Genomic DNA, 72,089 nt, shown 5'->3' on the forward strand with positions numbered 1-72,089 from the left:
ATTCAGAAGGTAAAGAAAAAAAACTTCAAGTTCCTTAAACATAAATCATAATAATTGCAGGATGGTGTATATGAAATACATTAGTTTGAACAATGACATTTCAATATTTATTTTCCACATTTAACATTTGTTAGCCTGCTTTCATCTCAGTATGGAAAGAAATTATTCTAAGCTGCCTATTTTTCCTCCACAACGGGATACCATATTACAGAGTGTTATATTTTTTTCAAAGTGTTTTATTTTTTTAATTGAATACCTTGCTACTGAGTTTTATAATGCAATCCTTTTATTTGAAGTTTTTTTTTTTTACTAGTGAATATTATTGCCATCTCAAGTGTTTCCTTCAGTTTCCCTTTGAATCTTTAATAACAACAAAAACAAAAAAGGCAAATGCAACAACAAAGAAAAATTTCAGTTAGAACAGTGTAATTCACACAAACTCTCAGGGAAAATAGTAATAAAAATTCTACTCTGTAAAAATCATTGGTTTTGTAAATGCTTATGGTACTTTTTACCCAAGAGTCTATAAATAACAGTCATGTGCCTTAATATAAAAGAGTATCATTGTTCATGTTGATGTTTTTAGCATTTCTCTCTTTTTAATTGTTTTATATTGATTGTCATATACAGAATGGTCAAGGGCAACAACTGTAAACAAATAGAAACCAAAATAAAAATATAGATGTAAAAAAACCCTAGATATATAAGTGCATTAATGAGCTATATAAGTGTAGGGCTAAAGGGGACATTTATCGTCAGGGAGAAGCCACAACATTGCACCTTTATGCTTTGCTAAATTGCATGGGAAGTGTGTTGAAAGGGCTTTTGGAAAAAAAAAATTCTTGTATCAACTTTGAATTAATATTTATATTCTTATTTTTCACAGGGCACTTAGAAAATGAATTTTTCATTAACATTAATCCAGACTGTTTAGAATAATTGCTAACCTGACAGGTGCTATATTTTGTCTTTTAAAAAGTGTCTTTCCTAGAACACTTATTTTGCTTAGTACATTTACACTATCCTATTCTTTCTATTTGCCATTTGCCAACCTGGTTTAATAAACTCAGTTTGTCCTAATTCTAACCGTGTTTGAATGTTCCAAGACTATATCACTTTCCTTTAACCCGGCATATGCTTATAACGAGGAGCTCCTTCCATTTAGGTTCAAAAGAAAACATTTACTGTACCACACTTATAGTAAAAATACTGGTCAAGTTGTTTGGGTGTAAAACATCAGTTTTTTTAATCTTTTTTTTTTAAGTAATGTATACCAAACCTCTCAATTCCATAATAAGTAGGTGGTTGCTCTTGAGTTTTCTCCTCACAATAGTTTAAAAGAGCATTTGAGCAAAGATCCAGATACTTCTAGTTTAAACATGATTGCTTGAAATTGTTTCATTTTTTTCTTCACATCTCTGGTTATACATGATGATGCGGATCCTGCTGTTTCATTGTGAAGATATGACTTGATACTTGAAGAAATACAATGTGGTGAAAATTTTAAGAAAGGGATAATTTAAATAATATGCTTCCATCAAGGCAAACATGGTGTGTGTGTGTATGCACGTATATATGAGTTTATAATGTATTGATAAATGATTATTCAAATTGATTTTTATGTGTCATCCTTGCACAAGAGCTATGCTAATCTGCTCTGTACTGTTTCAATTTCAGTATATGTGCTGCCGGAGCAAGCACAATTCAAATTAATTTTCAAATTATGAAGGATACTTAAATATAAGTTGGAAAAATAAATGAATGTGAAATTCACCAAAAACATTATAGAAATAGAACAGAAAAACTTAAGACTTGAATTGACATCTATCTGTCAGTGATTTAAGAATCTGTAGCTTCACTGCAGGGCTTTCTTCTGAGTTCCAACAATATATCCACTGTTACTGGTTATATCATGTAAGGCTCAAAATAAATTTGTAAGAAACTACCGTATGTAGTGGCATCTTTCATATTTTATTACACCTATCCCCAGCTTACTCTTCATAATCACCTTTAAAAACTTTAGTTCTCGAGGGATCGTCTCATTATTTTGCACACCTCAAGTCAGTCATTGCTCAGTCCACAGTAATTAGTCCAAGAGACAGACACCTGGCCCAAAGAGACCCAATAAGATCCTTTTCGATAAGTTGTTTGTTTTTTTTTAAATTTGGTTTTTCTTCCTCTGTGATCATCGCCTTCAAATTACAGGCAGCCGTATTGTCACCTATTATTGAGAACTGTTTGGGAATTAAGCTATGCAAATAAATCAGATCCAAGATATGTAGAAGGAAAAACAGTGACTTGAAGATGTTGGTTCCAGCAGTGACTGTAGTCTGATTAATTCTTTGAAAATATCAGAGACATGGATCAATTGATTATGTTTAAAGTGAGGTCTATCTCTTACAACTGAGAAAATCTTATCTTTACCATTCATTGTTATCCACAAACTTATTCTTCCTTCTTCATTAATAATGAAGCATGAGGTTACCATCGTTGTTTTCCTACTAACCTCTGGTTTGTTGTGGGACCGACTTTGAGAGTATAAGGTCCTTTGTCAGGTAACATGAAGATACAATGTTGACATCCCAGCAGAGCACTGGTGTTGAGGATAAAATGAGTCCAATGCCTGCACTTTAGTGGTAGTTATCCACCCAGAAGACTAAGAATTGCCTTTGATTTTTCTTGGCCATTCATTACTTTTTATCATCCTGCTTATATCCCTTTTAATCTGCTCTTTCTTCACTCTTACTTATTCCATTTTAAGTATATCTTGTCAATATACCATAGATCTAACAAGAAACTCAAAATCTCGGTGGCCTCCAGCAATAAACGTTTCCTTTTCTTTCACAGTAGAGGTCAGCAGCTGCTGGTAGACCACTATAGTTTCTGCCACACGAACCCTCACGTTCTAACTCCTGGGCTGAAGAAGAATCCCCTCTTGGGACATACTGTTCTTGTTGCAGAAGGAAATGAGTGAGTGAAGGTAAGATATGCCCACCGACTCTTAAAGCATTTCCCTGGAACTCACACTCTGTTACTTCACTCACAGTTCCTGGGTGCAAATCACAAGACCAAGCCAGTCAGTGGGCCAGGGAAGTATACGTTACCTATAGGGAATCACTGAAAGCCACATGAGGACTAGGGATATGTTATTTTCCTAGAACACAGGATAAAACAATCTACCACAATCAGGCTCCATTCAAGTCTCATCTGATTTATGGTAATAACCTTTTTACAGGCCTTCATTCTATTCTGTCAAAAAATATATATATATATATACACACACACAGATATACACATATACATACATATACATATACATACACATGTATGTATATATATATACACACACACAGATACACACACACACACATATACATACATATATGTGTATATCTGTGTGTGTGTATATGTATGTATGTGTGTGTGTGTGTGTGTATACTTCTAAAGAATATATATATATTCTTTATATATATATATATATACTTCTAAAGAACAAATACTTTCATACCAATCCCTTATTCCCTTATTTAGCATCTTATTTCGGTTTCCATCATCTTAAGAATAAAATTCAAACTTCTTTGTGGACAATAAATCCCTAGCTTGCTTGCTTACTTTTACTTCTTGACACTGGCACATATGTGCCATAGGAAGATTCTACTTCCTAAATACTTTTCATTTATCTCCATACCTTTGCATATGATTTTCCCCTTGCCTGAAATACCATCTTCTCATCTCAACTCATTCTGTTTCTTTTCAAGGGATGTAGAGGGAGAAAACAAAGCTCAGAAACAAAACAATTTCACTTCATGTAGTTTTGGTGATCACCCTCTCACCACTCAATGGTTGTGCTAGGCACTATTGTAATTAAATCTGTCTCCCTTAGCAAGCAAATCAACAATCTCTATCAATAATACTGTTGAATGAATATTTACATTGATGAATATTTAGCACTAAGCTTAACAAATAACACAATAGAATCCTATTTGGATCCCAGCAGACAATCTTGTCATTTTCATGGTGTCATGTTGTCAACTTGGATTGAACATCTATTTATAGTCCTTCCCCATTTAACTCATCAACTTCCCTATAAACAGCTTGGGAAATGAGGTAGAGAATAGCTTTTGATTTTTGATACACCATTTCAAGAATTATCTCCCAGTTGAGTCCAAAAGTTTCATGGACTAATTAAGATTTTCTAAATATGTACTCTCTTCCTCTTTCTAAATATACTCTCTTCCTCTTTTTCCAACCATTCCCTGTGCTCTTGTTTTTCTACCCTTGATCTTTGGTTTCACTCCACTATTACTTTTAATATAGACTTATATTGAAATGAAGAGTTCACACTGTAAAGCATGTACTAACTTGCAAGCATACTTTTAATCATTATTATAAATGTTCAAAACTACCCCACGAAATCAATTCTCTTATTATCCATATTTAATTGATGTGGAAATTGATTTAAAGATATATTAATTAATTTGCCCAATTCTACACAACTAGTAATCTCTAGGAAGATATCAGTAGTCTCTAAGGAGACTGGTTAAATATCTTCTTTGTTCCTTGCTTCTGCTCTAGACCAAGTGATGAAAAAGACAAGGGGGTCATAGACAGAAGCTACATGATCAATTTTGTTAATGATGAAGTCTAAGTTGGAAGATATGGCTCATGTTTATAGGTAAGTAGATCTACTCATAATAAACTCTAGTGTAGGGCAGTGATGGACCAGGACAGGTCTCAACTTTGGAGATTTCACCGAAATAAGTTAATGTCATGGCAAGGAGGAGGAAAGGAGTTTGCTCACCTCAAAGAGATTATGCCAAGAGGAAACTTAGATGAAACCAAACTATACATTATTGGTGCGTTATTTCAAAATTTATCAATAAGATATGGTTTTCTACCTCTTCCAGGGCAGAATGCATAAAGTACCAAGAAAGGCCAAAGTCACACAATAAAATCCTTTACACACTGTGGGGGGGTTCCGAGGGTGGGGCTCCAGAAGTAATGAAGTATTTTTTTCCTAACAATGATTATTTCACATTTTTTCTTACACTTTTCTGCCCACCCCATTATGTTCAGCTGATGACTTTGCTTCATACTTCATCAAGAAATATTAATAGCTAACACTTATACTTGCTTGGGGCCAGGCACTGTTCTGAGAGCTTTACATATATTAAGTCTTTTAATGAAGTGGAAGCAATCAGACAGAAACTCCCTCTGTTATATAATGCCAAATCTACAAAACTACTTCCCTTCTTACTTGTATAATCTTTCTTTAATGTTACAGTGGATAAACTTCTCTGCTTCTATAGTGGGCCAAACATACGACTCCAAACCCATGCTCATGCTTTGGATCCAACCTGCCCTTACTTTCTCAAGAACTTTGCTTTTGAAATTATTTTATTTTTGTGACTGAATCTATAATAATTTCCTTCCCACTCAGGTACAACTATCACCTCTCCATTTATAAAAATCATTTTCCACAAATTATATGTTTTGAAGGGCTGATGAAACTCCTGTTGCCATTTCTTCAACTCTCCTTTGGTATTAATCTGTCCTCAATTTACTTCCCTGTCAACCACTCCAATGACACTGATCTTATCAGATTCAACACCTTCCATAATGTAAAATCCTATGAGTATTTTTCTCTTGGCATAGTTCTTAATCTTAGCATCATTTTTCTTTCTTTAGAACTTCATCTCTCTAAAAATACGATATGGTATGCTGATATGATAGTATTTTCTCTTATTTATTTTTTTTATTTTTTACTCACTTCATCCTTTTTGCCAGACCCTCTATCTTCTAATGAAATCTAAATGTTGGGATGTTCCAGAACATAATTCTAGGCCTGCCTAGAGACCTAGATGTTTTTAGAGTCATCTAGATTCACGTGTCCTCAAAATATGTATCTGTATATAGGCTTTCCACTGTAAGTTGCAAAATATCTTTTCTAACTATTTTCTTAATATCTCCCATTGTTTTTTTTTTATATTAGCATGTATCATATCTAAAATTTGATCGCCTTTCCCTCAAACCTGCTTCTCCCAAATTCTTTCTATCTTAACAAATGGCTCCACCATCGACACAGATGCTGAAGCAAAAACTTGTTAGGTCTTGATTCCTCTTTTTCACTCCCCTGTCACATCCAGTGTGAACACAAGTCCTTTCAGTTCTATCAAAAAATAACTCAAACCCATCTTTTTTTCCATTTTCACTGCCACTTATTTAGTCTAAGTCACAGGGATTACTGCAATAGCCACCTAACTGGATTCTCTGCTGTCCTTTCTGTACTTCTGCAATTAGTCAGCTTCACATGGTTTTAAGAACAATCATTTAAAAATGTATTTTGTTACTTCTCTGAAAAAAAGACTACTAGTTAGAGAAAAATATGAACAACTTTTTATGAGCTACATGGTTTCAATTATTTAGCCATTGAGTAAGTTTTAGCTTTCTTATGACCTTGTATTTTTTGGCTCACATATGCTATGTTCAGAGAGGCCTTCTCTGGCCACATTCCATAGTATTCTGCTGTTACATCATCCGATTCCTTCATAGCACTTATTTACTCTCTGAAGTTAGTGTGTTGATGTATTTGGTTTTGTTTACATATTTTGTTGTGTCCTCCCACTACAAGATAAGATCTAAAATGGCAAGGACATTATCTGCTTTCTACATTACCATATCTCCGTTGATAAAATAGAGCTTGGCATATGGTAGGCAATAAATAATATTTGATTAGGCAAATGGATGAATATGCATGTATAGTAATTGGAAGGGCACATGCAAAAATAACTTCACTTTTGCTAGTGTCATAGGAAAAGAATTATTCGTCTTTTGGCAATGCATTAATGTTTTTATTTATTTTTTTAAAGATTTTATTTATTTATTTAAGAGAGAGTGAAAGAGCACAAGCAGGGGGAGCAGCAGAGAGAAAGGAAGAAGCAGGCTCCACGTCGAGCAAGGAGCCCGATACAGGACTCTATCCCAGGACCCTGAGATCATGACCCGAGCCGAAGGCAGACGTCCAACCATCTGAGCCATCCAGGCGCCCTTGGCAATGCATTAACGTTTTTAGAATGAAGGTGTTACCACTGTAGTCATGTGCAGTCAGAAGACATATAATATATATGTTTGTAATATTAGTTTCAAAAAGAGTATTTTAACTAAGATGAGAGATTGTGTAAAAGAATATATTAAAAAGAATTTGAGGGCACCTAGGTGGCTCAGTTGGTTAAGCGACTGCCTTCGGCTCAGGTCATGATCCTGGAGTCCCTGGATCGAGTCCCGCATCGGGCTCCCTGCTCGGCAGGGAGTCTGCTTCTCCCTCTGACCCTACCCCCTCTCATGTGCTCTCTCTCATTCTCTCTCTCTCTCAAATAAATAAATAAAATCTTTAAAAAAAAAAAAAAGAATTTGAAAATCAAACAAGATAAATAAAGGTTATTATGTGCTTGAAGGAAATACTTAAAGCACTGAATCATAAGCTATTTATTTATTAGATATATGTTTTGAGCCTTCTGAAAAGATCTTATAAGTTATTCATTATAAACACAACAATGGACAATGAGTAATGTTAAGCTCACATCTGCAACTTGTAGGTGTTCTTAGTGCTGATGATTCTTAAAGACAATGCAAACAATATCTAAGATATTTATATTTATGACATGCAATCTGATTTCTAATTGGAATTACATATACAAGTCAATATGTGATTCTCTGAAAACATATTTCAACAAAACTGAACATAACTAATATTTTAAGATTAAAAATTAAACTTGGATTTTTTCCATTACTTCTCTCTAATTTCTAACACATATAAGGAAATACTGATTACATCATTAGCTTTGTTTATACAAATTTGTGTGATAAACATCTATATTTATCTAAGTGTCTATCATTTATTATCATCTATTTGTCTATCTATCATCCATCTATCCTCTATCATCTATCTATTTATCTATCTATCTATCATCTATCTATCATCTCTATCATCTATCATCTATCATCTTATTTCTCATCCCCATTCCTGTTTTTTATAAAATGTAATATTAACAAATGGTATTGCCAAAGAGAGAAAAATGATGATTTATGATTGATTGTAATTCTCAATTTTTATTTGTTTTCCTTTCTTTGGAAATAAATTGGCATTTTCTACTTGGGAACTACCAGCCTCATGCACACTCATGCCATGTACCTTTAAGCAGAGATGACTCTAGGAGTAGATTCAATTGGCGTATTTCATCAGTACTTCCTACTGTCAAACTAAAATGATTAGGGATAAATTACAATCTGATCAGAAGCAAATGGATCCGCTATGAAGAAAAAAGTCTTTCCTTGGGAAAGGAGGCTAATAATTGGAAATATATGAAAGTTTCACTTCCTTTGCTTCCAGGATATAAGGGGGAAAAAAGTCAAACAGAGAGGAGCCTCTGAGGAGTCTGAAGATAAATCACCAAAGAAATGATGGATAGAAACTTGTTGCAAAAATAATTTTCACTGACAAACTGACAAAAATGAAACTTGGGGAAGTAATAGTAATTTAGGCATCTTTGAAGTTCCATGTTGTAATGGAGTTCAATAAACACGTATCTGCTGCATACTCTATAACATTTTCATCAATATTTCCTCTACTCAGTTAATAGTGCAAAAATAAGTGGGATTAGGTGAAGACTTATGAGAAGGAAGGCAGAAATAGAAGAATAAATAATCTTATCACAGAGATAGCTATCAAAAATAGTATTTTTTCCAAAGTATCACTCTCTTCTTCAGTAAGAGTATCACATATTCCAACCCACTGTTGTGTGACTTGAAGTTCCAACTCAATTACATTGGATCTATCCATGTCTGAGAGCAGATATAACACAGACCACATCTGAACAGATGTTTTAAGAGTCATTGCATGGGGCGCCTGGGTGGCTCAGTTGGTTGAGCGACTGCCTTCGGCTCAGGTCATGATCCTGGAGTCCCGGGATCGAGTCCCACATCGGGCTCCCTGCTCAGCGGGGAGTCTGCTTCTCCCTCTGACCCTCCTCCCTCTCATGCTCTCTGTCTCTCATTAAAAAAAAGAAAAAAAAAAAAAAAAAAAAAAAAAAAAAAAACCCATCACTTTTTTTAAAAAAAAAAAAAAAAAAAAAAGAGTCATTGCATGTTTCCACCAGTTCTCTTACTCTTTTTCTTCAGGACTAAAAATATAACATGGAAAGCAGGAGCTCCTAGATTCTAGATAAAAGACACAAGGAGAAGGCCCACAGTTGATCCAGGGTAACCTTTAGTTGATATGTAACATTTGTCAGTCTATGTTGCTGATATTTTAATGTTACGTGTTAACATAGTAGAGATTACTAAATCTAGACTGTTTCTGAGAATTTGATATGTGTATTTGGATTTTGCAATTGCTTTGCAGGGTAGTAGCTGAGGTAGATGATGATGATAGATGATAGATAGATGATAGATAGATGATAGATAGATAGATAGATAGATAGACGTATAGATAGATGGTGAGTGATAAAGCTAAATATATTTATGAGTGGAATAAATTTTAACATATGTCAATTTTTTTTTTCATTAGAAATGCTTGATTTATCTTGGATGACCATCATCTATATTTTCTTAAATACCCCAATGAGTTTCTTACCTTGGTAGTTTTGAAAATTAAATTAAATGCAAGTCGTGTTCCTGACCTTAGGGGACAAGCTCTCAGTTTTTCCCTGTTGAGATTGATATTCGCTGTGGGTTTTTCATAGATGGCTTTTATGATATTGAGGTATGTTCCCTCTATCCCTACACTGAAGAAAGTTTTAACCAAGAAAGGATGCCGTATTTTATCAAATGCTTTTTCTGCATCAATTAAGAGGATCATATGGTTCTTGTCCTTTCTTTTATTAATGTGATGTATTACATTGAGTGATTTGCAGATGTTGAACCACCCTTGCAGCCCAGGGATAAATCCCACTTGGTCGTGGTGGATAATCCTTTTAATGTACTGTTGGATCATATTGGCTAGGATTTGGTGAGAATTTTGGTGTCCATGTTTATCAGGGATATTGGTCTATAATTCTCCTTTTTGGTGGGGTCTTTGCCTGGTTTTGGGATCAAGGTAATGCTGGCCTCATAGAATGAGTTTGGACGTTTTCCTTCCATTTCTATTTTTTGAAACAGCTTCAGAAGAATAGGTTTTAATTCTTCGTTAAATGTTTGGTAGAATTCCCCTAGGAAGCCATCTGGTCCTGGACTCTTCTCTGTTGGGAGATTTTTGATTACTGCTTCAATTTCCTTGATGGTTATGGGTCTGTTCAGGTTTTTTATTTCTTCTTGTTTCAGTTTTGGTAGTTTCTATCTTTCTAGGAATGCATCCATTTCTTCCAGATTGCCCAATTTGATGGCATATAATTTTTCATACTATTCTCTTATAATTGTTTGTATTTCTGTGGTATTGGTTGTGATCTCTCCTCTTTCATTCATGATTTTATTTATTTGGGTCCTTTCTCTTTTCTTTCTGATAAGTCTCATTCTTCCCAGATGACATGATACTCTATGTAGAAAACCCAAAAGACTCCACCCAAAACTTGCTAGATCTCATACAGGGATTCAGCAAAGTGGCAGAATATAAAATCAGTGCATAGAAATTAGTTGCATTTCTATACACTAACAGTGAGACAGAAGAAAGAAAAACTAAGGAATCGATCCCATTTACAATTGCATCAAAAACCATAAGACACCTAGGAATAAACCTAGCCAAAGAGGTAAAGGATCTGTACTCTGAAAACTGTAAAACACTTATGAAAGCAATTGAGGAAGACACAAAGAAATAGACAAACATTCTGTGCTCATGGATTGGAAGAACAGATATCCATTGACAGATGAATGGATAAAGATGTGAAAGATAGATAGGCAATAGATAGATAGATGATAGATAGATAAATAGATGATAGATAGATAGATAGATAGATAGATAGATAGATAGATAGAGATATTGTAATGGAATATTACTCCACCATCAACAAAAAAACAAAATCTTACCATTTGCAATGACATGGATGAAACTAGAAGGTATTATGCTAAGAGAAATAAGTCAATCAGAGAAAGAAAATTATCATATGATTTCACTCACATGTGGAATTTAAGAAACAAAACAGGATCATGGGTGAAGGGAAGGAAAAATAAAATAAGATGAAACCAGAGAGAGAGACAAACCATAAGAGGCTCTTAACCCTAGGAAATAAACTGAGGTTTGAAGGAGGGGAGGACGGTGGGGTAACTGGGTGATGGGCATTAAGGACAGCACAGGATGTAATGAGCACTGGGTGTTGTATGCAGCTGATGAATCCCTGAACTCTACCTCTGAAGCTAATAATACACTATATGTTAATTACTTGGATTTAAATAAAATAATTTTTCTAAAAAAGGAAAAAAATTAAATGCAGATCATACTTCAGCCTCGTGGATGGATCCTATTTTGTACATACCTGTATTAGTGAGACAGCACATTTAAAATAAGGAGACTTTAATACATTGGCCTTAAAACGTATCTCTGATGTTTTTTTGCTTTAGCATGTTATTAACCTGCTCTGAGGCAATCTCCTCATTTCTGAAATGAGAATAATGTTTGCACAGCATAGTGTTGTGAGGCTTCAAGGCTATAGGAGGGCCCCTGCCCTAGGGTTTAGGGATCTAGGAGTTTCTCTTGGATTAAGTGATGATTAGATTAAGAGAGGAGAGTAGGTAGAAGTTGGCTGAATGATGTTGGAGTGGGGAAAGGAGAGGTATAATTTAGGGAACAGGAAATAGATACAGGCTTGGGATATGAGAATAAAATCCTATTATGTGGCTGGAGAGGCAGCAGGGATAGAGTCTTGTAAGCTAAGTTCAAGAGTTTAGATACTAATCTAAGTAAATGTCACTGAGGGATTTTAAGCTTCTGACAAGGTCAAAATTTTGCAAAATGTTTTCTTTATTCACAATGAAAAAGAAATTGATTCTGGGGAAGAAAGAAGAGAGGCTGATAAACTAATTAGAAGGTGCTGCAATGTAAAATTTTCCCCAGTGGCTTTTAATGATAGCACCTGTGTCACCGTAGGGGAGAGGTAGATGAATTTAAAAGTGATATAAAAGGTAAACACTGTAGGGTTTGGTGATGGGTTGGATTTGTTGAATGATCCGTGAAGGAGAAGAGGACTGTGTGCATAGCACCCTGGTTTCTGGCTTGAACAGTAGACTATCTCATTGATATTATACACTAGGGGAGTGACCAATTCGGAAGGGAAGTTAAAAGCTTCAGTTGTTTCCCATTTGAATTTGAGATTCTGGCAAAACACTCCAGTGGAATTGACTGGTCAGAATGGAAGTTCAGAATGGAAGTTCAGAAGAGAAATCGGTGAGGACATCATTGAAGCCAACAGAATGGATGATATCATCTACGAAAAGGTAAGCAAGGGCAGAAGGAAAAACAGTCTACAATAAAACTGCTAAGAACAGTTCTATAATCACTAAAAAGAGGGGAAATGACACTGCAAAGAAATTGTGGGAAAAAATTCAGAATTAGAAAAAAATCGCTCCTGTTTGATTTGAAACTTCAGCATGACTTGTAATCATAGAACTACTTATGCTTTTATTTATTATCTACCTACCCACCTACCTACTTATCAATCATCTATCATCTCTCTAATGTAATTATATATATTAAATTTAAGGTGCTAAATTATTTTTAAAATTAACATGAAAAATTCCCGAAGTCCATTTGGTCACAAATAAATAAGAAGTGTTTTGATAGCTTCGGCCTAATATTTCAGTTATGTTTTTGAATATTCTGTGATTTATTGTTATCACTGTTTTACTGCAATTTTCGAACGACACCAAGAGTTCAAAGCTGGACTAATAAGAATAAAATATTAACAGATAATATGGATTTAAGCAATATGTACAATATACTAACACATATAAATACTTTTAAACCAGTCACTATTTTGGTTAATATGAAATAAAAATGTGTAATTGTCATCTCAGTGCAGGTGCAGTGCCCAATTAATGAAAGAGAATCAACCCCATCATTTTTAATTGATCTATTGTATTAAAATTGTCTTAATGTTTTAGGGGAGGCAAAGCATTACCTCTGCCCTCTTAGGGTCTCCGACTGGGCCTGAGGGGTAAATTGACATACGATCGATGAAAAGGAAAAAAAACACAGATTTTTACATGTATATGAGAAACCATCCCCCATAAAAAAATGAAGACCCAAAGAAGTGGCTTTGCCTAACCATTATACTAGGTTGAACAAAGACAGGCAACTGTGGAAAAGTAACTAACATGCATGAAGAGAATAAAGGAAGAGTTATTTTAATAATGCCTATTTGTATAGTTCTTTTGGTCTCTGCTCCTCCTCTCTGGTGGTAAGAATGTTTCTTCCCTCCTGAAATAGGAAAGGAACTGTTCACATGGGATTTTTGTCTCCTGCTTTCAGGAAGAAAAGGGGAGGTCAGCGTGCTCCTCTTGTACCTATACTGTTTTTCAGATGCCTTTAGCTCAAAATAATCCTTATACCAAAGTATAAGGTATACACCCTAGAGTGGAGTGCCATCCTTCAATATTTCAGGCATTAATTTCAGAGAAGAAATACTTTGTAGGTTAAATGTTGCTGTTTATTTTTAATTTATACCTTTCAAGGAATAACATTTCCCCCAGGGGTATTCTTTTTTTAAAATATAACCATGTTAAATCTTCTACCTTGTCTCTCATTCTGTCCAACTCTCTTAGGAGGAATCTCATTAAGAAAATGAAATTGCCCCTGATTCTATCACTATAGATAGCTCTGGATGACATAAAATTAATGCTGTCCCAGTACACATCTGAAATGCAAACCAATCAAGATCTTATGCTGGTGAGGCACATTTAATTGATAACATTTAGCTAAAGATAGAATGAATGATCTTTGACAATTCTAATGTGATACCTGACATCTTTAAAGCAAAAGAAGTAATTCTGATGGTTTCTTTTTAATGTGAACCATATTTCAGTTATCAACATATGTAACTGTGCATCCTTCATGAAGTGTTTTATAGATTATTATTTCATTATTCTTTTTGCTGCATGCCCATAGATTTAACTGCTAATAAGGATTCTCTTTTTTTTTAAGAAAAATTTTAGAAAAATTCTAGAATATTACACTTTGCTAATTACACAGGCGAGAGTGATAGGAAGCTGTTTTTGATTACCCATTCCACAATTCTCCAAAGACTTAGAGAAGAAATGAGAAAGCTTTGCCAAGTTTCACAGGTTATATTTGGAAAATACATATTTGAAAAAAATATATTATATATATGTACATATAATATCTGCATATATGTGGGGGTGCAAAATATGTAGTGTTAGTTTAGATAATTATACAAAAAATCCACATGAACATTTTCTGAATCATTTGTATAAGCAATTTAAATCAAGTGTTAAAAAGCAATGTGTGTTGGTGTGTTCTTTTTCATTTAGAGTCATATTGGTCTTACAGTTGTATAGGTCCACTTTAGTGTACATGGTAAAATATATATGGTGATACAAATGGAAAAAGGACAGAGGAAATTTTTAATGTAAATAATATATTCTAAATGAGTAAGGCTAAAAGAAATCATGGTTTCCTAATCATTTTGGTTCTGCAATGCTTTGAGTAGAGAAAAGTAGTGGAAAAATTAAATCATCACCGTAGTATAGATATAGAAAACTCAGAAGAAATTGCATTGTTAGCCATCAGTGTCTTATATACTGTACAAAGAAATGTGATTACAGCTGAAGAACACTCTCAACCATATTATATTTATATTACTTCGATTTTTTTGGTTTATTATTTCATATGTTAATACTAAGTAAATTCATTATAGTTATATATTTCTACATAATTGAGAAATATTACAATGAAAATAATTTAAAGCAATACTGGATAAGTAGGGGTGCCTGGGTGGCTCAGTCGTTAAACGTCTGCCTTTGGCTCAGGTCATGATCTCAGAGTCTTGGGATCGAGCCCCGCATCAGGCTCCCTGCTCTGCGGGAAGCCTGCTTCTCCCTCTCCCGCTCCCCCTGCTTGTGTTCCCTCTCTCGCTGTGCCCCTCTCTGTCAAATAAATAAATAAAATCTTTTAAAAAAATACTGGATAAGTAATAAAATACTTCTCCCTTTAAAATATGCATTGTACATTACTCAGAGAAGATGGCTTACCTGAATGTCAGCATGGAACGGTTTAGTGATTGACCCATAAACTTGACCTTTTCATTGAGCATTTTATAGTAAAAACAAACAAAATAGGCTAACAAATGGTAGAAAAAGGGATGTTTTTCACCTGATCCTCATCCTTTGTATTGTATATATGCATGTTTGTTGAAATTATCATTAATGGGCATTCCTACACCATTCACCCAGAAGTTCTCACCTTTGTGGACAGGTTCTTTGTATGTTCAAGCTTTGCTTGAACAGAACCTTCTCAATGAATAAAATAGCACGATGACTTTCATACTTTCATTTTATTGATATACATTTATTATGGCATTATTTTTCTATTCTACCAATTTGTTCTAGAAACACATTCTGTTCCTCAGCAAATCAGATTGGCAGCACTCATTCTAAATCAAATTTATTGAAACTTTATGTAGAGATGATATTATGATAGACAGAAGGAAATGATATTTCAAGCAATTTCAAAAGTGATTCTCATAGGGATTTCTTATTTAAAACTTGACCAGACCATGTATACCTGACTTTTCTCTAAGAATTCTATTTGAATGGAGAAAGAAAATTATAAAATAACACGACAGCACCAAAAAATAGAAGAAGTAAATACGCCACTGATAGATGAAAACATTTAAGGAACCTCTGGAAAATAGCAAACAGATTACACTTGATTGGAAAAAAAAAATAAAACAAAAAACTGTAATCAAAATCAGCCAGGACATAAGGGAAAATACTTCTTGCCAGGAGAGCCCCAAAGAAACTCATTGTCAAGAATCTCATAAACAGCCAGGTTTAAAGGTATCATCAAGAGGTAATAGATAAACAGATTGCTTGCCTATGTGTACCCTTCAAACCCAGATCTCCAATTAAAGCAAGAAAAATACAGGAAGGAAAAAAAGGGAGGAGTTGGTGAGAAGTAGAATTTATAAGGTTGTGAAAAAGAACTATAACCAAGTCTGAGGTAAGTTCGTTTTTCAAAATTGATATGGGATAAAGAAGAATACATTCTGTCCATAAGTAAAAGCATAAAGTTTGTCTCCTTATGAAATTAAAGTTTTTTGGATCACTCATTTTCCTGCTATCTGCATATGCTTTCTAAAGAAAAGTGTACTCATTAGAATACTCTGCTCACTCCAATGCAGAATCTTACATTTGATTTTCCATTTTGGAGGGATCAGGGTCATAGAATGAGACTTGTACAGTTGTTAAGAAATTCTTTCCTCCATCACCATGTTGTGCAACTTTATTTGATCCACACAAAATAGCATACCAACAATGATTGCCAGGCTTTTGAGGCAAATAAGAACATTAAAAAATAATCACACAATAATAAACCAAACTGTCAGCCACACAGTAGGGTTTGAAAAGCAGTTATAATATGGAAACTTAAACTTTTTAAATTTTAGAACCATTCTAGGTTTATAGAATAAACATTTTCCCTATGGTCCAGACTGTTTCCCTATTATAAATGTCTTACATAAATAGGTACAAAATTGCCACAATTAATGAGTCATTTTAGTAACTAAAGTTCATACTTTATTATAATTTCCCCAGTTCTTTTTTCCAATTTATTTTTTCTGTTCTAGGATCCAATTCAGATCACCACACTACGTTCAGTAGTCTTGCCTCCTTAGACTCTTTCATATTGTGAGAGTTTTTCAGACTTTCCTTGTTTTTGATAACCTTGACAGTTTTGAACATTACTAGCCAGATATTTTATAGAATGCCTCTCAACTGGTATTTCTATGATGTTTTTCTCACGATCAGACCAGAGTATTTGGGGAGAAAGACTAGATGTATAGTGCATTTTATTACATCCTATTTAAGTGTATATTCTATCAAAATGACTTATCACTGTGATGTTCACTTAAATCACCTGGCTTGAGATAGTCTTTGTCAGGTTTCTTTACTATAAAGTTACTCTTCTTATTTCTTCTTGCCATTCTGTACTTTTGGGAAGAAAGTCCCTATATGCAGCCCACACTTAAGAAGTAGGGAGTTAGGATTTAAACTTCTTAAGGGCAGAGTATCAAAAAAATATTTGGAATTCTTCTGCACAGGAGATTTATTTATACTCCCTCATTTGTTTATTGTGCTATTATTGATTTATATCAGTACAGACTCATGGACATTTATTTTGTACATTGAGGTATAATCCAATACTAATAAATTTTGTTGTTCAAATTATTCCCTGTTTGGTCATTGGGGAGACTTTCAGAGTTCCTATATCCCTTTGATATGATCTTTCTTTCTTTCTTCCTTCTTCCTTTCTTTCCTATTTACTTACTTATTTTTATGAACACTCTTATTTTCTGGCATGACAAGTTTTCCAGGCTCATCTTGTATGTTTCCTGCTCTAGTCCTGGAAGTAGCCATTTTCTCTAAGGAGACTATGATTGTAAACTTACCCTCATATAAAAATGCCTATAAATATTTCTCTATGTAACCAACTATATCCATATTAAATTAAACATGAGTTCATACTGATGACTGCAACTCTGAGCCATTTCCTCACGAATTGTTCTAGCTTCTCCTTGCTTATCCATAAGCTCCCTGTTCCAACAGTGAGAAACTTCTCTACTAACACTTGCTTCCATGTAGTTAATTGTTCAATTCCATTGTATAGATACAGTGATTTCAGAACTGTTAGCGCATACTCCTGTGGGGAGATGGGTTGAGGGAACACCTTGTCAGAGTGCAGAACCTATGTTCAGCTCCTTTTGCCTTTGTTGCCACCTATTTCCACAGTTGCTTAGGTTAATACCTTATACCCTCCCTGCCTTCAGTTAAGTTATTTCATATACTTGCAATACCTTTAAATTCTGTTGCCACGACTTGCATTGCATCCTGGGATACTCTGACCTCTTAAGATATATATGTGTGTGTGTGTGTGTGTGTGTGAATACACACACATAGATTAAGTTTTATTGTTCACTATAAATTTCAACATGTTTTGATAAATGAATTTTATGTATCTATAATTACAGTATCACCCGTAGTCTTACCACCTCAAAAAAATCTCTTTTTTCAGCTATTCAACCCTCTTCTCTATCTCTGAGCCCTTGGTACCCACTGATTTGTTTACTGTCTACAAAGTTTTGCCTTTTTCAGAATATCATAGAATTGAAATCACAGGCTATGTAGCTTTTTCAGACTGGCTTCTTTCACTAGTGATATGAATTTAAGGTTTTTCCATGTCTTTTCATGGCCTGATACCTTGTTTCTTCTTATTGCTGAAGAGTATTCCAAACTATGAATGAACCAGTTTGCTTACCCATTAACCTATTAAAGGATACTGTAGATACTTCCTTTTTTTTTTTTTTTTTTTTTTTTTTTTTTAGGATTATATATATATTTTTTTTTTTTTTTTTTTTTTTTTTTTTGGTGATTGTAAATAAAGCTTCTCTATATATTCATGTACAGATTTCTGTGCGGACATAAATTTTGAACTAAAGTGAGTAAACACCAAGCATGTGTAATTGCTGGATTATATGGTAAGAGGAAGCATAAGCAACTGTCAAACTATCTTCTGTGTCTAGAGCATTTTCACAAAATAAGCAAAAGCTGCTTTACAAATTCTCAATTCAATCTACTTGAATGTACAGACCAGGCTGATGTTTATATTTTTCCTTTATTATTTATTTAACATCTAAACAAGATCATTTTCTATATAAACATTTTCTTAACATAGTTTGTTATGCCAACCATCATTACTTACTCAGAGTAGAGAAAAAAATGTTAAGATGTTTCAATTTTTGATATCTTTACCTATTAATGCTAAGCCTAGGCTTAGGTTCAGAAAATATAAAAAGTACTTCCTGCACTATCTGGATAATTTCTCCTCATTGTTGATATAAACTAGGATTACATCTATATTCAACCAAATTATGTCTATATAGTTTATAAAACATTTCAGATAACATGCTGCTTTAATGATCAGCATTTATCACTTCTTAGATATTAAGGCACACCTGACTTGATATAATAAAAATGGTTTATGATGCAGTTTTTTAGCTACTGAGATTCAGTTTTTCTTTATGGCTGGTGTTCTGGCTATCCTCATGCTCACATCCAGATTCAAGCGCCACCCTGTGAATCTTGATAGGTTGATCTACTTGGGCTACATCAAAATTTTCTTTCCTTTTGGCTTCTGGTGGCTTGCCCCATGGAAAACACTAGCATGACATCATGGGCAAGGTGAGAGTTTGATTATATATTGCCCAGCATTCCTCACTGCAGACTCGGTTGGCGGGGTGTGCCCTCACTACCAAAAATCACAGGTTGTGAAGGATAATCCTCTTTACTTGTTCAAACCTGCCTTCTGCTCCCTCGCCTTGTATTCTCTCTCTCTTTTTCTTTCTTTCTCTAATAGAGTGATTTTATTTACTAGCTAGATAAAACCTATTGTGCATGTTTTTAAAAATACCAAACACTTTTTGTACATTTACACAAAAAAGAGAACACCAATCGAATTTTACTCAGAGAATAAACAGTGTAAAAAATTCACCCGTATCATGAATGTTTTTGTTTATTATTTGTGATAGTAAAAGATCTGTTCACCTTGCCAAAGTTATCAGGAAACTGATATATTTATAGGAAAAAATACGTAAAATAGATATTTAATTAATCTGCTCCCAATTCTAATTATCTTTCAGTTACTTTGATATATTTTGTATTATACTAGAAAATAAAATATTCTATGTTACATGTGTTTCATTCTCTTTTTACCAGATATATCTCTAAACTAATAAATGTTGACATTCATTATGGTAGAAAATTTGTTCGTTTAGATTCTAGGACACAATGAACTTAATATAAATGGTATATTCAAACAGTGTACAGTTGTTTGGTGGATACTTTCAAATTAATTAAAAACAAAGATAAAAACAAAGGTAAAAATGAAAAACATCATTGAAAACTTGATTAGATAAACAAACGAGACTTATACCTCAATTTATATCAAATCCTGTTCAAGGTATAAAAATTTCAAATTTTCTTTTTTGGCTGAATTTCTTTTTTGTATTTCAATAGTACTCATATTAATGCAGATGCTAAAAGTTATGACTCATGCCTTTTATTAACTACTGAAAATGTTGATTTATATGTAGAATAATGTCTAGATCGAATTCTAACATCCAAATAATTTTTAGTGCTATATAAGCACAGCTTCAGAAAAAAACTGAAGGGTTTTTAGAAATCAGAAAAAACAAAGTCTCTAATAAGATTAGCAATCTAGGGGCGCCTGGGTGGCTCAGTCATTAAGCGTCTGCCTTCGGCTCAGATCATGATCCCAGGACCCTGGGGTCGAGCCCCGTATTGGGCTCCCTGCTCGGTGGGAAGCCTGCTTCTCCCTCTCCCACTCCCCCTGCTTGTGTTCCCTCTTTGGCGTGTCTCTCTCTCAAATAAATAAATAAAATCTTAAAAAAAAAAAAAAGATTAGCAATCTAACTTTACCACAAACTAAATTTTTACTAACCATTGTTAAACTTTGCTCCTACTATCATTATTACTTTAAATCTCTCTTAATTATGATGCATTGGAAATCGGTTGCTGACTAGTGTCTTGTTCTAATCCTTTTCTTTTTGCCATAAAAATAGTTTTAAATCAATTATTTACATTACTTAATCCTTCAGACTTAATTAAATTCCGAAGCACCATTATCTGACTTGTATTGTGTTATAACTGGGCTATCCCATGGGTTGCGTTGCTGCTGGCTGTTTTTCCAAAAGCTATTTTTATGGATACTTTGAGCTTACTTGCATTGTCAGAAATTGGTTATAACTTCTTTTAACAAAAGTTTGACAAGTGCGATTTTTCTTCACCAATAATGCAACAAAGTAAAGAGCTGGAAATACCCTTCATGGCCACAGCAACATTGTCCAGGGGGTATATAACAGTAGAATATCAAAGACACAGAAATGCAAAGTGTGAATGGGGGAATTGTTTCATCCTCAACTAAGTAACTGGCATACAGAATTAAAATTTATTGTTCTAATTATATTGTTTACACTGGAGATTTTTCATATTTTGCATGATCCATATTTAGTATCAAGGACACTTTATGCTCTTTCCTTTCTTCCAAAGCTGTTTTATTTCCAATTTCAAAAGCTGTTATACATCTAATTTGGCAGGAGTAAACTGCCTAATTCTATTCTGTTCAAAGCCATGATGAAACAATTTAAATTTACATTTTATATGAAGTCTTGAAAATTTTTATTAAATATGCATATAGTCTTTTATTTAAGTAGTCCTTCTATTTACTATTTAGATTATATTCTCCTGAAGTTAACTCTGGCTATGTTGCAGTGGTTTATAAATTTGTGTAATCAGCATAAAAAATATACTGAAATATTTTTGAGTCATTTGCCATGGAAGAAAGCTAAAATGAAGAAATTGCACAAAAATCTAAATAAGAAATACAATATACATGCATTAAACAGAGACCATAAACTCTAAAATGATTCATATAGCACACGAACATGTTCAAAGTAGAAATACTAGAATGCATTTACGAAATATATGAATTGATATACATCCTCCACCTTCATCTTAAATTGGCCTGGCTACAAATATTCAGTTTCCTTTCTTTAATGGATATAGTAAAGTAATATTTTTATTTAATTTCAAAAGCAATCATATTTCTTATTCAAGGCTGCTCTGGGAGGTTTGATATGTAACATCATACTTTTTTCTTTTAATGGGTACATTCCAAGCTCAATGGTATTAAACACAATACCAATAAAAATTCCAAATTGGAGATGTGGAAGATAGGAATTTAGTGCTGGAAGCAGTCATAGTGATTATGTAGTTCATCCCTCTCATTTTATAGTCAGATGGACTGGAGGATAGCAAGAGCACTTGATGTTGACTGGTTCCTGAGAGCAAATTGATTGTAGAGGTAGGATTTGAACCCAGATCTCCCAGGGACATAACTCCCAGAACAAGTACTCCTGTTACACTAGTCAACAACATTAGTATTAGTATTTGTATCTGTGTGCCATTAAATTAATTCTTCTCACTGTCTTGGAATTGGGTTTTTAATTAGATTCCTTATACACATTATTTTGACTTAAATTTGTAATCTAAATTTAACTTGAATAAGCATGAAAGATAGGTTGTGTGTTAAGGTAAAGGCATATCAATTTTCCAGAAATTCATTAAATTTTGAAAATACAAATTTGAGTCAGTCAGATCTAATCCATGTTAAGTATACGACATGCTACTGTTGTAAAATTCCCTAGCACATCTCCTTAGTATCTGTGAAATGGAGAGTGGAAAATTTGGGAACTGTCAAGTCATTCTATTTGTCATTCTCTGCTGAATTAATCAAGGATTCCTATAGACAAAACAATTTCTATAAATTATAAGTAAAATTGATGTTTTATTAATTATATATAACATTTTCATTGTGATACATTTAGGATAACATCATATTAAATTTCTTGACATATTATACTTTCTTGCATTTGCACTTCAAAATATTCTAATCTAGCATCACCGTTTTTTAAACAACTTTTCAATACGTAAGTTCTAATTGTTCTTTTTTTCTCTATTCAAAACATCACAACTTTATTAAGTTTAATTTGCATGCTATACAATTCGTCCTATTAAAGTATACATTAGTCACTTTTAGATATTCACATAGTTAAGTAACTCTTGCCACTATCTAATTTTAGAATATTTTATTCAACCCCTAAAGAAACCCCATAGGCCCTCTCCCTCAGTCCCTGGCAACCAGTTATCTACTTTCTGTCTCTAAAGATTTTCCTACTCTTGAAATTTCATGTAATGAAATCATACAATATGTGCTAATTTGAGACTCACTTATTGTACTTAGCGTAATGTTTTAAAGGTTCATCCATGTTGTAGCAATGTATTAGCACACCATTCCTTTTTATTGCCAAATAATATTCCATTTTATGGACATATCGTATTTTGTTGATCTGCTCATCAGTTTCTTTCTTTTTTTTTTTTAATTTTTTTATTGTTATGTTAATCCCCATACATTACATCATTAGTTTTAGATATAGTGTTCCATGATTCATTGTTTGTGCATAACACCCAGTGCCCCATGCAGAACGTGCCCTCCTCAATACCCATCACCAGGCTAACCCATCCTCCCAACCCCCTCCCCTCTAGAACCCTCAGTTTGTTTTTCAGAGTCCATCGTCTCTCATGGTTCTTCTCCCCCTCCGATTTCCCCCCCCTTCATTCTTCCCCTCCTGCTACATTCTTCTTCTTCTTTTTTTCTTTCTTAACATCTATTGCATTATTTGTTTCAGAGGTACAGATCTGATGCTCATCAGTTTCTTAGATGCCTTTTATCAGGTTGAAAAAGTTACCTTCTATTACTGGTATGTTGAGTATTCTTATCATGAATAGGTATTGCTTTTTCTACATCTATTGAAATGATTATATTTGGGGGCACCTGGGTGGCTTAGATGGCTAAGCATCTGCCTTCAGCTCAGGTCATGGTCTCCAGGTCCTGGGATCGAGCCCCACATTGGGCTCCCTGCTCAGCAGGGAATCTCCTTCTCCCTTTGCCTTTGCCTCTGCCTCCCCCTCCACCTGCTTGTGCTTGCTTGCTCTCTCTCTCTCAACTGAATAAACAAAATGTTTTAAAAAACCCGATTATATTCTTTTTTCCTTAATCTATTAGTATCTTGCATTAAATTGAATGATTTTTAGCTATTGAACAAACGTTATATACCTGGGATAAAGGCCACTCCATCAAAGCACGTAGTCCTCTTTATATGTACTATATTCAATTTGCTATTATTTTTTTTAAAGATTTTATTTATTGAGAGAGAGAGAGAGTAGGGGAGGGGCAGAAGGAGAGAGAGAGAATCTCAAGCAGGTTTCATGCTCAGCGTGGAGCCCAGTTCGGGGCTCAATCCCACGACCCCTGATACCGTGAACTGAGCCAAAACCAAGAGTCAGACGCTTAACCACTTAACCAACTGAGCCACCCGGGAGCCCCTGTTATTATTTTGATAAAGATTTTTATGTCTACATTCATAAGGAATATTAGTCTATGATATTATCTAATGCCCTCAACTTTGGCATCAGGCTAATACTGCTGCACAGAATGAGTTAAGAGGTATTTTCTCTTCTGTTTTTTGGAAGAGTTTCTAAAGAATTAGATTAATTTTTCTTTACATGTTTGGTATAATTTACTATGTGGTGATCTGGGCCTAGGTTTTTCTTTATGGTAAGTTTTAAATGTACTGATTCCATTTATTTATCTGGTATAGGTCTGTTCATATATTCTGTTTCTTCTTGAGTCATTTTCTGTAGTTTATATCTTTCTGAGAGGGTGTCCTTTTCATCCAAGTTATCTGATTGGCCTGTAGATGTTCATAATATGCAACTTGTAATTCTCTTGGGACAGGGCTCCTGCGGAACTCCAAACTCAGTCTGTGTCTTCCAGGTTCTGCTAGGCCCCTGGTTTCTACAGCTGCCATAGTTGTGAAGCTGCTCATTGATGGCTTACAAGGAGCTGGGAAGAAGGAGATTGGGACAAATCAAGTTAAAACTTCCTGAAATTAAAAAATTTCACTCAATGTAGTTTTCATTAAAATTTTCTCTTGGTAATCCATTATGATAAAAGAAAACTCTTCAGAATGGTAGCTGTTAGTAAACTTAATATATGTGTGTGAAACACACCATATTAAAGATCAGGGGTGGCTTTGTAAAATCTGCCTTTTTAGATCATCTGATATAATTACTTTTTAAATCTGTCAATTTCATTTATTTTGATATTTAAGTACTGAAAATTACCTTGCCAGCTGACATTACTTTATTCTTAAACTTATGGCTATAATAAAATAAGACTTCACCTCAGCTTAAAAAAGAAGAAAAATACCTTGAAGATCTTACATTAAAATTATTCTGATAATATTTGATTTTCCAGGATTTTATTATCTTTAAATTTTTTCCCTGATGTGCTCAGACTTGTGCATGAGTAACAGTTTGCAGTCAGAAGAAGCTGATTTACTCTTGGCTTCTGAACCTAAACTTGTAGTTAATCTTGTCAGGAGTATTGTTAAAATCCTGTAACCTCCAATGGAGCCAGTTGGCCTTTGGTAAAAAGTACTATTTTGTTTTTTTAGGGGTTATTTTATGTTTCAAAATTTTTTTAAGATTTTATTTATTTATTTCACAGAGAGAGAGAGACAGAGAGAGAGCACAAGTAGAAGGACAGAGAGAAGGGAGCCTGATGCGGGGCTTGATCCCAGTGTCCTAAAATCATGACCTGAGCCAAAGGCAGAAGCTTAACCGACAGAGCCCCCCAGGCACCCCTGTGTTTCAAATTTTTATTTAAATTCTAGCTAGTTAACATATAGTTAAGAGTCTCTCTTATGGTTTGCCTTCCTCTCTCTTTTTTCTCCCCCATGTCCATCTGTTTGTTTCTTAAATTTCACGTATGAGGGAAATCATATGGCATTTATATTTCTCTGACTTATTTCACTAAGCATAATACTTAGCATGATACTCTAGCTCCATCCTATTTGTAAGGAGATCTGGATTGCTAGAATTTATATGTTGCCTTATTTCTACTTTTTTACATAATTTTGTAGTCAATGATGCTGTGCTGGATAATGACTGTGGAGCAAACCCACTGGTTTTAAGTACTATGCAGTGTGTATTTAAGGTGACTGCTGATGGCAGTCATTTCTTCTGCTGACCAAGGAAATTTCATACTACGTGGGAGTTACTAATCCTTGTGTAACAGATCACACTGGTCTCTCTGTGCATTCATGATCACCCACAACCTTAGCACCCAGAGTTCATTACATTCAATCTACTAAAAATCTCTGACCCAAAACAACCTTGGTACTTGTGTACTCTAGGACAAGAGCAGATACAATATTGCATGTGTTCATTTCTACATGTTTTTGAAAGTTTTGTGTATAACAAAATACTATTTATTTATTTATTTATTTAACTAAAGCTTCAGACAATAAATGAAATCTGTGGTGTGTGATGTTTGGCAAGCTCAGAGTGAAAGAGGTCTGTTTAAAACAATGTTACTTAATGGAGTCAATATACCTAGATTTGTTACATAAGGTCATTAATGCTTATTTATCAATTGATGATTTAAAAAAAAAGACAAATATGCTAATTAGAAAAAATACAGGGAGGAAAACAAAAAATTACAACCACTTATAATTACAACCACATGGAGACTGCTAGTATATATGTTTTAATGTTTTCCTTTACAGCAGTTAGTGGATGAAATTTAACATACAAATTAATAGATGTTCCCAACATAGGGGTGCCCAGGTACTCAATGTTCAAAACCTGAGGTAAGCCACATAAACCCACCCCAAATCTGAGTATAGCCACCCATGGCTCCAATAGAGGTATTTTCAGGACCCTCTGGTCAGAAGTTTGACAGGCTGCCCGTGTAGTTTGACAAAATGAGAACACCCATACCTAGTGTCATTGAGAGTGTGTGCCATAGGCCAGGTCTCTGGGTCGATATTGGTAATGTCAGGTAAACTGAGTATACTAATTCTAGCTCGTTCTTCCTTAGTCTGCTGCTTTTGAATCTTTAATTGTCTTCCCGAAGTAGTGATGCCCACCATGGCAATCCTGAAAATCTAGAGAGAACAGCTTGGATTTATTTCTTCATCAGGCAAACAAATGACACCACTGTAGAGAAGTATTTCCATTAGGTGCTGATCCCATGACTGGATGCCACAGGGGCAGCAGAAATCTAAGGATGAAAGACAGATATTTAGTAAGATCTTTATGGGGAAGTATTCTCCTCTGTAAGAGTTACACTTGTGTCCTGATCCTTAGATGGTGATGTGGCTGCAGCTTTAGGAATTTGACCAGGTTGTACATAACACACACGTTGGCTATGGGAGACAGCCCTAGCAAGTGTAAGAGGGCCTGGGGTTGGGATATTCTAGACCGGGACCCCTACCACCTCCCCTCTTTCAAGGGTGCATATTCCACGTCAGATATAATGCATTTCAACAGTGCAGCGGACAACAAGTGCCCAGTGGAGATTGAGTTGTTTCCTCTAACCCAGGGGTACAAAGTGACTTGCCCCCCCTGGCAAGACAACCCATTATAGATTCCAGTAGATAATCTCCCAAGCATGATGAGGCTTGATGTTCTCATCAGCATAACCTATTGATCCATGGTGAGAGTCAGGGGCAATGGTTGTTTCCTGAAATTTCCAAACTTTTACAGTATTGTGTTCCTCTGTAGGGGCCCCTAGTCTGGCATATGTGGCAAAGGACCTACCAGTTGATCATTTAAAGGTATTAAAGCCTGGGAAAGTATTTCAGTTCACCCAACAAAGGTCATTTTACTTATTAGTAACTTAATCTCCTGCTTTAATATTCCTTTTGTTTTTAACCCTGCTGCTCACAGGAAGATGGAACCTCCATTCAATGTCATGTCCTTTTGTCCAATCTTGTACATCATGACCTTTGAAATGTGACCCCTGATCACTATCTATTTAATGAAGTCATGCATTCATGGTACTCAGCTTCTTGAATTCCCTAGTAGTGGCAACTTTATTTGCATAGTGACATGGGAAACCTTGGGTTAAACCAGATGCTATGTCCACACAAAGCAGGGCATATTTAGAACCTTCACTTGCAAGGAGGGGGGCAGTATAATCAATTTGCCAATCCCTTACTAGTTGGGAACTCAGGTAGATGGACTCAACTCCTTTGACAGCTGCCTTGGATATTGTTTAGAAGACATGTTGTTACTGCATTAATGAAATCACTGTATTTCAAAGGTAATCCAGCATCCTTGGAAAAAAGCCATCTGCCCCCCCCCCCCCCCCCAGAAGCTGTAGTGTCAATTCTTTCTAGTATCCAATATGCTATATCTACTGAAGGGCAAGTTGCTAAGGCTCATACCTGATCTAGGGCATCAGCTTCCTGATGGCAGGAAGTGTCAGTGCCTTATGAGCCAGGATGTGGAAGAGTAAGGACTGCCTCAATCTCTTGCAGGTCAACCCAAATGTCTTTCCACATATCCTGACCCCACAAGGTCCTCTTCATAACCCATCCCTTGGCTTCCCATTTTCCAAGCCATAGAGCCATCACCCGAAAAACCACTCTGAGTTCCACCCATTAGCTACTGTGGCTTGTTCCTGTTTCCATCCAGGCAGTGTCAGTGTTGGGCTGATTGGCAATTGCAGTCCATGCCTTGACTAGATCCATCTGAATACTAGGCATCAGCAGGAATTTCCCCCAAATCTCTGGCTATAGGCCACAGAGGCACCACAGAAAGAGTTCCCATGGGGAATCTACATACTCTACAGGGCCTAATAACACTCACATTCCAGTGACTGGGGGCTGGTGAACAAAATGTTCCTCTCTGTTGAAAATAGGCATGCCCCTCGGTCAAAGTTGGGGTTTGAGCCATGGCAGAGATGGGTCTATGTTCTTATCATGACATATTGTGCCTTTGTAAGAGGCTGTACCTGGAAGAGCACTTCATACACTGCTAGGAGCTGTTGTTCTGTGGGAGTATTTCAGGTTTCTGCCCCCTTCCAGAGCTGGCACCCAAATCTCCCTTCTGTTGTTTCTGCTACAGCGTCCAACCCATGATTTCCGGAATCAGACACATCTAATGCAAATGGTAGCCCTGCTTGGGAGATGCCTAGAGATTTAATCTGTCTTATTAGTATTTTTGCTGTAGTGAAGGCAGCCTGCTGCTCTGATCCCTAGTCCCATTCATACTCTTCCTTTACCAAGAGGCATAAGAGACAGAGGCATTGTGCCAGATGGGATATAAAAGTCCTCCAAAACCCTAACATCCCTAAAAAGGCTTGCATCTTTTTCACATTTGTAAGGGTTGGATAGGCTTGTACCTTACCAATCACACTTTCTGGGACAGTGCTTGTGTGTTCTACCTGACCCAATGACTCACAAAAACTTTGCTGCAGTGCCTGGCCCTTGAATTTTCTGTGGATTCACTACTCATCCTTTCCCTTACAGACGTTCCAGCAAAAACTGTTGTCCTGCAGTAGAGGCAAGTCTTCACATGTTAATATTATATCCTTTCTCCTGCACTTTTGGATTATTGCTGATTTGAGTAATTATAAGGAAGTGTTGAATATCTTTGACTTCACACTGAGGGCAGCATTTTGCATTGCTTTGTTTGAAGAAATTCCCAGAAGTAGAGGTTTGGGGTCAAAGAAATGATTAATACTGTTGCCAAATGATGGGAAATAACTATCTCATGCTATTACTTTTCTTGCTTTGAAAATTGATCTATATTAAGAGGTTAACATTTTTATTCAAATAGAAGATAGTATCAATAATTAAGTTTTGCGGAACGCCTGGGTGGCTCAGTCGGTTAGGCGTCTGCCTTCAGCTCAGGTCGTGATCCCGTCCTGGGATCGAGTCCTGCATCGGGCTCCTTGCTCAACAGGGTGCCTGCCACTCCCCTTGCTTGTGTTCTCTCTCTCTGTCTCTCTGACAAATAAATGAATAAAATCTTTAAAAAAAAAGAATTAAGTTTTGCATATTTTAGTTACTTGTAAAGCTGACAGTTTATAAGCTGTGTTTATTTAGTCACATTTTTATTTTTTTTCCTTAAAGATTTTATTTATTTATTCATGAGAGACAGAGAGAGAGGCAGAGGCAGAGGAAGAAGCAAGCTCCCCGCGGGACTCGATCCCAGAACTCCGGGATCATGACCCTAGCCAAAGACAGATGCTTAATCAACTGAGCCACCCAGGTGCCCTCACTCCCATTTTTAAAAGATACTGAACCCTCTCAAAGATCAAATTTTGTATATGTGTAAGATACTGCTTTTTCTTTCCATGCTGTTTGATAACTCCAATTTTTATATCAATATGATTTTATGATCTTTATAATGTCTGCGAGTTTTACAATGGTAATTATTTTAAATTTCTGATATTATTTATTTGTGCTTTATTTTTTGAACAATTTCTCCAGAAGTATAACACTTCATTGAGCTTTTAAATAACCTACTATAAAAATTTTAAATTATTGTATAGAGTTTTAAAAATATTTTTAAAAATTTGACTCTTAAAGTTTATATTTTTTTTCCTGTTTTCTTTAGATCAGATTTCCTGTTCTGACTTTACATTTTTGAGATAGTTGCATAGATCACTAATTTTCAGACGTTTTCCTTTTTTTAACTTTTTTCTTTTCTAATATATAAATGTGTAACTATAAAATTCCCTTCAAGTACTGATTTCATTACAGCCCATAAGTTTTGATATATTGTATTTTCATTATCTTTTTATATTTAAAAACTATTTTTCCAGCTCTATTGAGATAGAATTGACATACAACATTGTATGGTTTAAAGTGTACATGTTCATCTGATACTTAGATATCGCAAAACAGGGCGCCTGGGTGGCTCAGTTGGTTAAGCCACTGCCTTCGGCTCAGGTCATGATCCTGGAGTCCCGGGATCGAGTCCCGCATCGGGCTCCCTGCTCGGCGGGGAGTCTGCGTCTCCCTCTGACCCTCCCCCTTCTCATGCTCTCTCTATCTCATTCTCTCTCTCAAATAAATAAATAAAATCTTTAAAAAAAAAAAAAAAGATATTGCAAAACAATTACCATAACAGTGTTAGCCAACACCTCCATTAATTCAAAAGTTTTTCCAATTTTTTGTTATCTTCTTTTATTTTCATTTTTCTTGGAGGCATATGCCTTAATTTTCAACATATGAGATTTTCCAGTTATCTTTTAAGTAGATTATTTTACATTATACTGAGATGTTAGAGAACTATATAATTTCAAATCTTTGAAATTTGTTGTGATTCAGCATAGGACCAACTGCTTATATAACCCATGTGCTCTTGGAAAGAATGTGTATTTTGCATGAGAGAAGTGTTTTACTGAGTATGTTATTTTAAAAATAAACATAAATTCAAATCTGTTATATATATTGGTCAAATATTCACTCTACTTGTTCATTATTTGTGGTCATTTATCAATTAATGAGAGACTTATTTGTTCTTGTAGTTTTGTCCATTTTGACTTTATAATTGTGGACTTTTGATATTAGGCACAAAAATTTTGAATTTTCATATCTTCCTGGTGAAATGAAAGTAAAAGCGAGATGAGAAGAAGAAAGAAAAAAATACAAACAAGAACACGAGAGAAGATTTAGAGAATTTACCACAGCTGATAACATCTTGCATTGCATATCTACAAAAGTTTACATATATTGATATGGGCACCAAATTGTTTAAGAGAGAAATGGATCAGAATATGAAGTAAAAAAACATGGTTTTAAAAAGGCACAGAAAATAAGTAGGTAAAGGGTACTTGGTACCTTGGGTGTTGTAGTCATGGCAATAAATGATAAGGTTGAAAACACTGACTAGAATATAAAATAAACAACTTAAATATTCATGAATTATTCCCTAGAATGGATTAAATATTTGATTGTAAAAAACAAAATCATAAAAATTGGAAAATATATTTTAAAACTCTTAAAAGGCATAAGGTCTTCCAGCAAGCAAAATATATTTTTAAAAAGTGATTTCTAAGATAAAATTTCTCAACATTGGACTATCAAAGAAATAAGAGAACTCACAGTAATAACTCAAGTTTATTTTATATCAATAAACATATTTTATTTTTTAAATTTTATTATGTTATGTTAGTCACCATACATTACATCATTAGTTTTTGATTTGTGTTCCATGATTCATTGTTTGCGTGTAACACCCAGTGCTCCATGCAGAACGTGCCCTCTTTAATACCCATCACCAGGCTAACCCATCCCCCCACCTCCCTCCCCTCTAGAACCCTCAGTTTGTTTCTCAGAGTCCATAGTCTCTCAATAAACATATTTTAAATGGGCAAAATTTTCCTTGTGAAACAATACAGGTAAAATGTATCAAACAAATAATGAAACACTAAACTAAATATAAAATAAAATAGAATATTATTTGAATTTCTATCATATAAACAGTAATTTTCAATATTTGATATGCATTTTTTTCAAACTCTGTCTATGCTTAATGATATATTAATTCATTGCACAAATACACATTAAATGTATTGAATGCCAGTGGGTGGGTGTTGGTGATATAATATTGAATAATTAAATCACTTATATATCATATTCTGGATGCTATTCAAAGTCTTTCACATGTACTAACTCATTTAATGTTCACTGTAACTTCCAAAGGTAGGTTTTTATATCATAACTTGCAAATTATAAATGAAGGCTATAGTAACTTAGAGGTGTTTGATAACAGGCCCAAGATTACCCAGTTAGAGAATGAATTTAGACAGTACGGATAGATTCAGTATTCTACACAAGCATCTAGAGTATAAGGTAGACTAGTAAAAAGACATTTATAATTTAGTGTTATAAATGCTTTGATGTGGTAATTACAGTATGGACATGGATTAACATTGGAATAACATTAATATGTTTGCCTTAAAGAATACCAGATAAAGTGACACATAAGCTTCAAGAATGACTCAAGGAAGAATAATTCAGGAAGTGGTTATCTTATATTAAGGACTAGAGATGAGGGAAAATATAGGGCTTTTGAAGAGCTGTTGTGGTATAAACTTTGAATGAAAAACCAATGTGAAAATGACGGTAATATATATATACAGCATATATATGGATGTTATCTTGAACATACCCATTATAATTTACTTATTCATTTTACTTTTTTAAAGATTTTATTTATTTGAGAGAGCAAGAGCATGAGCAGGGGAGGAGGGGTAGAGGGAGAGGGAGAAGCAAACTCCCCGCTGAGCAGGGAGCCCAATGTGAGACTCTATCCTGGGATGCCGGGATCATGACCTGAGCCTAAGGCAGATGCTTAACCGACTGAGCCACCCAGGTGCCCACCAATTCATTTTATATATTCTATGTATGTTTTATCATTTAAATTTTTCTGCAAGCTGATTATTGTCCTATTATATATGTAAAACAAATATTCTTTCCCCTTCTCAATGAATATCTCTTTCCTTTTTCTCCTTATTCTCAGCCTTTTAAAAATCTGCCTTTTAAATAAAATTTTGGAGAAAAAAACTGAATGAAACTACAAGAGAAAAAATCTGCCTTTTATTATAGATGTTTATTTATCATGCAGCAAATTGTGAGCTCTTGGGTCCCAGATTTGATGTAGGCATCTTTGAACCCTTCATAATATTACATATTCTGCTCAACATAAATATATTTTTCCTTGAATATGAATTGAATGAATATGAAAATGAATTCATGAATATGAATTGAATCATAAAGAGTATATATTTTGGTAATGGTATAATGTGATTATAAATGAGTACTTTATGAGCAAAACATCACCTTGTATACTGTAAAGTCTATGTCAGATTCTCATATTATCAGAAAAACTCAAAATTGTTCTCTAGTTTTTAATTTACCACTTTTTTTGAGTGGACTGCAGCATATCCTCCTTTAATGTCTATAAATCTTGCATGTTAGGGAAGGAAACAAAGAAGATCTCAATTATTTACTATTATTTCCACTGGACTAGATGGACATTTCATTGCCTTCATTTTACATAGACAAATGATCCTATCAGTCTGATAATTCACAAGAAATCAAAAGTTCCAAACTAATGTATGGAATTATGTTTTTAGGTCTTAGCAGGATATTTCTTTGTAAGTTAGAAATTCTTTTCCTGAAGATTTATTGAAAATTTCCACAGTAACAAATATTAACTGTATGATGAACTTGAAGTAACTCAAGGTGTGAGATTAATCGTATTCTTATGAGTTTCCCTCATACAATTTGGGATATTAGCTTTTTCATAGCATGCACTAAAAAAATATTAAATAAAAATTATAACTCTTTCATGTTTTTAATAATAAGAAAAGAAAATATATAAGCACAGCTACCATTTATTAAAAACCCTAGTATTTATCAATTTGTGTTATAGGGTGTTACAGGCATTTGAACTCCTCTTCATTTAATTTCTACAACAACACTGAGTTATAGGAGGTATTAACTTTATTTTATAGATAATTATGTTGAGACTTAGAGGGTTCTAGTGTCAGGCACAATGCTAATTAATGTGTGGTAGGCCATAGTTGTTTATTTTTTTTTTCATTTTGCAACCTAATAATTTCACAGAGAAGACAATGTTTACTTTCTCATGAATTATGAAAGATCCTGAGAAACAGCACTCATTTTTTACCCTACAGGATTCACCAAACTTCACACATATCATTGAAGATAGTCAACATTTTACAACTTGAATGGCTTGTATAGGATCAAGGGAATAATACAAAGTATCTCTGAAAGATAATTTTTTAAAAATTCTAAAATTATGTATTTCCTTTTGTCACATTATGGTCTTTGTGTTTTTAAATACAAAGTGTCTGTAAATCTTACCTTATTGTCTCCCCTTTCTCGCACTGAAAGAGAATTAATTTTCCATCTTTCAAGTTTATTGTGAGAGTCTTTTACACATCTATTTATACTACTTAATTGATCATGTTCTAATTATTTACATATGTCTATGCTTCACTCTATATTATAAATATCTTGAGGACAATACTATAATTTTATAGATGTAGTCCAAATTAGCACTTTGCACGTGACAAATATGGTGAGACTAGGGTGGGGGCTCCTTACCCCTTGGTTTAGGGTTCCATATGGAGGATTACCTTTAAGAGAACCATGCCTGACTTAGGTTATACCTTCTCACTACTCTCCAAGGAAAGAGAATGATTTACTTGTTTGATGAATTTTAGAGAAAACATTTAAAATGCTCAACTCAGTTCCTTCTCTTTTCTACTTTTACACTTCTCCTGCCTGCAGGTAACACACATTCTCAGCTCATTGGTATCAGAAAGTTAGGGATGGACTGCTTTGAAGAGACCTGTCATTATCAAGCTATTCCTATATGCATAGGTCTCCCTGTATGAGGGATAAATTATTTGTAAGCCCATGAGCCCATATATAAAAACCACATTCTCCAGTCAATCTTTAGTAGTAATAAAGCTGAGATTCTGACCCCACCTGTCTGGTCAGGGAGGAAAAAAGGATATTATTTATTAGTCCTTAACAATCACAGCATCTAATGCATTGGCCATGAATATTAAAAAAATAGTGGATAGAATTACAGAAATAAAACGTGGAGAATGGAGTGAGACTCAGGTTTAGAAAACATATGGGGCGCCTGGGTGGCTCAGTCGTTAAGCGTCTGCCTTCGGCTCAGGTCATGATCCCAGGGTCCTGGGATCGAGCCCCGCATCGGGCTCCCTGCTCAGCGGGAAGCCTGCTTCTTCCTCTCCCATTTCCCCCTGCTTGTGTTCCTGCTCTTGCTATCTGTCTGTCAAATGAATAAATAAAATCTTTAAAAAAAAAAAAAAAGAAAACATATATGACATGGAATTGTGACATTTTTCAGGTCACTGTAAATTACAGAAGTTTTATGTAAAACTGAGTGATTATTTTGGTATAAGAATACCAGCTTTGTGGGCTGTTAGTATTGGATACTGCAGTGAATACTAAACTTTGTAAGCACTTTTTTTTACCTAAGCACACATGGATATGGAAAAAAAATGGGGCTCTAAGCAAAAATTAGTTTTCAATTTTCAGTGCAGGCATGTAACAGAAAAATTCAATAGCAAAGATTTTCTGTTGGACTGTAATTCTCATTCAAGTGTGTGAAATAGAGTGTGTGAATTATGTATTTTTAAATTTTACTATGTTTTCAGTCACTATTTTATTAATCTAATTATATAACCCATTTAGCCCCATCAGACATGAGAAACTACCTGAACCACAATGAAGCGTGTGATGCCAGGAACCTGTTTTAGGACCCTCACCTACGTCTGACCTCTCTCTGGCTGAGGCCAAGCAGAATAAGAAATTGGAGAGAAAGAATTTTGAACTGGTTATGCCATGAGCAATTAACACAAAGTATAATTTACTTTTCGTAAGAATTCCCTCGGACTTTATTTTGGAATTTAACTTTCAAATAAATTTTTATTTCATCTTTATTATTTCCTTAGGAACTTCATAATGGGAGACAGTGCTGTTAAAACTTGGTATATTCTAATGCCATTCATTCAATCTCACTCCAGCTCCTATGATGAATTTTATTCTACATATATGCTTGAATCAAACTTGAGGCAAGAAATGAAACAGACTTGAGTATAAAATAACTTTGAAGTAAATTTATTAATGTCTTTACTGATTGGTGGTGATATCATTTGAAAGCAAAATTCATATTGCCAATAGACGTTCCAGAAGTAGCCATAGAAGAGAAGAGCTTTTATTTTCTTAATTTTTCCTACAAATGGAGGTCAAATCTGCTTAATTCAGGTGGAAATATTGTTAAACAAATACATCCACTTGATTGGGATTTTCCCTAAAAGTTACTTTTCATAAATAATAAAGTTGATATCTTGTTTCTGTCAATTAGATTCCTTTATCTTTTTCAGAAATTAGATTGGGAAAATGGAAGCCATGTAGTTTTTTTTTTTCCTTTTTTTTTTCTCGTTTGAGGCATGAACATTTGCTTCCTAACTTTAAGGAAGTCATTGAACCACAAATTAAACATTTCAACATAGGCTGAACATTTCCAGACAAAATGTAGTTAATAAGAAGATGATGAAAATGACTTGGAATGGCACTCATATTTTTGATGTTTGGAGTTTGGAAATAGTTGTCTTTTCTATCCCTGCAAATCTCCAAATTACTGGACCCCTCATCAATTCTGATTGCAGGCTATATCCAGAGAAAGCCCCTGTTAGCACAGCTGCATTCCATTTTATCTCTAGTCTCAAATTGATTAATTCCTTCCTAAGTTTCTTCTTTGTTCTTTGTCTCCTTTGTCATAAACAAACATATGTTCTGACTTCTATTCTCTTCTGTTAGATCATCAGTTTTTTTTAAGCATATGATCTGCCTTCCAGTCTACTGAAGATAAGAAATTTATCACTTTTCCCATAGCATAACAAGTGTCATCAGATTTCCAACTTCAGTATTTATATGACAGTGCAAGGAGTCCCATTTGTAAGACACAGATTTTACCTCCAATATTAGTACTTCCAATCTTAGGTTATTGTTACATGAAGGCAACACAATTGTAACAAAGAGATCTTAAATATGACTTAAATAAAAGAGATTTTTCTCTTGCATAAAATCCAGAGTAGAGAAATTCATAAATGACCCTAACATCTTTAGCATCTAGTGCTCATCTCTGTTTTAAGCATAAGCTCTAGGACACTTCACAGTATGTAGAAAATGAGGGGGAAAAAAGAGGTATCTTACAGCTTTCTTTTAGAGATTGTGAAGAGACTTGGCGTAATTTCCAGTCATCAGCCTTTGGCCAGAACTTGGTCACATGGCCAAAACTAGCTATGAGCAATGCTTAGGCATCCTTTATAGATAGCCTGTCAACTTCCCAGAGAAAACTTGGGAAAAGACAGGTAAAATAGATGTTGATTGAACAATTGGCTATCTCTTCACATGCTGAAATAATTTATTTTGAGTCTTCCTTTACAATTCCTTCTTTATAAAGATGATTTTATGGCATCTTAAAATCATAAAAGAGAGTATAAATATGAATTAGAACTATTTATTATAAACAGCAATTCAGAGAAAACCACTTAGAGTTGATAATTTTATTTCTTAGAGCATGCTGATAATATTAGCCTTTTCATAATTAACACAAGTTTATATTACAAATTCTAATGGTTAAAAAACTCAGCTAACAAAGGTATTTAAAAATTTTCCTCTAGATCAAGATTCTGGCCTCTTCACAGAACTTCAATATTTTGTTTCCCTGGACAAATAGTCACACACCTTTTACTTTTCTCAATACCTTAGTTGACAAATATTGTGACCACTTTTATTATTAGTATCCCTTTCCAATGGACTTTTTGGTTAGCTAGCTCTTGACTATAAGATATGTATACCTTCCACTCTAACAATTTCTAATGTGACACCTCTTACCTGGGTCTTCTTCAGGGGTCTTTCAGAAAGCAGTGATCAAGATGTTAGCCAAGGTGTCTGTCATCTCAAGGCCTTTACAAAGAAGGATTCACATCCCAGTTAACTCATATGGTTGTTGGTAGAATTCAATTCCTTGTGAGTAATTAAAGTCCTCAGTTCCTATCTGACTGATGGCTACAGGCCTCCCAGTTTTTTCTACAGCAGCTTCTCCAATATGGTAGTCTGCTTCATCAAAGCATTCAAGCCAAGAAGTTAGTGAAAACAGTCTACAAACATAATGGAAGTCAATGGCTTTTGTAACCTAATCACAGGAGTGACATCCTATCACTTGTGTTGTTTTCTATTTAAAAGTGAGTCACTAGGGATGCCTTGGTGGCTCAGTCAGTTAAGCTCAGGTCTTGATCTCAGGGTCATGGGTTCAAGCCCCATGTTGGGTTCCACTCTGGTCATGGAGCCTACTTAAGATAAAAAAAATAAAATAAAATAAAAAATAAAAGTGAATCTCTAGGTCCAACTCACACCCAGGCAGAAGGAATTACACAGGGTGTGAATATTAAAAGGCAGGATTACTGCGGTCCATCTTAAAAGTCTGTCTACTATACAAACTATGCTTAAATCATGTGGACTGAAGAAATGTGGCCTAGTGCATCAAACCATTTGCTACAGTTAACTGTAAAATCTTTAAAATGCCTTAATATAGTAAATTCATAGGAAGTTATATCATTCCACATAAACATTTAAGTGAAAAATATGAGCAAAATGCATGTTATTTTTTAAAAGATTTTATTTATTTACTTGTGAGAGAGAGAGAGAGCATGAGTAAGGGGGGAGGGGTAGAGGGAGAGGGAGAAGCATCATGGGATTCCATCCTAAGACCCTGGGATCATGACCTGAGCCAAAGGCAAATGCTGAACCGACTGAGCCACCCAGGCACGAGAGCATAATGCATATTAAAGAAGCCTCTATATTCATTCATATTTTCTCTCCTCAAAAATAGAAAAAAAAATAGGATAAAGGAAGTAATTATTATCTACATATTTACATAGGAGACACTGAAAAAGGATTGCCTATGGTTTTAAAGTGGTTAACAGAACAATATAGACAAAAGCATTCAAATAGCCAAACTAAAAAAATAATAAAGCAATTTTTCAATATCATTTCTTGATTATAACGAAATTAATCATGACTAACAAAAACACTAATCAAGCCATGTAAAACAAATTATATGCTTAAAAGATTTACAAATGAGTCAAGCTTAACCTAGCTTTTCTGAATTGAAATCCTCATTAAAAGATCTTTATCCCACTGGATTTAAGTAAAAGGCAAGAAGGACAATAAGTTCTTCCTTTCTCTTAGAAAGAGTAGAGGGCTAATGGAGGATGGGAGCTATAATTTATTCATTTTAACAATGTAGGCAAATTCAAGTGCTGACTCTTACTTTTGGGTAATAAACTTTTTTATAATAATTATAAATTATTTTAACAAGTGATATATTGTTTTTTAAACCTTTCTGAAAATTTGTACTTTTTAAAGAGAAAAAGTAGGAAGAACTTACCCAAATATTTTTAGGTTATTGCTTAAGAGGTTATAAATTATGTTAAGAACATATAGTCTATATTATATATTGTATCTGTGTCTAAGTGTGCACATATTTATATATACATATGAATATATATGTATATATGTATACACATACACACTCCGCATTTAGAGAGATAAATATGTATTTATTAGGACAGATATGTGAAAAAGTTATAACTCAATTATGACAACAAATACGTTTACATTTGAATTCCATGTCTTTGCATTTTTCAAGTATAGATTTTCATGATCAGGTAAACACAAAGTTAATTTTGTAAACAATGATATGAAAACAAATTCATGAATTTGTTACATGCCTTTTTATTCATAAACAATAGCCAAATACAAAAAATACCCACACTCTTGCCCCAAAACAAGAATTTACCACATGTTTACAGTGATTAAACATTTGATGATTTGTAACAGATTACAAGGAAAGTATTAAATTAGGGATTTAAACTGGATATTAGATAAAATTTTACATGAATTTTATGCACTTCTTTCAATTTGGAGTGAACTAAGCTAAAACTTTGTGTGTGCATGTGTGTATATTTCTTTTTTGTCATGATTGTAACTTTGACTCAATTCTGACTCTTAGTCAATATTTAATTTTGACTATATTAAACCTGGAAAAAATATTAAGAAAGACAAAGAGTGCAAAAAATAGTCTACCACATTTGAGTATTAAAAAAAGCCTAACTTCTTACTGTCACAAAACTGAAGCTACCTTTTAATGTTACTCTTACTTTATGAAAAGATTTTATTTAATGATCTTAAATTAACTAAATGACTTTTGATATTTATTTAAATAATCACATTTTATCTTTCATTTATTATAATTCATTAAATTATACTAACAGAGTTCATTTTATAGAACCAAACAAATAACACATATGTGATCTCGGGACATAACTAAAATAAAATATTTCTAGATTTAGTATTCTTATATTTTATTAAGTAATTTGAAAAGCTACAATAAGACTATTCTTCAGTCTCTTCCTACCACCTCATGCTCTGTACTCCCTGCTTCACTCCAGGTTTTTGTTTTTTTTTTTTAATTTTATTTTTCAGTAATCTGCACCAATGTGGGGCTCGAACTCACAACCCCGAGATCGAGAGTCGCATGCTCTACTGACTGAGCCAGCCAGGTGCCCCCAGATTCTTTATCATAGTTTGCTTTCAGTACTTTAATTTGTCATTGTCTCTATAGGAAACAGATGGCACTCTCAAATTAGAATAATTCAAGGAAACTTTAAAAAAGAAACTATTTAGAAAATTGTGGAGAGGGTATATAAGAACCACAAGTTGTTAACACTTGAAAACTGAAGATATTAGAGGAAAAAGGAGTTATCAGAAACCAAAGAGGCTCACCCATTTATAAATGACATAGCCAATCAAGAATACTCCAGGGAGAAATTCAGGGGATTAAATACCCTGATTTTACTTGCATCCCTCCCTTCAATCCCACCTATTGACTGAAATCAACCACAAGCTGGATGATACAGTCCATACGGAACAGTCACGAAGGCAGAGAGGATGAATCTAGAGGAGTAAATAGGAGACATTTGTCAGAACATCAAATTAGATTTATAGAAATAATTGGAAGATTTGCCCCTGTGAGCAGGAGATATTTTTTAAGGGCTGGAGTGGGTGGGATCACAGGCTATCCGTGTTTGTTAATTGGCTTTATCCAAAAGAAGAGTAAACTTTCTCCAATCTTCAAGACAGGGTGAGAGAGAGGTCAGGGGCCTAGTGGCAGGAGTGGGCCTGTCTAATGTTTAGTCAAACTGAGGGAAAGTTAAGGCCATTTTAGTCAATGGTCTCAGTTTCTCCATGGTTACTTTTATTTAAGTTTAAGGAATTTGCAATTCGGGCCTATGTATTTACTTTCTGTATTCAACCAGGTATGAATAAGTCACTGGGGGGGGTTTCTGATTTTTCCTGAGCAAGCTTGGCCTTGTGCCTGTGCACAGTCTTCCACACCACGAGAGATAAGTGGGATTTCAGCAAGGCCTCTGGCTGTCTCTTCTGCTGGATCTCCCTGTTAAATTTCTGGTTGGTCTGCCTTTGTGATGCTTGCCCCAACCAGTACTATGACTTCAAGCCAGCCCATATTAGCCTTCTCTAATTATTTGCCAAAGAGATCTCTATTGTTTTTGACAGTGCCCTGGGCATGGATTTTTCCAGACTCCATTCCAAATAGAATTAGCCTATCTGACACAACAGCAGGGCTGCTGATGTTTAAGACCTGCCCCATATGTTGGGGGAATGGAATACAGTCCCTAGCTGAAATGCCATAGACTCCTAATCTTACCAAGATTTAGTGGGTTTTCTTGAGTAAACAGTGCTTCTCACTTTGTTAAATCTTCAAGTGGTTGTTCTGACACCTGTATTTAGTCCTATCACTGCTTTGGGGAAATAGGATTATGATTAACCAAACTCCTCATTCTGCCATTCTGGAAGTCTTACCCCTCTACCTTCTATACTTTTTTATCCAGAATTTTCTTGCCTCTAGATATATAGGATATTCCCTATCTTTGAGGTTAGAAAGGCCATTCCTGAAAGTGCTTAAATAAGAGATCTTTCATTTTTTCCCTTTCACACCATTTATATCAAATCAAAAATTGTCACCAATCTTACTGCTAAACATTCTTTAATTAGGATTATAATATTGAGATTTATAATAAACGTATATTTGGTCTTCTTCCAAGTTTCTGGCACAGAGCTACTAAAACACTTGGAATTTCCTAAGTGATGAGAGCTATAAAGGTGTCTTTTGTTATGTTAAGGAGGTGACTTTTGTGTTAATGAGCCCCCTAAGGTTGGGAGCTGGTTGATGGGGAACCAATCAGGAATAGAGGGTTGGAATTTTCAGTACCATCCTCTGATCCCAGGGGAGGGGAGAGGGGCTGCAGATTGAATCAATCATCAATGGCAAATGACTTAATCAATTGAGTTTATGTAATAAAGCCTCCATAAAATCCCCAAAAGATGGAATTCAGATAGCTATTTTCTCTCTTCCTCTGGCTATTGATTTGTATCCTTTGAAATCCTTTGTAATAAATTAGTAATCTAGTGAATTCTGTGAGCCATTCTAGAAAATTAATCTAACCCGAGGAAAGGCACTGGGTCATGGGAACCTCTGATTTATAGCCAATTGGTCAGAAGCACAGGCAACAACCTGGCTTGAGGCTGGCATCTAATGAGGAGATCTGTCTTGTGCAACTAAGCCCTCAATCTGTGGAATCTATGCTATTTCCAGGTAGATAGTGTCAGAATTGAATTGAATTATAGGACACCCAATTGACATCCAGAGAATTGCTTGCTTGGTGATGGTATGGAAGAAGCCCACCTCCACACATTAGGATAGGGTACAGAATCCAAAGTAAGGGCATTCCATTCCATTCCATTCCATTCCATACTGCCTTATTTTAGAAAAAAAAAAAAAAAATCTCTCCTAACTGGTCTCCCACTTGGCTACCTTAAAACCAGTGTTCCTATGCTACCATCATAGAATCTGACTATAAATCTGACCATGACATACACATACTTGCTTAAATATTTGACAGGAATGCTAACACTTCTCCAAAATTATAATTTTCTGCCTTATCTAAACCCTTCCTACCTCTGTGCTTCATCTTTATTACTCTACACTTGTACTTTATCTTTTAGTAAATGGATATGAGTGTAGTTCCTTGGTACTTTCACATCTCAGCAACTTGGAATGTTTAAATTACAATGTATGGATTACCTTTCCCTAATACTTGTTTAATTACCATTTACTTATCCTTCAAGAGTATACAAATACACATTCTCAGAACCCTCACCCTCGAGGCTGGGTTGGTTAACTCTTTACATCTCTCTCATAGCTCTTTGTGCCTACCTGCAATATTTTGCCATAGTCTTGAAACCATTTTCTATTTCTGAGACTTCCTCATCCACTTATATGTTTGCTACTCAAAGATACATAATCTTTCTTATTTTCAGTACTTAGCAGAGTGCCTGGCAAAGGGAATGGGTTTTATAAATATTTGTGAACAAAATCCAACTGGTTCTGGCTGACAAAAATGCAAATTATAGCTTTTTTTTCTCTATACAAATTTGCATATATTCTTTTACATCAATCCAATATTTTCACATCAAATTCTATGAACATAAGCCCAATGACTATGAACTTCGTTTGTAAAACGGCAAGGATGGACAGATGTACAGCTCCGTGAGCCCAATTATCTTTTGCCTCTGAGGGGAAAGCAAGCTGTCAAAAAAGGGCAATGGATGCCCCACTGTTATTTTCACTGGGTTAAAGAAAATTACTAATTTCTTCATATGCAAGATCAAAACTGCACTATGTCACTGTGTCACCATGTCACTGTACTCATGTGTTCTCTTGGCTTTTATGATTTTCCCCCAAAATTCATTGCCTGGAGGCACTAAGACAATGCACAGATGGCGCCTACCGTACACACCGTAGCCTGACCTGTGTTCCTTTTGAGGATTATTGTTACGGTCATTTTGAAGAGGACTGATGACATTCTTATGAAGACAGAGCTGCTTTTTTTTTTTTTTTTAATTTTTTTTTGATGTAGTGTTCCATGATTCATTGTTTGCATATAACACCCAGTGCTCCATTCAGTACGTGCCCTCTTTGGGGCGCCTGGGTGGCTCAGTCGTTAAGCGTCTGCCTTCGGCTCAGGTCATGATCCCAGCATCCTGGGATCGAGCCCCACATCGGGCTCTCTGCTCAGCGGGAAGCCTGCTTCTCCCTCTCCCACTCCCCCTGCTTGTGTTCCTTCTCTCACTGTGTCTCTTTCTGTCAAATAAATAAATAAATAAATAAATAAATAAATAAATAAAACTTAAAAAAAAATACGTGCCCTCTTTAATACCCTTCACCAGGCTAACCCATCCCCCCAGCCCCCTCCCCTGTAGAACCTTCAGTTTGTTTCTCAAAGTCTATAGTCTCTCATGGTTCATTTCCCCCTCCAATTTCCCCCCCTTCATTTTTCCCTTCCTAATATCTTCTTCTCCTTCTTCTTCTTCTTCTTCTTGTTCTTCTTCTTCTTCTTTTTCTCCTTCCTTCTTCTTCTTCTTTTTTTTTTTTTTTAACATATAATGTATTATTTGTTTCAGAGGTACAGGTCTGTGATTCAACAGTCTTGCACAATTCACAGCACTCACCATAGCACATACCCTCCCCAATGTCCATCACCCAGCCACCCCATCCCTCCCACCCCCACCACTCCAGCAACCCTCCGTTTGTTTCCTGAGATTAAGAATTCTTCATATCAGTGAGATCATATGATACATGTCTTTCTCTGATTGACTTATTTAATATGCTTATTTGTATCTGTATATCTTTGTTGGTGAGGTGTCTCTCAAGGTCTTTGGACCATTTTTAAATTGAATTGTTTGTTTTCTTACTGTTGAGTTTTAAAGGTTCTTTGTATATTTTGGATAATAGTCCTTTATCAGATGTTTTATTCACAAATATTTTCTCCCAGTCTGTGGCTTGTCTTCTCATCCTCTTGATACTATATTTTGCAGAGCAGAAGTTTTTAATTTTAATGAAGTTCAGCTTATCAATTATTTTTACATGGATCATTTTTTGCTGTTTATCTTTGTTGTTAAATCTAAAAAGTAATCTCCATACTGAAGGTCATCTAGGTTTTTTCTTGTAATGTTCTAGAACTTTTATAGTCTGTGTTTTACACCTAGTTCTACAATCCATTTTGAGTAAATTTTTGTGAAGGGTGTAAGCTCTATTGCTAGAATCTTTTTTTTTTTTTTTAATGTGGATATCCAGTTATTCCGACACCATTTGTTGAGGAGACTTCGTGTTTCATTGTATTGCTTTTGCTCCTTTGTCAAAGATCAATTGATTTTATTTATGGGAGTCTATGTCTGGACTCTATATTCTGTTCCATTAATCAACATATTTATTCTGTTTCCAATACTATGCTGTCTTGCTTACTATAGCTTTATAGTGAGTCTTGAATAGGGTAATGTCAGTCCTCCAACTTTTTCTTCTCCAACATCGTGTTGGTTATTCTAGGCCTTTTGAATCTACATATAAATTTTATAACCAGTTTGTCATTATCACAAAATAATATACTAGATAAAATTTTGGAATGCATGGACTAGATTTTGGCTGGGATTTCACTGAATCTATAGATCAAGATGGGAAGAACTGACATTTGATAGTATTGAGTTTTCCCTTCCATGAACAAAATATCTGTCCATTTATTCAGTTTTTCTTTGATTTTGTTTATCAGAGTTTTATAGTTTTCCTCATATGCATCTTGTACAAATTTCATTAGATTTCTACCTAAGTATTTCCTTTTCTTGGGTGCTAATGTAAATGGCATTATATTTTTATTTTCAAATTCCATTCATTCATTATTGGTATATAGGAAAGCAATCAACTTTGTATATTACCCTCTGTATTTTTTAACATTCCTGTGATTGCTTTTTAGTTCCAGGAGAGGTTTTGTTAATTTTTTTGAATTTTCTGTGCAGATAATGATGCTATCTATGAACAAAGATAGTCTTCTTTCTTTCTTTCCAATTTGTATACCTTTTCATTCCTTTTCTTGTATTATTGCATTAACAAGGACTTCCAATAGAGTGTTGAGGGGCAATTGGGTGGCTCAGTCAGTTAAGCATCTGCCTTCGGCTCAGGTCATGAACCCAGGGTCCTGGGATCTAGCCTCGTGTCAGGCTCCCCCTTGGTGGGGAGTCTGCTTCTCCCTCTACCACTCCCCTTGCTTGTGCTCTCTCTCTCTCAATCTGTGTCAAATAAATAAATAAAATCTTAAAAAAAGAAGAAAAAGAGTGTTGAGAGAGGACATTCTTGCCTTGTATTTGATCTTGGGGGAAAGCTTTGAGTTTCTCTATTAAGTATTAAGTTCCCATCTATTCCTATTTACTAAGAGTTTTTATCATGAATAGATTCTATACTGAGTATTATGAAGGAGAAACCAATATATGTAATCAAGATAGAGGTCTTTGGTGATTATATTTGATCCCAACTAATTATTTCTCCACCCACTGCTATGTCTTTTATAGGATGAATATACTTTCTCATCCTATTTTGGACTGAACCAATTGTCTAATGGAATGTGAATGGACATTATATATGCCATCACCAAGCACAGGTTTTAAAAGTGCATGATTTGGCTCCTACTCTTGTTCCTTATGTTCCTATCATGTCTAGAAATGGAAGCCAATCCTTCACCCTCAGTTGTAGATGAGAACCTTACATGGTGAGGAAACCCATAACACCACCTAAAATCTGAAGCAAAGTCTTATCCTAGAAGAGAATCCACTGAGTTATTGCTCTTGTTCCTGAACCTCTTGACAAAGAGCTAATAGTATATCCTAAACTTCTTAAATTGAGAAAAAAAAAAATGAGGTAAGGCAAGCAGAGATTACCGATGATTCTGATGACCTGTCTATATTAGGAAGTGTTAGAATCATCCCCCCTCTTATGGAGAAAATCTGATACTTAATTTGACAACATACAATTTATCCTTGTTGCATGTATAGAAAATCCAAGAACATGGAAAGGTTCCTCTCAATTTTATAAAAAAAATAAAAACGGTCTTTATAGGAACATGACAATTAGCTTTGTTATGCCTTAGGACATTTCAGAGATCCATTTCTCAAATATGGAAGACTAAAAAGCAAATAAAGGATATGAAAATGTTAGCTCTTAGATTACTTTCAAAATGTACATATTTTGCCAAATTCAATTCATTTCTAAAAGGTCATCTATCCCAGTTCTTAAATAAATGGACTCTTTATTTGTTTTTGTCTATTTTAGATAATAAAAATATCTAGCTATTAATTAGCATATGTCAGCTACTATTAAGGGAGAAAGACATAGATTAATTTCCTTTACCTTAGAAAGCAAATAGAAGACAGTATTTCTCTTACCAAAGCGCATAAATATATAAATTATTTTATTGATTTATTGATTTCTTCCAGTTATTATTTTTAGAGAATGTTATTAAATGAGTCTGGTATCGGAAACATAAAAGAAATTTTTCCAGAACTTAAATATCAGAAAAGCAGAGATCAATAGGAGAAATAAATTCATTTTAAAAATCAGACATGAATGTGAGATACAAGCTCTAAAGCAAATTAAATTCCCTAGAGCTGCCCATCAGCCAGCCACGACAGGTTTGAAGGTCATTGTTGCTGGCTATTTGGCTAAATTTCAACTCAATTTGGGCTCTGATCAGTGATTCAAAACTGACCCACACAGATGGGCAACCATGTGGTGCCCTAGTGCATATTAATCAGAAGATTCCCCTACTCCAAAAAGGAAGAGGTCAGATGTTTAAAAATAAACTGTGTGAGGACAAAATGTAGAAGGCTTGAGTGATGTGCCAAACAATTCTGAGACACTTTGCATATTGACTCTTCACTCTGTGGTGCCTTTTTGCCTGTAGGGAATCTAGACCCTACGTAAGTCATTTTTCCATGTGTGAAAGGAAGCAGTCAAGGAAGAAACATTTGGTTCAAATGATTTATGGACATTTTAGATTTATAGAATACAAGACATCCTAACTTTCTATTTTATTGGTTCTCTGTAGTAAAATATAGTTAGTTTTAATTACACATTTATTTTGTGCCTGATTTTTGGTTCTTGATACTTTGGGATATGATGAACTGGAAGTGTAAAGTAATCAAAGTATGAATGTACATGGCTTTGAGAATTCTATTTCATTTTTAATCCAAATCTAAATAATGTCTACACTGGTTTGAAGAACTAATGCCTTTTCTATTATCTAATTACAGATATGTGAAAATAGTTTCTATTTTCTCAATATGCTTTGGTAAAAAAAACTATATGTAGGCCAAACAAATGATAGAGATGACAAAATACACAACAAAGTAAATGTTATTTGAATATTTTTCTATTCTCATACATTCTTTATTTCCTTAATAGATCATTTTTAAGAAAAGATATAACTAGAATAATTTTATGACAAGCCAAAATTCCCCAATAAAGCAAAAAAATGATTGTCATGTTTTCACAGTATGAATAGAAAATATAATAAAAGAAATGTTGAGTTATTGATGTGAAAAACTTAACAATGGTTATCTGATTCTTAGATTCTTACAATCCTTTGTATTTAATCAAAACTTCATTAAAAGTGTCTTATTTTGATAATTTAAATGAACTTTACAGACCAACTTCACTCTTCATTATATAACCAAATGAATCTTATTAAATCTTTGCCTCCTTTTTAATCATTGCTTTGCAACAACAACAAAAAGATACAAAAGCATTCTTTTATGGCTATTTTTAATTTTTTTACTATTGGTACATAATGGACTGTGATTTATATCCCTGTTAAAATCATGATTTTCTATCTCTCTAGTTTTGTATTTCTCATTTTGTAAAGTGAGATTTTAAAAATTATATTCTCAAATTAAATAAAAATAATCAGAGCTTCTTTTCTCCTTTGGGAGCTTTCCCTTGTGGATCATTTGAATTGGTATCCTGTGGTTTCATCCAACTAGGAACTGCTCAAACATTTTTTCAGACACAATCTTGTCATATTTATCTCCAAAGCACAAACAATAACAATAACCACTGACAGTTCTGAATGGGCCTGGAATTGTACTGTAAACTTTACTTATGTTACCTATTATGTTAATACTCACAAGGATCCTGTTGTATGCTATGATGGCATCCTCTATTTCCCTGTTCTTATCTTCATTACACTTGAAAGTATATGTTCAGGGTTTTTTTTCCACTTAATATGTAAGCTCCATGTTAAAACCCTCTTGGCGTGTATCTGCCTTTTTTATGGGAAAATCCATAAAAATATGCTTGTCACATACCATTTGGTCAATAAGCATTTGTTGGACAAACAAATTAATGATTGGAAGAAGAAGATATTATAATTATTAAAAATGCAGAATCTGTGGCTAAGTTTAGTAACTCGCTTGCCATCACATAACTAATGAGAAGCACAGTTAGGAATCTACAAAGGTCCATGTATATCTCTATTCTACATGAATCTCAATAAAAAACCCTTTGTCTTACCATCATAGTAGCATATGCAGATACAGACCTTCTTTCTTAACTAACGACTTATCTTTGTCATAACTATCTTCTCAATTATCAAGCTTCTTTATTTTTTGTTTTTCATCTTAATCTCTCCTTTTTTATCCCCATTTTTACAATAGGTACTTTATCTCAAAAGTCAGGTAATTGATTTTTTGCATTATTTTTCTCTCTGGCAATATAGCCAAACACAAGCACTGGTTTTAATTTCTTAAAATATTTTTATTTTTTTAAATTTTATTTATTCACTTGAGAGAGAGAGAGAGCACAAGCAGGGTGAGAGACAGAGGGAGAGAGAAGCAGACTCCCCACTGAGCGGGGGGCCTGACGTGGGATCCATCCCAGGACCTGGAGATCAAGACGTTAGCCAAAGGCAGACCTTTAACCACCTGAGCCACCCAGGCGCCCCTATTTTCTTTTATAACATAATTTTAACATAAAGTATCACCATACAGAAGTTCTAAATTGAACTCCATCTATGCCCAACGGTTTTCTTAGGATGTGGAGAAGGGTAAGGCCTGGGGAGACACAGCTACAACACGTGCATCCTCCAATTTAAACAGAATAGATCTGCTTTTGTCAGTTTTATATGACCACTTATATGCCCTCTAGTTACAGTCTGTAGGAAACTTACTCCTTTCTGCCCAAGGAAGCTACCTGCATACCAAAAACTAGGACACAGACTACTTATGACAATGAAAAACCTAAGCAGAAATATTACTTGGAAAAGAGAATCTGGTTTCAGAGATGTATAATGGATTAGAGATAAAAAATGATCTGAGAGTCAGGTGCATAGAGAAGCTGCAAAGACCTAAAGGGAGATTAGATCAAAATAGCAGAAGCATTTCGAAAAATTTAGAGATATTTTAATAAAAATCGAGAAGAACAAAAGTCAGTCATCAAGACTAAAAAGAATGACATAGAAAGGAACAAACCATTGTGTATGTGGACAACCAAATAATATTCTTCCACATAAGACCAGAATCACAAAGAAATAAGTGATTTTTAAGCCATTATGTCAAATTATCTAAAATAAAATTACTAACACAAATCACTAACAGAGAATGGAACAGCATGAACTAAGACTCTTATAAAAGTTATAAATGGCATGTTTTATTCATCTGTGTATAACTCCCACAAATTGATCTTTCTAAAGAGACTTTCTGTTTTCAATATTTTATTATCCAGTTTTCACTAAATTTTATACAGTATGCTTACTGTGTAGGGAAGTTCTCTACTTCCCTTTGACTAATTCTTTGGGTTCTAAAAAAATGTCATAAAAACCATACAATTTCTCACCATATTAAAATAATCCTAAGCAAATATTCCAATCATATTTTCACTCTAGCTTTTTATCTGAATTTGTAGGAGAGTAAAAATATATCACACAGTGATACAGATATCAGTTTTCTCCCACTCAATGACTTTTTGTGTATTCATCTATAATTTATTTAAAGAATTTCATTCTGGCATAGAAAGGACTCATCTGTTCTCTTCTTAGCAGTGGCTGAAGATACTCAATAAAAGTAACAAAGTGAGATTATTTTCCAAATAATGAATTTTAAAATGTTGTAAAGAAATCTATAACAGAAATAATACTACTTAGTCATTTGATAGTAATTTATCTAATTCTTCATAAATGTGCTTATACTTCACAATTATTTCACATTTGATATTGACTCAATAATAAATCAGTGAATGATTAAATCCTTCCAAAACATTACTGAGGACACTGAAAAGGATAAATCAATGTATAAATTTAGTAGTTTTGAAATAAATAAAACTCTCATAAATAAAATACTTTTTAATATTCAGAAAATAATAGATTACTTTCAAATGTATATTGAAGAAAACAGCACAGTTGCCCCTAAAGGAGGGTTGAATCTGTATCCACAGTTGCTACATATATAAAATGTTCAGTTTTCATCAAAAAACTTCTAAGACATGAAAAGAAATAGTGTGACCCACATTCAGGAAAAAGACACTCAACAGAACCCCAGATGTTGGACTTTGTAAACAAATACTTTAAGACAGCTATATAACAATGTTCAAAGAACAAAAGAACACCATGCTTAAAGAACTCAAGGAAGGTATGTTGACACTGACTCATCAAATACTGAATGTCAATACAGAGATAGAAATTACAAAAAGGACAGAATTGAAGAGCACATCAACAAAAATGAAAATTTATGATTTGAGCTGTTAGAAGATTTGATTTGAGCTGCTAGAAGAAAGAATCAATGAATGCAAAGACAGTCAATAGTGATCATTCAGCCTGAAAAGCAAAGGGGAAATAAATGAAAAACAAAACAAAACAGAAAAACAACACAGCTTCTGAGAAATGTGTGACACAATTAAGTAAACCGACATGTGAAATCATCCTTCACACATAAAATGAAATAAACATATTCCCAGATCAACAAAATCTAAGAATTCACAATAAGCAGACCCAATTTACAAGAAGGAAAGAAAGTTCTTGAGGCTAAAAGTAAGTGATACCAGAAAATAATTTAATTCCACTTGAAAACACAAAGAAGGCTTGTAGTGGGCTGAATTGTGTCTCCCTTCAAAAATTCTTGTAAAGTATGACAGAGCATAAAAATAAAAAAGAGAGAGAAGGCAATGGTGTAATGGTGCGATATTGAAGAGAAACTCAGGATTCCTGGAAAAGCAATACAACTTTGGCATGTTAGAGGGGGTCTCAGGAGATAATACACAGACATTGACATTGATGCAATGAGCACCATATATATCAACAATACTGAGGCCCCCACCTAAAATGACCTCTTAGGCAACCACAAGATGAAGGAGACTAAGGCCATCAACATGATTGAAGCGGAGGAGAAAAAAGGAATATTCTCCTAGGAACTCAAAAATACTAAGCAAGGAAGATTTTAATAGAGTCTAAGGTCATATGAAAGCTGATGAATCAAGAGGCAGAAAATCTAGGTTGGAACTATTAATATGACACTGTACACTCTAGAAAAGATCATAGAAATTTGGGTGTTTAAGTTCACTAATTAGCTAATATTGTGTAACAAACCATACAGATGCTTATACATTCAAACCACAATTTATATAGCTGACACTTCTGTGGGTTGGCTGTTCAGGCCTCTGTCTCAGCCAACCTAAATGACCTCTGCTATGCTCTCTCATTACTTTGTATGCGGCTTGTATGTTGGCTAGGGCCTGGATGACCTGACGTGTACGTTTGGCGTTTGGCTCGATGACTATTTTATGAAGCACCTCAACTCTCTTCTAATTGGCATTTCTTCAGCTGTCAGGCTAGCTCTGAGTGTTTTGCTTGGTGATTTCTGGTTTCTGAGAGCAGCAAGAAACACCAAAATTTAATGTACAAGCATTTGTCAAGCTTCTCCTTGCATCACGTTTGGTAATGTCTCATTAATAACCCTGCTTTAACAATTTGAGTTTGCTTACCATGTATCTTGGTACTGTTTTGCCACACAAACTGTGGATTCAGACAATAGTGAAGATGCTGCTGTGTATGTCAGAATTGCATTACCTCAGATACCACATAGTATAATGTCTGAATTCTGTATTTTAACAAGATTTTGTACATTAGATATTGAGAGGAACTATTTAAACTTACTTAACAGAAAAGTGCTCTTCTACTTAAAGCTCTTTGATTTGAAGTTACTGTAAGGACTGATGGCTATAGCCTTTATTTTATAAGGAGAGATATAAATGTGTAAAACACGAAGTGGCAAAAACTTAGTAGCATCAAATTTTACAACATAATCATTAAAAATTTAAAATTGTAATATATAATATGTTTATTTTTAAATGTATATTTAGCACTTAATATATATTGATATTGAGCTAATTAACTTAATATTCAAAATACATAATCAGAAAAACACTCTGCAAAGCTATTTCATTATATAATAAACTTTAAAAGCATTAATTGATTTATCAAGTTAAGCACATTTAATTAATAAAGTATTTCTCTATTATTTTTCTTAATTCCATAGCTATCTTTCCACAGCAATTTTTTGTTACTGCTCACATAAACCATTTTGATTATGCCTATTCCATTTTTCCGTATCTGGACTCAACTTAAAGACCATAATCCCAGTGCCTTTCTCAATCTCTGAACCCAGTTTCTGAGAGATGGCATGCTTTTTACGTTCCTCTAAATGTCTACCCCTCCAAAATTTATAGTCCCTATTCAGACTGCTTCCTTGAGATCAACATCACATCCCACTGCATTTTGCACATTTTTATTCGAAGTCAAATAATTCATTACCAAATCTATTTCCCCGCACTGATCTGTTGGCAATAAATTCTTTCAGTTTTCATTTGGCTGAAAGTCTTTTTTTCTTTTATTTTTCCAAGATATTTTTGTACAGTGTAGAATTCTGGGCTGATAATTTTTTTTTCAGTATTTTGAAGTAGTCACCCATTGTCTTCTGGTTTGCACAGTTTCAAAATGTAAGCCTGCTATGTTTATTATCTATGCTTCTTTGGTAATGAGTCCTTTTGTCTGGATACCTCCAATACTTTCTCTATATCTTTGATTTTCAGCAATTTAATTATGAAATGTCTAGGTGGTATGTGTTTGTGGGTGTTGTCCATCTTGTTTGGGGTCCACTGTGATTGTTGGACCTGAATTTTGGGATTTTTTTTATTATTTTTGGAAAATTTTCAGCCACTGTCTCTTTAAATATTTCTTCCCTATTTTCTCTCTTCCTTTGAGATTCCAAAAATGTACACTTTTTTCTTATAATTCTTCTTCTCTATGTAGTATGGTTAATTTCTAATGACCTATTTTTAAATTTCCTGGTTCTTTACTCAACTATGATGAGTCCACTTATGAGCCTTTCAAAAAAATTCATCTTTGCTACAATAGCTTTATTTCTAGCATTTCTACTTGACTTTTATTTCTATTACCTTCTGAAATTCTCCATAATTATGCATATTTTCTCTTTCCCACTAAAAACTTTAATGTATATGTCACACATTATCTGTTATACAATGTAATAGTTATTTAAAATTTTCTGTATTTTAGTTCCAACACATGGATTCATCTCTGAGTCTGGTTTTACTGCTCACTTTGTCTCTTGAAAGTGGGTTGGCATTTTTTTTTTCTCTTTTTGTCTGTTTCTTATAATTGTATTTGAGTGTTGGTCACTGAATTGTGGAGATAGACCAGCAGAGACTGAGGCTAATAATATTCATTCCTGGAAAAGAGCTTACATTTTTTCTGCTTGATGGATGTTGTGGGGATTTAATCAATCTAGTCCAGAGTTGAGATTTTTGCTTTGTTTTGTTTTGTTTTACTTTTTTGCTATGGTTACTGTCAGGGCATCACTGGCATAAAATTCCTCTAGAGTTATCTTGTGCAGTTAGGATTATAAAAGAATTTTTTCAACTTAATATTCTTGCTTCACCCTCAATCTTTAGTCTTCTATTTATACCTTTACCCCAGAGTGGGTCTCTGTTTATGTTTGTGACCCTCTCTCTGGATTAGAGTGCTATTGCTTGTGATTTTTCTTGATAACTTATTGATGAGATGTAGCTGGATTTTCTGTTGTCCATCGTCATCCTCCATTTTAGGCAGGCTTTGTTTCCCTGCCCAAATGATTATCCAAGGTCAAAGTCAAATACAATATCTCCCCATGAAGATCTTTTTTTTTCTGTCTTCAGTGGAATATCTACTTTCCCTTTTCTGAATCCCATAGAACATGATTTATTCCCTTTGCTTGATTTCAACATCTTATTTTGTGATACATAGATTTGATCTATGAGGTGTTGAGACTTTAAGTCTTTATAATGTTCTTTAAAAATTTTTAAATTCCTAAAGTGGATAGAACACAGTTTATAATAAAAACTCAAAGAATAAAACCACCCTTTAATATAACCCAATGTGTAATGAATATTTGGAGGTTAGACATGTAAAGCTCAGTATCAACAGCTTATAGCTTAAAATAATCATTCAAAAATGAACATTTTCATGTATAACAATAAAAATGTTAGATGGAAGAGGTATGAAGATTGAATCATAGACTTCCCTTCTAAGTTATTGGCTTTATGTTGTAGGCTAATGATTTCATTAAATTAAAACTTCTGGGTCATTCAAGGTAGGAAAGGGATCTAATTTTTTAAAAGGTATAGCCTCACAAAGTTTTGCTGATTCTGCAAAGCTAACATATTTTATTTCTTTACAACATCCTATTCAATGGAACAGAAAGATGATATAGTGGGCTATTGGATTGATATTGAAGGTGCACTGGAACTCCCATAATAGTACAAGTTGAGCACTTTCATTATGGCGTATTGCCAGGATTCCACATAATATATTAGAAATTGTGTCTACTCTCAGCTCCTTTCCATTAGCATTCATATGCTATTCCATTATTCATCACACAAAAAACTTCATTTTTAATTGACAGTGAAGGAATCTTTAGAATGTGCAAAAACTGCTTAAACTTCTTTCACAATCAACTTTACCAGTCTGCATTATTACACTAGGTACATTCCCTATGCTTTGAGATACTATGATGGTTGGAAAAATGCTACATATACTTACTGTGTGTGGAAATTGATAGAGAAGTTACCAAACTTAGATCATTTTCACAATCAAAACACAAGATGGTTATAAAATAATATAAGAACCAAACTATTTAAAGTAGTCAGTTAATTTATAGAACATTTTCCCACTCATTTTTTGTGAAAGTAAATGTATTCCTGGGAAAGAAAATGAATGGCTCTAAGAGAAGATTGGTATACATAATATTTGTGATAAAAGATGAACTAATTCCTGATTCCTAAGAAGACACAAGAGAGACCAACAATCTTTTGAGTGATTTCATTAGATATCATCAGAAGAATTACAAAATAAATGGCAAATTATACATAAATTATGTTAATTTATATAACTTTTTATCTAACTGAGAACAAATGGAGTGATTTATTTCCAATAAGTTATTGGTATGAAAACCCAAACATTCTATTTTCCTGAAGAAATGCACACACACGTGCACACATTTTCTTTTCCTTTACTCATTATTAAAATATTTATTATAATTCCTGAAGTTGTCTCATGTGAAAAGGTATCACTATTGTATAACAATGACAACCATCACTTTAATGTTATTACATATATATAAACTTACTTTTAATGTCTCCTGGACTTGTTTATCTGGATGTGTGCTTCACAGATTATTCTAGCCTGTTCCTTTCAGTTCAAGATTGATATGTAAATTATATTAACATCTTAGATAACCTAAAATGTCTCCATCATGCCTCTTTTTGGGGCCCCACATCAGGAAGATTAGACAGCATCAGTATTGGTGACAACAACACAGTAGTGAATGTGAGTTTTCTATAGATGCAGCAGCAGGTGGTGAAATATATAATCTGCTCTTTTGTAGTTATTATTCCTTGGCATTTTTGCCCTGATGAAATGGTCCAACTAATTTATGAATAGGCAGTTTGCCACTCAGACAGATGGCCCTGACTGCAGCCCAGAAACCGTGTATAGTCCAAAAATGCCGATGTTGACAGGATTTTCAGACATAAAAAATCAAATGTCTGTCAGTCTCTTCTAAAGATGTGTCATCACTAATCCACTATTTATTGGATTATGCTCTAATACAAAATTTTTTCATTCCCATAAGGAGTAATTATAAAAAAAAGTATTTTAGTGGAAAATTCAGAGTTGGGTTTCCCATTCCAAACAAAAAGGCAACATTTTATCTTCAAAGGGTAATAAACTCAAACATAAAGTATAATTCTATTCCATGACTTATATACCACTGGGTCAAATCTGACTATGCCAACAAAATGAATAGACTTATTGCCTTAAAGATAAAAAATTGCATCATAACCTCAATAGTTATTTGTTCTGATTTTATCTATATTTTATGAATATAAAATTTGGTAAGCTAAATTAGTTTACTTTTTAGTAATATTACTTTTGATATATAATAAATCCCAAATGTAATATACTCTAAAATGAGTAAATTTTTCTTAGTTATTTGCAACATATATTATAGTAACCAGAGAAAGTACACATCAACAGAACTACTAATTTTACTTTCTGATAGATAATAGATATTTAGTTGAAACTAAAGCATATATACCACAATTTGATACTATTATCAAAAAGTATTTATAGTAAGTCATATTGATTTAAATGTCTATTTTACTGGTACATATAGGTGCTGACCTTATCGACCATGTTTTGATATGAAAGGGGACCATTATGCTAAAAAATCTCTGTTGTGATGTTTGACATGGGCAATAGCATTGGACACAAAACTATTTTGTCAAAGGGGTTTTAAAAAAAACTTTTTGTTGTGTGATATTCTGCTGAATTTAGGGAAAATAGCTGTTTTATGGTGCAAAAAATAAGTTACTCCATCTAAATACTATCCCATCTAAATCCCAGACTCACCTGCAAAGTCATTTGGGACTTTTTAAGCGGTCACTTCTTTTTGGAATAGAAAAGACACTCTTTTAAAAGCTTGCTTGAAGACTAAAAAGGGTTAAATGAAAAAAGATATAATTTATTTGATGTATATACAGACAAGTAGTTATTCACAATTTTATTATTAGCTAAACAAAATAATGAGAACTGAATATTAGCAAATTTTGAAGTCACATGGTAGAGTTTTCAGCATTTACAGACTTCCATCCTTAGAACAATCACACCATCAGGCAGCAGTTATAAATCAAGACTCCATTTAAGTAATCACAATTTGCAGTCTTTTCTAAGAAGCCAAATTGCCAATACCAGCAAGCTTGGGGCTTTAGCAAAAGCTGCTAACATAAAGATAGATGGCTAGCTGGTTAATGATCTACAGATATTTTACATCATCACTGTGTGCAGAACCCTGTGAGAGAGGAAAAAGATAAAAGTGATCTTATTCTTTAGAAGTTGGATATATGATTTGTGAGACAGAGCACATATCCAAATGAAGTTATACCTAGAATCAAACAAGTAAAAGAGATATAATATGAAGAGTTTTATAAATGATATGTCAAAATAATAGATTGATTAGTACTAAGATATAAAAAAGGAAATTCAAATATCTGACCAAAAAAAGACATTAAAAGATAATTTTTCAGAATTGGCAGTTTCCAGGCAGTTATTTAATGTCAGATTGATAAAATTCTTAGTTACATAAACAAAATTCCTGAAAATGTCCTTGACACTTCCTCTTCATTCCTCATAATATCATGTTACCATTACCTTTTTAATTATAAAATGTTTTAATCATATAGCAGAGTATAATTATGCAACTTAGATGTACATATTTACTAATATTGCAAAAAGCCTGCCTATCCCAACCAAAAATGCAAGACCAAGAAGGAACTGTGCAATAGTAGGTGGGAAAAAAGTAGCCTCAGAGAGCAGTCTGGATGAAAATGCCATGCAGTGGTAGATCTCAGCCATCAGGAAACATACTTACTAAATAAAATGTGCATTATCTAAGATAGAAAGATACATACCTTCTTTGCATCAGTTGCTTTTGGAAGTAGGGTGAATAAGGCTGTGCCAGTACTCCATAGACTTGATAGGATTCGAATTAATACAGGAAACAAGGTTACATGAGAATGTAGACAAACTATATTTGCAGAAAGCAGTGGCTTCAGATAACTGACACTTTGTTGTATGATACTCCTTTCCTAAACTGGGATATTCTAGCAAATAACTGATTCAGAAAAATTCAGGTAATTCAGTAAAAGGTAATGATAAAAGGAACTAACAGAGCATAATGACAAGATTCAATTTTAAAAAGTGAGCTAAAGAGTATCAAAGATTCTTAATAGATAAGGAACATTTACCAGAGGAAATACATTTATCTAACAGACGAATATTATGATCAAATGTTTCTTATAAATTCAAAATAATCAATAGAGACATCTGGGTGGCTCAGTCTGTTAAGAGTCCAACTCTTGATTTCGGTCAGGTCATGATCAGGGTTGTGAGATCAAGCCCCACACTGGGCTCCGCACTGGGCATGGAGCCTGTTTAAGATTCTCTCTCCCCCTCTCCCTCTGCCCCTTCCTTCCCCACACACACACTCTCTCTCTCTGTGTCTGTAAAAAAATTGTCATCATCATCATCATCATCATCGATGGAATTATACTTCCATATAGGTTGGTGGGTACTAGATACACTTTATTGCATAATGGAACTCCCCTAAAAAATTTGATAAATTACTAAAACAATAACAACAAATAAAATATAAAACAATAATAAAAAAACAAGCACAATTTGAAACAAAACTCCCCACCCTATTTGAAAGCATTAGGGAACAACCAAGAAAGTCAAGAGCTGAGAAGTCAACTTAATTAACAGAAGAGAATCACATTGAAATGTGCTGGATCTTTTCACAACCTTCCTCTCCTTTCCCCCAAAGACTGTTCCCCTTCATGAGTCATAGAGGTTAACAGAAAATAGATTAGGGCTTTAAGCAGTCTCCCTAGACTACAGAGGAAAAAAAAATTGGACTGGAAAGTAATGATGTATGCACTCTTACCATCTCTACTCTTCCCTCCCTATGATAAGTTCACTGTGATTCCTTATGTTATTTCAGGCAAAGGCTTTTGTTTACTTGTTTCTTTCTCTTTGTTTTTTCAATCTCACATTGATCAAAACCATCAATTCCTGTCTCCTTTTCTTAGGTTTTTGTTCAATTTTACTTTTAAACTCACTTTGTAACAATTTTCTAACGATTCACTTTCCAAATTGCATATTAGAATGGCATTTGATGCTTTAACCCTAAAGGCTAAAAAAACAATGGAATTGTCAGAAAACCAAGATTGGGACATGTGCCTAGGAAGATTTATCTTCCAGGAATCCTCAGTTTACATCACTTCAATCACTCTGGACTGGTACTGTGGTCTTCACTGATACTTATCTTTATTCTCAAAAGAATGTCTCAGAAAATGTGATGGGGAAAGTAAGACTTTTTATCTACAAGATTAGAAGAGTAGGAAGAGGCATCCAGGCAGCCTTAACAACTTTCCCATGGCGAAGACTGCTATATTTTCCCAAACCTGCACCATCAGTAAGGCATTCTCCAGCTTCTTACCCCATCCTTAATATCTCATGTAGGGTCCTAGTACATCTGAGTGAAATAACTGCAAGAGGGTGATATTGCCCCAGAATATATAAATGCATCCTTCAAGTCAATTTAAAAAATATAACTCAGTAGGAAAATCAGCAAACAGATGAAAAAAATGCTCATTAAAAAAAAAAAGGATATCTAAATATGCACCTGACTAGGTGCTAATATTATTAGTCGGAGTGAAAATACAAGTTTGAGGTAGCACTATATGTATATAAATATATATATATATATATATATATATATATATATATATATATATATATGACAGAATGGCTAAAATGAGAAGATAAGTGCATTCAACAAAAGACATGTACAAAATACTCATAGCAGTCATTGGAAATCAAATGACTTTCAACATTAGAATGCCTAAAAAAAATGTAGTACAATCATATAATCCATTACTAAATAGAGATTACATAATATTTAGCAAAATTGATCTATGGCACTTTTGGTTTCATAGGGAATGAAGATATAAAGCAGACTTCTTTGGTGCTAGTAATATATGTATCTAAATCACGAGTGTTCTTCTCCACAACTTGTAAACATTCCTCAAGCTATAAACTTCAGATTAGTTCACTTTACAGGATGTATGTTTTACTTCAATAAAATTTTATAGAAAATGTTTAATAAATTACCATCTTATATATAAAAAGATCACAAACAGAAATATAAAAACTCAGAATAATTGGTAAATAAATAGAATAAGATGAATAGAGAGTCCAGAAATAAACCTACACATATACAGTTAATTGATCGTTGACAGGGGCACCAAGAACACACGATAAAGGATAATTTCTTCAACAAAAGACGTTGGGAAAACTAGATATTCACATGCAAAACAATGAAATTGGACCCCGACCCTATACTATACAAAAAACCAACTCAAGGGCATTGAAGACTTAAGTGTAAGACTTGAAACTATAACACTCTTAAAAGAAAATATAGGAGAACATCTGATGACATTGGTCTTTTTTTTTTTTTTTTTTTAATTTTTTTTTTTTTTTTTTAATTTTTTTTTTTTTTTTTTGACAGAGAGAGACACAGCGAGAGAGGGAATACAAGCAGGGGGAGTGGGAGAGGGAGAAGCAGGCTTCCCGCGGAGCAGGGAGCCCGATGCGGGGCTCGATCCCAGGACCCTGGGATCATGACCCGAGCCGAAGGCAGACGCTTAACGACTGAGCCACCCAGGCGCCCCTGATGACATTGGTCTTGACAATGATTTCTTGGTTATGACACCAAGAGCACAAGAAACAAAAGGAAAAATAAATGGAATTACACCAAACTAAAAAGCTTCTGCACAGCAAAGGAAACAATCAATGGAATGAAAAAGTAGCCAATGGAATGGGAGAAAATGTTTGTAAACCATATATCTGATAAGAGGTTGATTTCCAAACTATAGAGGGAAATCTTACAACTCAATAGCCTAAAAACCCAAATAACGCAACTAAAAAATGAGCAAAGGACCTGAATAGACATTTCTCCAAAGAAGACATACAAATGGCCAACAGATATATGAAAAGATGCTCAACATCACTAATCATCAAGGAAATACAAATCAGTGTATTGCCTAATGACTATTAGGATATGGAAGCAACCTAAGTGTTCATCAAACTTGAACAAAAAAATGAATACTATTCACACTTGAGAAAGAAGGAAATCCTGTCATTTGCAACAGCATGGACAGACATGATATAAACAAATATTGTATGATATCATTTATATGTGGAATCTAAAAAAGTTGAAGTTATAAAAACAAAAAATAGAATGGTGGGGCTAGGGGGTGAAGAAATTGAGGAGATATTGTTTAAGGGTACAGACTAGTAACTAGTAGATAAGTAAGTCCTATATATCTAATGCACATCATACAGAGTATATTCAACAATACTGTATTATAAACTTCAAAGTTACTAAGAGACTAGATCTTAATTGTTCTCCACTGCAAAAAGAAGTGATGATAGTGTGACGTGATAAAGGTGTTAGCCAACACTGCAGTGGGAACCATATTGAAATATATAAATGTATCAAATAACACATTGTACACCTTGAATTTACACAATGTTACATGTCAATTATATCTCAATGAAACAAAAGTATGACTACTACCAAAAAAGTACAAAAAAAACAAAAAACAAAACATAATAAGCATTGGCAAAGATGTGGAGAAAAAGGAATCTTTGTACATTGTTGGTGGGGATGTAAGATGGTGCAGCAGCTATTTATTTATTTAAATTTAATTAGCCAACATATAGTACACCATTAGTTTCAGATGTAGTGTCAATAATTCATCAGTTGCATATAACACCCAGGGCTCATCACATCACGTGCCCTCCTTAATGCCCATCACCCAATTACCTCATCCCTCCACCTACCTCCCCTTCAGCAACCCTGAGTTTGTTTCTGATAGTTAAGAGTCTCTCATGGTTGGGGCGCCTGGGTGGCTCAGTCGTTAAGCATCTGCATTTGGCTCAGGTCATGACCCCAGGGTCCTGGGATCGAGCCCTACATTGGGCTCTCTGCTCCGCGGGAAGCCTGCTTCTCCCTCTCCCACTCCCCCTGCTTGTGTTCCTCTCTCGCTGTGTCTCTCTCTGTCAAATAAATAAATAAAATCTTAAAAAAAAAAAAAAAAAAGAGTCTCTCATGGTTTTTCTCCCTCCCTGATGACTTTCCACTCAGTTTTTCCTCCTTTCCCTTATGATCCTCTGTGCTGTTTCTTATATTCCACATGAGTGAAACTATATAATTGTCTTTCTCTGATTGACTTATCTCACTCAGCATAATACCCTCCAGTTCTATCCATGTTGATGTAAGTGGTAAGTATTCATCCTTTCTGATGGCTGAGTAATATTCCATTGTATAGAGATACCACATCTTCTTTATCCATTCAAGTGTTGATGGACATCTTGGCTCTCTCCAGAGTGTGGCCATTGTGGACATTGGGTGCAGCAGCTATTTAAAAAGTATAAAGATAAAAATAGAACCACCATATGATCCAGCAATCCTACTTCTGGGTATCCAAAAGAATTAAAAGCAGGATATTGAAGACATATCTGCACTCTTGTGTTCATTGTAGTATTACCCATAATAGCCAAGATACGGAAACTACATTAATGTCTACCAATAGATGAATAAGAAAATGTAATGTTTACATATAACAGAATATCACTGAACCTTTAAAAAGAGGGAAATACAAAAGACAACATGAATAAACCTAGAAGACATTATGCTGAGAGAAGTCAATCATATCTCAGTAAGGTTTTTATTAAGGAAAAAAACTCATGCACTTACAAAAACAAATATCTTTAAGCTATATTTTAATTAATAGAAAGGAAAAAAAGGGCAGTATGTATATCATACCACTATTTATATGTCAAAATATAAAATATATATATATATATATACCCTTTGTAAAAAAAAGACAGAAGAAAGTTAATGGATATTATGGACACAGAGTGAGAGTATTTTTTTTTTTTTGCATACTGGTTTCATAATAATCTTAAGCCATAAAAGTATATTACTATGCCCAAACCCAAATAAATATTTTAAAATAAAATTAACTCAAATATTAAGATTAATCATTTGAAATTTTAGTTTTGAGATTTTTCTTGTGGTCCTGTATTTTCATAACGTGAAATATTTCAGTATACTCCACTTAAAAGAAATAAAATATATGTTTGTTAGAGTTGAACTCCTAAAGGACTCTCAAATTTGAAATCCTAAGTTTAGACCAAGAATTTTTATATCGTGTGCATGCTCATGTTGATAATCTTAAACTGGCAACTGTATGCAGTTTCTCTCTATGTATAAATTCTTCCCCTCTTCGCTCCCCTGATGCCCATATAAGTCCTCTATGCTTTCTTGCATTATTTCAAGCCAGAGACATTTTTTTAAAAACCCCACTTCAATCAAAACCATCAAATCCTGTGTCTTCCAGTTTTTGTTTTTTGTTTTTTTCCTGATCTAACCTTTGAAACTTGGTTTGTAACAGTTTTTTCACAATTCTAAAATAGTGAGAATCAATGAAACTCAGAAAATCAAGGTTGGGACATGTTTCTGGGTAGATGTAGCACTTAATCCAAATCACCCTATTTAGCTGGTAGGGCCACCTGCACTGACAGTTATATTAATCCCCAAAAGAATGCTCAAGCAAGTGTGAGGAAGAAATATGCAACTAGCTCTTAGTTATTTTTCTCTTTGTTTAAAATCTTTTAAAATTCTCCTAATCAAGAAAGGCAAACTTTGTCGTTGTGAGGTCCAGTTTTGCATTAAGGAATTTAGGCAATTCAATAGTTTAATTCAAACAGTGACATAAAAATGTTGAAGGACAACCAAACACATAATAGTACATTAACTTAGATGTGTTGATAGACAGTAGAAGATATTTTTACAGTTTAGTACTTAATTTTACTGTAGTTAATGATGACTTGTGTTGCTTTTGAATGTTTCAATTTCTTCAATTATGCCACTCAATTTCTTGTATTCAGAATTGTGTCAAAAACACAAAAAGATTGATTACTACTAGTGGATAATCAGTGTCTTCCTGTTTCAATGTGAATTTTGAGATGATTTAGAATTTATTTGAAATCTCTACCAGCAAAGTGCCACTTTCATAAAAAGAAAATCTGTCTGCTTGCATCATTGTTTTAATGTTATTGGATGGTAAGGAAGTCAACTGACCAAAGTTCCTATAGTTCTGAATATGGTTAGGTACATTCCACAACTCCAACAGCAAAAAGAATCCCTGGGGTCTTTATATGTACCCTTAGGTGTTCATCAGTCAGTTTATTATACCATATTATGCCTTGGTTGAAATTTATATGTTTTTGGTGCTTTTGTGGATATGACCTCACTCATATTTTCAGCAGTGCAGAATGGATACTCATTGAAATTTCTCTTTCACGCTGAGACATCTTTAGCAAAAGTCACACATACCTTATACCTGTTTCCTGCTCCTACCACATTATGTATGTAGAACATTTTTAACATTCTAAAGTAAGTCATTTCTAATGGTACATGTATCCTGCTGCCATGCAGTAGTATTGAGATTCTATTGCCTCTGCCATTTATCTTTTATTTAGGCCATTCTCATAATTGATATTCTCCTACTCTTTTTCTTTCTCACAGAGATAAAAATGTTTAGAAAAATTCTATTTTGTCTGAGCTATTAACTTTGCAATGATGTAAAAAGAGAGGGCTTCTGATTTTGAGACTGAAACCGTCATATCTTTTTTTTTAAGCTTTTATTTAAATTCCAATTAGTTAACATACAATAGAATATTAGTTTCAGGTGTACTGAATATATTATTATATTATTTCAGTACACCTGAAACTAATATAATGATTCAACACTTATACAGCACCGGGTGCTCTTGACCAGTGTACTCCTTAGTCCCCATCACCTGTTTAACCCATCCCCCTACACACCTCCCCTCTAGTAGCCATCAGGTTTAAAACTATCATAACTTAACTTTCAATAAAGCTATAAAGGGTTTAAAGTAAACTGTATTTAAATTGTTTTTTTTTTCAAATATGGTTTCACATTTTCTCTGTGAAATGGAAATCAAAATAACACATTTCAAATATTTATCAGAGGTAGGCATTTTATCATGATTCTTTAATAAGGTCAATAGTACTATGTTTGACCTAATGTAACATCATGTTAAAGGTAATGCTAAATGTGGATATATATTCAGATTAACTCCCTGTCAACATTAATTATGTTTTCAGGATTCTAAAAAGGTTACATATTTTTTGTGCACTGAACTATAACTCAGATTTTAAAAATAAATCTACTATATATGATAATATCCAAATACATTAGGTGAAAGCAAAACCCTTCAAATTTATCTAGAGAAGTTATGGGAATTTTGAAATATATGGAAACACCAATTTATTACAATTCAGTAGATATTTTAGTCAAGGATTTCACATAACATATTTTTTTTTTTTTTAAGATTTTATTTATTTATTTGACAGAGAGATACACAGCGAGAAAGAGAACAGAAGCAGGGGGAGCGGGAGAGGGAGAAGCAGGCTTCCTAGGGAGCAGGCAGCCCAGTGTGGGGCTTGATCCCAGGATCCTGGGATCATCACCTGAGCTGAAGGCAGACGCTTAACGACTGAGCCACCCAGGCACCCCTCACGTAACATATTTGACAAATATTATGAGGGCTAATGTTATTTTACTATCATCCTTAAGCATATGCCATTGTATTATTTTAAAATACAGCTACATGTTTGCAAACAGACACATATATGCACAGCTCATTAAACTCATACACGTAACCCCAAAGTGTCATTAGTTTTATTGAACAAAATGTCATTCATTTATTTTCATGTATTAAAACAACATTGTTTTATATTTTCACCATATTATAACTAAAGATACATTTTAGAAAATCTAGAAACAACCTGAGATACAAGAAATGATATTGGAAAATAAACTAAAAGTTGTTGAGCCTAACTCATTGATGAAAATTTTTCAAAAAGTAATAATTTGGAAATAAAATTCTAGATGATCTCAAAATGAAAATGAGTAGAGCAAAGGGAGAAATATATTTCTAAAAAGGTTGATTAGCATTGCACACACACAAACATATATATATATATACATATTATTCAAAACCTATTAAGAACTTGAAAAATGACTTAGTTAACATAAAAAATTAGTCAATGTAAAGCCTACTACCTTAATTGTAAAATATGGTCATTGATACCCACTGAATGCAGAATTATCACGGTTAAAAGGTTAAGCACTAGAATGTTCCACTAAGTGGTATACTTATCACTAGTTGGTAGATTTTAACTTTTTTCTTTTTTTCTTTTTAAGATTTATTTGTTTGTTTTAGAGAGAGTGAGAGAGAGCACAAGTGAGAGGGGCAGAGGGAGAGGGAGAGAATCTCAAACAGACTCTCCACTGAGTGCCGAGCCCGCCACGTGGCTCAATCTCAGGACCCTGAGACCATGACCTGAGCTGAAACCCAGAGTCTGCCAAGAGAAACCAAGAGTGGCTTAACCAACTGAGCCACCCAGGCACCCCTTATTTCAAATATAAATGCAATTACATACATTGATTAACTATTATTTAAACCATGATCTATGGCTGAGATAGGAGAGCTTTGTTTCTATGGAAACTGAGTTGAATGTTTTGGAAAGACTAATTTTCTCATTCATTTTTTAAAAGGTGTCAAATGAGGTTTGGTCAAAAGTATTGTGGAAATTTTACAGTAAAATTGTAAATATTCAAATTATTCTAAAACCAGGATTGCTTCAAACATATATTCAAGTTTTAAATGAACTGGGGAAGAATATAACTAAAACTTGTAGATAATATATTTGTGATATTTTTATGGAAGGTAAAAAAAGCAAATTATGATCAAAGCCAGGTAAGTGCCTGGACCAAAATTAAAATATTGGTGAATGATACATGGTTACCTAATTTCTGTAAAAATAGACATTACAGGTTATGTATATATTGCAATTCTGTGACTTTCTAGTTTAAATTATTTTTAACTTAACTAACAAACCGTATCATGTTTAATAAAGGTGTTTTTATTATAATACTCATTGCAGAAAACAATGTAAATGATTCCTGAATATTTGTATGACTGCTGATGGGAAACACACAGGTGGAATGTATAAGGAAATCAATTTACTAATACATACTCAGAAGGTTTATGTGGTTGTGCCCTTTGTTTTAATGTCTATCCTTTTCAGAATATATCCTAGGAAAATATTATGAAATTTGGACCAAATGTCATGAGTAAAGAGATAAAATATAAAAATTAAAAACAACTTCCATAATTTGGGAAATAACTAAATAAATTATATTTGGTAAATATGATGCAGCTAAATTAAGCATATGTATTCATATACACATGATATATTACATTTAATTAAAAAAAAACAAGAAAGAACTGAATGTATAGCAGGAATTGGCAAACTTTTTCTGTAAAGGGTGAGATAGCAAATATTTTATGCTTTGTGGGCCAAAAAATGTCTTTTACAATTATTCAACTCTGCTGCCGTAAGGCAAAGGTAGCCAAAAACAGAGACGATGGACTCTGAAAAACAAACTGAGGGTTCTAGAGGGGAGGGGGATGGGAGGATGGGTTAGCCTGGTGATGGGTATTAAAGAGGGCACGTTCTGCATGGGCACTGGGTGTTACACGTAAATAATGAATCATGGAACACTACATCAAAAACTGAGGATGTAATGTATGGTGATTAACATAACATAATAATAAAAAAAAGAAAAAAAAAACAAATGGTATGGTTCTATTCCAATAAAACTTACATTAACAGAAAAAAAATCAGTAACTGGATTTGGCTCCAGTCCATAGTTTGCTAGCCTCTGATAAAGATTACTATTTATTCTATAAAACATTCATAGAAAAAATACCAAATATTAATTATGGTAAATGTGACTGCTCTGAGCTGGGAAGTTAGTATTGAATGTTTAAACATTTTATTGACATGTAATCCACATTTGAAAATGTGCACTTATCATAAGTACATAGCTTAATAAATTCACAAACTGAATACATCTGTTTAACCATCACTCAAATTAAAAAACAGGATGTATTAATATTTGTTTCTTTATATTTGCAGAACTTTCCAAAATTCATATTTGTGCATGTATTACATATGCATGATGCAAAATAAAATATGAAAAATAAATATGCCTTAAAATATCCCTACTGAGTTATATAACATTTCTATTATTCATTCCCTCAACCTTTTTTTTTAAGATTGAAAAATAGTCCAATAAGAATTAACAGCAAATTGGTTCAGAAGATATTTAGTAAAATAGTTTTAATCTCCTAAGATGGATTTGGGTGGCCACAAAATCAAATATTTTCTCTCTTATTTGGCTACTTATTAACCTGCTTATATTAAGCCCATCTTGCCAGCTCCCATAATGGCAATAATTTCATGTTCATTTCCTGTAATTTTTTTCATGCCTTGTCAGAAACTTAAATTAACACTATCTCTTATTCCTCTTGAATATTCAAGATCTCTTTCAATTGGAGCTTTCTCATCAGCTCTGAAACATGATTATCTCTTGAATTAAATAAAATATTTACCTTGATCCAACCCCTAATCCCAAATTACCTTATGGATATCACAACTTATTTCTTGCTTTCTCAAAGAGACATAACTAACTAGTTCATTCACTAATTCAGATTTAGAAATTGGGCTATTCTTTATTTTTAGAGCTGATTTTTAATCTTTGACTCTGAGTCCCCAGTCTGTCTAATGACAGATAACTGCTTTCAGTTAAATTTAGTCCAATCCAGTGATTAATGAATCAATTTGTGATGTATAAATTAGTCACAGTCTAGTTAAAATTTTCCATGCCTCAGGTTCCAGGCTTGATATTCAGAAGTGAGGGAGGAGTGTAGGAAGGGAAGTCATGGACCCACGGAAGACAGCGGCACAGTGTTTGGGAAGCATTGGCCCTTCCCTTGTTAAATGCTGTGACCTACTATCCATGTCACCCTCTTCCAAAAATAGAAAAGGCTCTGAGGCAGTCTGGAGAATATCAAATAAGAGAGCCATGCCATCTTCTGGCAGAGGCCCTTTCACCGATGTGTGTACCATCGTCTGTCCCCAACCAGCTGACCTTGTTACAAAACCTTTGACCTAGAAGCCCTCCTGAGCCCATGAAAACCTACGGATCTTCTCAGTTGCTCTCCTGGCACCAAAATCCTTTTATGACTAAACACATCATGCCAATATCTCTCTTGTAGTCCCTACATCCATTGATGTGTTATGTACATAATAGTTACCATTTTCTAACTGCAACCTGAAAAATGGTGGTGGTCACAGGGTCCCTTTTTTTTTTTTTTTTAGATATCTTAAACATTGGAAAGCAGGTGTGTGAAAAAAATCAAATGGACTCTCTGTTTATCTTTTTCTAAAATTGTGTTCTGCTCCCCCCAGCCAGAAAGTAGGAAATGGGGATAAAAATGAAACCCATTCTTCTGGCTAAACATAAGATACCCAGTCTCCCTATCTATCTCTTGATTTATTAACAACTGACCCTACATCTCAAAAGTCATCTTTATTTTCTGTTTTTTAGCAACTATACATTCTACCTCATGCACTTGGTGAACATACGTATTGTGCTCCACATGGATATTGGTTGCAGGAATAAAAGCAATTTAAGGCATATTTCTAAAATGCTGTGTTGCCTCATTTATCTACTCCATATTTCTGTTTGTTTTCTTTACCACTCACACCTTATTAACTTTAATGCAGCCATTGCTCTATTATATAACTCCAATAAAGTGACATGAAATACAGTGCATACGTTTCAGTCTCCCTAAATATATTTCAGTGGAACATTCATCACTGTCTCCTCCATATTTTTCAACTTTTATTATGGAAAATTTCCAACATATACAAAGATATAGTAGTGTAATAAATCTTCTTCTCTTAAGTCATTATTAATCTATAGGTTCTCTCTTCTTACCTTTTTTTATTTCCCTGCAGTTTATTTATTTGAAGAAACTGGTCACCTTCCTTCCATCTTTAAGCAATATTTTTCCTTAGATTCTTGATGCATTACTCTTTGGGTTTCCTCCTATTTTCTGGCCACTCCTTCTTTTTGCAATCTTAGTATATTTCCATCTAGGATTAAAGGGTATTACTCTGCATAGTTAAAGGGGCTGCTATCCTATTCAGGATCCAGATAACAAAAAGTTAAATACAGATGTAGAGGAGGCAAAAAAAAAAAAAAAAATATATATATATATATATATATATATATATATATATATATAGGCTACTTAGCAACCATGAGCCCAGGAACAAAAAATAAATTGTTTTAAGGGACCAATCAGCAGCATTCACTGTCAAAGAATATCTATACATATGCTTCTTCTCACATGCAGATGACAAAATAGAGAACTATGTGCACACCTCATAACATTTATATTTCTTTCTCCATGAAAAACCTTTTAAAAAAGTAAAAATGTGTAGCATGTTGATAAATGCTTTAAAGAAAAAAAAATCAGGAAAAATATAGAATGTTAAGGAGGAGGTCTCACTGAGAAGCTGGCATTTGAGCAGAGACCTAGCCACAGGTGAGAGAGCAAGACAGTGTAAATCTACATAAAATGTGTCCCAGCCAGAAGGTAAGAATATGCTGGGAATGTTTAAAGAATAGAAACCTGGCCAACCTGAGAGAAA

General features: G+C 34.0%; 1 long non-coding RNA gene and 1 other non-coding gene across 2 annotated transcripts; both read right to left on the reverse strand.

Moving 5' to 3' along the window:
• Window positions 1-1,594: 1,594 nt before the first annotated feature.
• LOC116638016 lies at window positions 1,595-1,701 on the reverse strand. Its single transcript, XR_004300593.1, has one exon. It is a non-coding gene; the product is annotated as a U6 spliceosomal RNA (small nuclear RNA).
• Window positions 1,702-44,481: 42,780 nt separating this feature from the next.
• On the reverse strand, window positions 44,482-59,363 carry LOC116633865. The gene is made up of 3 exons (XR_004299798.1): window positions 59,269-59,363; window positions 58,211-58,291; window positions 44,482-44,520 (listed from the first exon to the last, which is right to left on the reverse strand). It is a non-coding gene; the product is annotated as an uncharacterized LOC116633865 (long non-coding RNA).
• Window positions 59,364-72,089: the final 12,726 nt, after the last annotated feature.

The sequence above is a fragment of the Phoca vitulina genome, unplaced genomic scaffold, assembly GCF_004348235.1.
Source record: "Phoca vitulina isolate PV1807 unplaced genomic scaffold, GSC_HSeal_1.0 scaffold1, whole genome shotgun sequence".
Taxonomy (NCBI): domain Eukaryota; kingdom Metazoa; phylum Chordata; class Mammalia; order Carnivora; family Phocidae; genus Phoca; species Phoca vitulina.